This window comes from Gossypium hirsutum, chromosome D10, assembly GCF_007990345.1.
Source record: "Gossypium hirsutum isolate 1008001.06 chromosome D10, Gossypium_hirsutum_v2.1, whole genome shotgun sequence".
In the NCBI taxonomy this organism is placed as follows: Eukaryota; Viridiplantae; Streptophyta; class Magnoliopsida; order Malvales; family Malvaceae; genus Gossypium; species Gossypium hirsutum.
In genome coordinates, this window is record NC_053446.1 from 48,074,040 (window position 1) to 48,146,128 (window position 72,089).

A 72,089-nucleotide genomic window follows, 5' to 3' on the forward strand; every position below is an offset into this window, starting at 1 on the left:
TTGATACCGTCTATTTAACACATTTTATGTAGGATTTCTACTATGAACGTTAATATGTCCGGAGGCAGTCAAAAACCCTACATAGTAATTAGTTAATCACACCTCTACTCGCTAATCCCCATAAGAGGATTAGTTTCTAATGGATCTCATAAACATAATAAAATTTACAAATAATATATGTATAAATAATTTATCAAGAGTAAGATTTAGATAATCCTGAATTATGTTTATTTATGTAAGCGTAGAATCCATAAGATTTGGTTTGAATCTACAAATCAGCTTATTTGAATAACACGAATAATAAGTACCAAAAAAAAAACCTAAAACCTAAAAGAAGGAAAAACTGAAAGCTAAAAGTTCAAAGAAAACTTAGAAAATTGAAAGTCGTCCTTTAACAAGTGTTTAGGAGCCTATTTATAAATTTAGGGTTGTCATCGTCCTCAACCCTAGGCCAGTTGACATTCTCGTGTTTAACTTTTGATTGTGTGAACCAAAATGCTTCTGGCACGTAAGTATTTTTTGTATAAGGCTGATGTCGTGACACCTTAGTGTCTGTGCCATGACATCAAAGGTAGTATGCTCAGGTTCAAGGTAGGTTCAGGGGTGTGTCGCGACATCCCATGGCTGTGTCACAACACCAAAGTTAGTACGGCAATTCTTACATTCTGCTCCCTATGTTGCGACCTCGAATTCTCTGTGTTGCAACACAATGACTAATATTGAGTTCTTATGCCCTTGTATGGTCTTCTGCACGCTAACTAAATATGTTAGCTCACTCCTAAGGTCAATAAAAGACTCAAATACACTTTTTTTATTGGATTTAAACTAAAATATAAAAACATAACTAAAATATAGTAAAATTATCTGTATTCAAGCTCCTTTAGTGTGAAAACTAGTTTAATATGCTACTCTGAATTACTGCAGATGAGCTGGCCATAGACGTCGCTTAATGTACACTCTTTTCTCGTTGGAAACCCACAGTTTGTGATTCTCTGGCTGGGGCGGTAGAATATAATCTTACATCTCTGGGTCTTTTGAACCCAATATTGGACACCGTGCTGAAAGCTGGGCATTTGCTCCTTTCCCTATCCCTGACCTTATTTCTTTCTTGAATGACTGCTTCCATTCTTTGAAGGCAAACAATAATACCCTTAATTCATCATTCAAACCTAAGGCATAGACCTTCCTTGTCTAGCACCAAATCCTTAATGTACTTGCTTCGCCTGATAAACTCCTTATCATTCTCAAACACTGTCATTTTTCCTTGTTTGAGTGTTATAAAGTCCTTCTTCATTTGTTCAACAAAGAGCCTGCTTATGAACTTTTCCTTGAACTTCTTTAGTAAAAAGTCCCAGTTCACCTAATCTCTTGGGACCATGGTAGATACAGTGGTCCACGATTGATATGTCTCATCCTCCAACAAAAAGATGACGCATCTCAAACTCGCAGTTGGGGAACACTATAGCTCTTCAACTACTCGACAGAATCGAGAAAACTATTTTTTTGCTGCAACTGGACCATCCTCTTTACTGCCTCAAAACTCTTTAGCACCCCATTTACAGATGGTCTCCACTAAGTCCCCTCTAGACACTGCTACAGTTGGAGCTAGAGGTGCAGGGTATGTTGGCTATGCAACCTTTATTGTCCTTGTCTTCTCCTCTTGTCTCACTAACTCGTCACAGCATCTATAAGATGAGATTGGTGCAGCTCCCATGCAACGTTCAAACCATTGTCTCGTAATGTGCCCCATCATTTTCATTAAGGCATCCCAAGACTCAATTCCTAATACTCCCTTGCTCAAAGATAGCGCAAGTCTGCTCATATGTGGAAGAGCACTACTTTTTATTTCCTCACCATCATCATCCCTATCATTCACATACATTTTCTTCCCCCGCTACAATGTGCATAAATTTAATTAGTAATACTATGAAAAATCCAGCCAAATTTAAGTAACATGTATTGTAGGGTTTATAACTGACACTAGATTTCGAGAATGGCTAAATCGAAACTCTGATACCAACTAAACTTGTAACACCCCATACCCAACCCGATCATTGAATCTAGGTATGGCGTATCACAGGTTGACCAGATTAGAAAAAATACTTATTTACTATTCTTTACAGAAAAGACCATTATCCATTTTAGTGAATACCACCTTTACCAGACTGATATTCTCTTAGTTTAAGATCACTTTTATTTGGAAGTACGATTTTAGAATAACAGCCAGCCACATTAAAAAGATTTAAAAATACATAGATTACCCTGTGGCGGTTGCTTTAATTAACATCAATGAGTTCATAAATAACATCATGCCAATAAGTCTTCCATTCAACATCGGATGTTTCAAAAATAACGTTCAATGAAGATTAAGAATTTCAAAATTGAGGTTTTTAAAAGTTAACCTAACACCCCCAACAAAACATGTAAACCTCAAAAATAAGAAGGCTCACAAATGGTCGCAGATTTGGCAGTATCCCTTCGATCACAACGCTTAATCTAAGAACCTGAAAAGAAGAAGAAACTAGGTAAATTCTTAAGAAATTAGTGAGTTGTTGGGAAGAACGATCTCAACCATGATTACTATCAGATAGTTAGGAAAAAGAATTTCATTTAGTTCACCATACTTGGCAGATACTTTACTTTGGTCTGTAGATCAACTGGCGGATGATACGACAATCATACTCAAACTATTAGTGAACAACATTGATTTCTAAACTAATATATAACAATCACAGGCACATCTGCTCCGCCAGTGTGCCACTTGTGTGGAATACCATTTACAACTAACAAGCTCACTGTTTATGTTTTCATGCAACGTGCAATACCACATGCACCATTTTCCACGTACCCCCTTCATTGTGCTAGCTTCTGATCTCGATTCTCAAAGAACTAATCTTTCCTGTATCTTCATATATGCTCATCTAAGCTATATAACATTACCTCCGTATCCTTCTAACTCCCCTCTTTGTATAAACACGTATGTATTCTCCCGTAAGGTTGAATTTTTACCAACCACAATTTACATCAAAGTGTCATACCGGAGGCAAAACGTATTATCATGTGTCTTCTTTATCATTATATATAACATCACTCCTTTACCTCCTTACACCCATCTGGATACAAAGCTTATGCACCAAGGAAGGAGTACTCATACTATGTATAGACCAGGTTTTTTTGGTCTATTTAGCCGTATTAAACCATGCATGCACTAACTCTTTGAATGGGATGTCTTAGACATGAACATCAGAGACAAATGACTAAGCCACTGACCGGGTTGTACAAAGTTTAGAGGTAAACAAATTAACACAAATACCAGACTCAAGTTGCAGTGGAACTCACTAGAGTATTTTACTCAGAGCTTTATCTACTCTACTAGTTCTTTCCCTTTAGTACTGGGACCTTCTCTCATTTCTTTGGCTAAAATAATAAAACAACTTCTTAATCATCAAAAATGACCAAAAACTTAAGATATAGTAAGACTCCATAAACATACAAATGATTTCTAATTAGAAGTTTCCTTCCTATCCATTATTCAAAGAAATTCTACCAATCATTTCTTAAGTTAGTTTCTATCTATCTAGTAAAGCTTAAAGAAATGTTTAAGAATTGACTAGCAAACCACCAGCACGACAGTTCTCTTACATTTTATAGCTAACACCCTAGTTAGCAAAGAAGAACTCTCCTAGTTTCTTTGATGATAACAATGCCTAATGAAGAAAATGAATCAAAAATCTTCTCTCCACTATCATGTTATCCTATTTATAGATATCCCAGATCCAAATCCCAATCGGATTATCTCTAATCATTACTCTTTCTTGTATGCTTCCACAAATTAATCACATCCTACAATACTTTACAAGTATCCTAATTATTGACATGTTTCCTTCACTAGGATGCCAAGTGACCTAAAGGTATCTTACAAGCCATCGTACTTACTTAAATAACAATACTAAAACACGGGTAGGGATCTTATTAGCAAGAAAGTCCACCTAATAAAGTCTTCGCCCTAACTATAATCTCGCTATTACTTAGATTGGTACTCCGCAGTGTTGGTGAAGTTCTTCGTATCACTCCACCGAGAATTTACCAACCTTCTCTAGTCTAAGTCTCGTAACTTAAGTGATCTTCGCCAGCATAGTTACCCAAACCGACCTGGTTCACCAAACCAAGGTGTGACAGAATTTATTTCTAAGTATAAATTATATTTTCTAAGAATCACAATTTTGTTGGTTTCTATTGAAAGACAATTACTCTCCTACTAAAAGTAATAAATCGTTGATGATTCTATGTTTGATTATGATTGTTCAAGCCCAAACTCAAAGTAATTCTTGGTACGAAAATTGTAGAGAAAGCCATTTGGTTGAGAGACAGGAACGTCTAGAATCCATTTTGCACAAAGTAAAAGTATTTTTTGAGAAATAGTTTGTTTCTATAAATATCACAAACTGGCTCGATTTTCAAATTTTCCATTTTTTGCTATGACAAAAAACATTTTTAAATTAGATTTTTCCAATATTGTTGCCCCCTCCAACTACACCAACACCCATCTTCGACCCGACCTCTATCCCTAATCGATCGAACCCCCACCACATGGCTACCACCAAATCAAAAAATCGATGCCACCCAACCCTCATCTTCCCTCGCACGTTGGAGACCCAACATTAGTGACATCGCTACTAAACCTAAATTTGCCACTATTCACACCTGACCATGACCATCGCACAACCATCAAATCAACTTAACCTAATCCTTGTCCCAATTGCTTCACTTGTGCAGTTTACCTTCACGACTCCACCAACAACCGTACCCAGCTCCTATTGATCCTGACCACGTGGCCGCCCTAGCCACATCAACAACCTTTATTACATACTGCCACCCTTTCACACTCCATTACCACGCCCGACACCCATCTCCACCATCTGCCAACCCTAAAACATTACCTACGCACTATTTCCTTTTCTTTTTAGCATTTTTTTATTGTTGTTGCATATTAGTTTGTTACTTCTATTTTAACTTAATTATTTTTTTCTTAAATATTAGTACATGAATAGATTCTTTTGGGGTGATCCCAGAATTCAACGCATATGGGAATGACAGACATGGTTACCTTCAGGGAAGTCCTCTTAACACTTATTTTATTCATTCAATCTCTTGTCATTTATTGAGGACAATGTATTGATTAAGTGGGGGATATAACTACTCATTTATTGAGGACAATGTATTGATTAAGTGGGGGATATAACTAGCCTGGTCATCGGACCTGAGCTATAGGATACTACAACAATCAACAAAGTATATCACATAGAAATTTGGCTTTAAACATTCAACTAAATAATAAAACATTGCATAATCCAAGCATGATATGATTTATAAACTAATATATGTCCCAAATAAGCTTACGAAAGCTCTTAAACCAACCCAGGAACCAATAAGGACTTAATACCTTAGCAAAAAGCATAGAAATTTTTGCAAACAGGAATCACACAATCATATATCCAGGCCGTGTGATAAGTTGTGACTATCTGGTATGGAGTTGCACAGTCACGTATCCAGGTCGTGTAACTCACTAAATCCGTGTAGACCTAAACGGAAAGATTCACTAAAATCACACGGCTATGTGACATTCAAAAATCATATGGACTATACGATAACTTACCTTAGTGGTTACACAGTCGTGTAATAAATTTGTGTGCAAACACACGGTTGTGTGTGTCACGTGTGAAAATGATGAGTGAATTGTGCAAGTGTGCACGTTGAATCAAGTCATAAAGTGATGAGTGAGTTTCATTCCCACGAAGATTGGATGAGTGCTCTTTATCTAAGTTATCACAATTGAACAGAAAAGATAAATGTATCGAATGATGTTTAATGAAATTAAAATGGGATTAACACATTAGAAGTGAGAGTAATGGAGTATACTAGCAGAGATTACCATTGCAACAAATCAAACAAGTGTACTAAGGACTTTAGCAAGGTTGGGATATTTGTCGTGAGGGCTGGGACTACTAAAGGATCTGTTCTAACCCGTGAACAATGTCGTGGCAACACTATGGCGAACTTACTGTTCGATTTGGTACTAATATGGTTTACCTCTGTCAAAAGCAAGACCTAGGGTTACTCACCCCTAATGCACTATATGTCTACAGGCTAGGGATTAGCAACTACTACTAAAGCTTAGCCTTCTAAATCGTATCAGGTAAAGCTCTATGTCTAGAGTTTACACGAGTATTTCACTCAATACTCACTTATATTACCCAACTTTGGTCCAAGTAACCTAATCTCGTCGGTGTCCAGCTACCTTAAGAAATATTGAGCATTCATCAACACTCTCTTAAGAATTTAAACAAAAACAACCATTGGGTAAAGCAGTAATATGAACCACATTAATCCATAAACATTAATCGAAGTTAAAACATCATCTAAAGCAAACTCCAGCCGAATTAAGTTAGATCATCTCTAGGCCACACAAATTCAAGTTATCTTTGTATCATCAATATCCCAAAATATTAGTTTAGAATAGAAGAATTAAAACAAAATGCAAAGGAAGAAATCTAGGTTTCAAAACTCAAATCCCCCCAACTCGACCTCTTGTTGCTCGTCTTCACCAAAGTTCATAGTCAGCTCAACTTGCCCTTCTTTCCACAATAAGACCTCTATCCAAGCTCAGAAAATTTGTCTTTTTTTTTCTTCTCTTCCATTTTTCTTACCTTTTATACTTGGGTTGTCCTCTAGGGTAAAATTCGTCAGCCAATGATTGATTTTTCCCTAATTTTGAAGTGAATATTCTTCAATACACGTGTATGTGGGGGACCAAATGCTGAGTGCTCTCATTCTTGACTGGGTGTTCATCGTTTTCTTCACCAGCATTGCCATGGCAACCTCTCATAATGCTTCGACAAACCTCAATCCTCTGTTATCCTTCTCCCTTAAACCTGCCATTCAGCCATAACAAAACCTTTCCACAAGAAACTAAAAGTAAAGATGTAATAAAGTAATCACCATTTCAAGTTCTTAAATGTGGTGCTTAACAAACTAGAAATGATCACGCAAGTTCCTAAAATGAAGCTAATTTTGCTTAAGTACAAGCAATTAATTAAGTCTAAAAGTATGAATTATAACTCTTTTCAAGAGTTATCACACCCCCAACCTGAATTATTGCTTGTCCTAAAGTAATGCAATGCAACGTAACAACTAATGCATGCTCTAATGCACTTCATTACCTGTACTTACACTATCGAGTTGATTAAACACTATAATTTTCAGTCTTCAGAATACCTTACACTAAGAATATGTACAATCTATCCACTAAAAACTCATCAAATCCAGATTTACAAGAACATCTCCCTAAAATCAAAATTTCCTTAAGTGTAATTGTGTGCATTCGATTGTATGCAGTCAATTCTAAAAGAACTTAGGAATTCCTGATCTAACTAACTTATTATCGCTTTCAGCTGGACTTTAGCTAATATTTCTCCCATTTATTGCTTCACTCTTTGTTTTCGGGAATTCATCTCATCACACATGTCTTTCTACTTGGAAGTGAAGATGGAGCAAACATCAAACACCCAAGCTACTTAGCACAGTCATGATTTGAAGTTATCTTCTTCACTCATGTATCCAACCACCTTTCTACTTGGAAGTGAAGATGGAGTAAACACCCAAGCTACTTGGCAGTCCTCCATAGTGGAGTGTCCCAAAATTACTTTAAGGTACTCTTATCTAAAACTTTTTTCTGGCCAAAAGTAAAGATGAAGCAAACACCAAACTCTTGGGCTACTCAACGAGACAAAAATTAGAGTCTTTACTACAAAACTTAGCTCAGCAATTTATGCCTCTAGGAGTTTAAATTTAGCCTTTCATTTGCTACATTAGTGCATTTCAGCTTAATGACTTCTATAAGAAACTGTGAGTTTTAGTCCAAAAATTCCTAAGGTCATTAAGGATTGAATGAATACATTCTAAGTGTCATAGATATGATAAAGAATCATAACCTTAGAAGTTGATTCTATTCATTTCATTTCTATATCTCGTAAAAAATTAAGGATTATTTTCATCATTGGACTTCACTAAATTAGCTATCATGAAATCAACTCAATAATGCTATAACAAAAAATTCTTTACTACTTACCAAAATGCATAAAATGTTATGGCAATTAAGAATGTCTATAAGGATAGCATATAACAAACAATTAAGAATGCTATTACTTACCAAAATTAACAAATTGCAGTGTGATTTATTTATTTAACAGAGGGTAAAAGAAACTTACTAACGGCATGTGGTGATGGTACTTCACTGCCTGCATGTTTATTTTCTTACTATATGCTTATATCTTAGCTTTCTTTTAAGTGACTAAATGGGTGGTTCCTCCTCTTCCTTGTCAGACTCGGTGATCTAGTCAATGATCCAATGGATTTCACGATTTTGTTTGGACATGGCTTCTATTAGCGGAGGTAGGACAGCTTAAGTGTTATCCTTCTGTGGTGCAGGTGTAGGGGTAGTTTCATTTTATTCTTCTTCCTCACCCTCAGTATTCACAAACTTTGTTTTCTCTGGTTCCTCCTCGGCTACTTTCCCTTTTTCAGGATTTTCTCTCACAGTTACAGGCTCTGCCTTGTCAGATGGCACTTTAATTGGTTCCTCCTCAGCACATCTAGCCTCGGGAAGTGATAGAAAATCCTTAGGGAAATCAAAAAATTTAGGTATTAGCATAATGAAATTCTTCTGCTGTGCTCTTTTTAAAGTAATATCTTGATCCTTCACATAAGAACAATAAAGTCCTGTTGTTCTTGAGCCTTTATCATTTCTTCAGCAATTTGATATTGTTGAATCTTGAATAGTAACATTCTTTGCTTCAATTGGTCTAAGGACTGCAGCACTTGTTTTTCAAATAAACTCTGAGAGGTTGAGGCTTTTGCAGAGGCATAGTACCTGCAGAATATATAGGTGCCTTACTTTGTTGGTGTTGTTCTTGTGTCTCTACTCCTTCAATTTTTTCACATATAGATCCTGACATTCCTCCCTTTTTTGGGGTAACATCCTCATTGGCATTCAAAGAGACTTCAACCATTCTGCAAAGAGCATTGATTAGGGAAGGGAAATTTTGACTGCCCACATTCTTTTTCGTACACCAATGCACCTCATGAAAAATAACCTTGTCGATGTTTAGTTTCCTACCCATGATGATCGAATGCAACAATAGCATTTGTTCCTTACACATTATGAAATTGTGGGTAGATGGCATTAACCTACTTTTGAGGAAGTGATACCAGACCTTACAAATGGGCTTTAGTGAAGTCCTTTTGACCGTGTGACATTCTTGGTTGGACACAGTGCATCGAGTTCCTTTCACACACAAGTCCTTCAACATCTGATATAAACCTTTACCATTTATGTTTTCAGTGAACGGGTATACTCATCTTGAACATCTGTCAGCCCAAATTGGGCATTGATTCTATCTTCATCAAATGGACCAATTTTCCCCGAACATAAATGAAGCGGTTATCAAATGAAGTTATATGTTCAAAGAATTCTCGAACAACTTTTCCCAAAACATCGTCCGAGTGCAAGCAGAAGATTTGCCAATTGTGCGTTTCTATAATAGATGAAACAAACTTGTCATAACCCATGTGTGGCTCATCTTTAAACAAAAAACCTTTCTCAAATCATAATGGTCTCTTGGAAATGTTGGTGCCATATTCTGATGCAACAGTACTGTTGAAAAAAATTTTCCATTGGGTGGCACCTGTCTGAAAAGATTCGACACCCTTAGAAGTTGTTTTGACTCTTGCCACTAATTAGTCTTAAAAAATCCTTGTGAGTTTTCTATAGTCTAAATAGGAAAATGGTTTGCGAAAATACTCAAGAGAAGTTAATGGGAGGAAGTGTATAGTTCAAGAAGGGATGCAAAGGAGATTAAGAAAGATGAAAAGGGAAATGTTGTGCAACTGCGGGTAAATGAAAGAGTGTTGGCAGTTGGAGAGATGTAAACGGGGGTAATGGGTTGGGTGGTTTGTAGAAACTTACAGGGTAAATATTGTGAAAAAGAGGGAAGAGGGAAAAGTAAAAAGGGTTTTGGAGGGAACCCTAGAATGACCTGGCCTTAAATTTTTTTGGCACTTTCTTCATAGGCTTCCCAATCAGGATAGGATCATGTTGTCCAAAATCTTTTCCTTGGACTTTGTCTCCCTTTTCAAACCACATTTTCTCTCGTTTCAATGTCCACTTACCTACTTTGTTATGGTATAATTTACTTTTATATTATTGGGGCAAACACTTATTGGTATTAAATCTCTAATGCTTGCACTTTCATTTTTCTCTCTAATTCCTACAAAATATGTACTCTAATAAAAAATATAACCAGAATTGAAAATAACATCAAGTAATTCAAGATGAAAATCGTAAAAACAAAATTAAAGTAAAAAAATAGAAAAATTAAAGACAGGAAAGATGTTGAGCTTAAACATCTCTAAGGTCAATGGATTGTTTGTTTCAATTTACATGAGCATCCCAGTAGTGTTTTAAACGTTTTCCATTAACTTTAAATGTGACCCTCGTCTGCATATCCTTGACATCCACTACTCTATAAAGGTATACTTTGGCTACTTCAAAGGGACCTGACTAGCGAGATTTTAGTTTGCCAGGGAATATTTTCAACCTTGAGTTGAATAACAACACCTGTTGTCCGGGTTCAAATTGTCATGGCATAATTCTCTTATCATGCAAGTGCTTGGTTTTCTCCTTATAAAGTTTAGCTTTCTCATACGCTTGTGCCCTAAATTATTCCATTTCATTAAATTCAAGCAATCTTCTATTTCCAGTAGCTTTCCAATTTATGTTCAATTGTTTTCCAGTATAGTATGCCTTGTACTCTAAATCAACCGAAAAATGGCATGGTTTTCCATAGATGAGCTTGAATGGTGACATTCTTATTAAGGTTTTGTAAGCAATGTGATATCACCATAAAGCTTTGTCCAGTCTTAAAGGTCAATCCTTACAATTTGGATTAACGAATTTCTCCAAAATCTACTTAATTTCTCAATTGGAAATTTCAACTTGCCAGTTCATTTATGGATGATAGGCTATGGCAATCTTTTTTTTTACTCTGTACCTTTGCAGGGCGTTGGGAAATAGCTTACAATCGAAGTGAGATCCCTCATCAGTAATGATGGCTCGAGGCGTACCGAATCTCACAAAGATGTTCTTGTGTAGGAACTTCATCACTGACCTGGCATCATTAGTAGGTAGAGCTATGGCTTCTACCCACTTAGAGACATAATCTACTGCCACATGTATAAATTACTGAACGAGGGTGGAAATGGACTCATAATGTCTATCCCCCAAACATCGAACAACTCGATTTCCAAAATATTTTACAGTGGCATTTTATGTCTCCTTGATAGGTTGCTTGTTCTTTGACAACGATAGCATACCTTATAAAATTCATGGGTGTCTTTGAACAAATTCAACCAATAGAACCCAAATTGCAGTACCTTTGTTGCAATTCTTACTCCTCCAAAATGCCCTCCATATGGGGCTGAATGACAATGTTGCAATACACTGTTCATCTCTTCATCAGGAATACATCTTCGAATTATTTGATCAGCACATTGCTTATATAGATAAGGCTCATCCCAACAGAAGAATCTTGCATCATTCAAGAATTTCCATTTGCCTTGGCTATTCGAATTAGGTGACAATAGTCCACTGACTAAGAAGTTTACAATATCCGCATACTAAGGCAATTTCATGGAAATTAACAATTGCTCGTCTGGGAAATCATCCTTAATAAGCTTGATATTGCCATCTTCATTTCTAGCTTCTAATCTTGATAGATGATTTGCCATTTGATTTTCAATTCCTTTTCTGTCTCGAATCTCCAAATCAAACTCTTGCAGTAAGAGTATCCATTGAATTAGTCTTGGCTTTGCATCTTTCTTAGTCACTGAATACTTAATGGCAGAATGGTTTGTCTAAACTGACTTTGGTACCAACAAAATATGATCGAAATTTATCGAATGCAAATACTACAGCCAATAATTCCTTTTCGATGGTGGTGTCATAAAGTTTTACATCAGCTAGAGTTCGACTGGCATAATAGATCGCATGAAAAATTTTATCTTTCCTTTGTCCCAGTACTACTCCCACAGTATAATCACTGGCATCACACATGAGCTCGAATGGCAATGTCCACTCAGGAGCTATTACACTCGGTGCAACCATCGGTCGCTTTTTTAACTCCTTGAAAGCTAACATATAAGGTTCATCAAAGATGAAAGGTTTATTTTGTTCCAACAAGGCACACAAGGGCTTAGAGATATTAAAAAATTCTTTGGTAATCTCTTATAGAATCCAGCATGCCTTAAGAAACTCATAATTCCCTTAACACTCGTTGGAGTTGGAAGCTTCTCAATCACTTCAATTTTTGCCTTGTCAACTTTCATTCCTTTATGGGAAACCTTATGCCCTAGGACAATGCCTTCTCTTACCATGAAATGACACTTCTCCCAGTTTAAGACGAGGTTAGGCTCATCACAGTATTGAAGTACCAATTCTAAGTTGTGTAAATAACCTTCAAAATTATCCCAAAATACCCAGAAATCATTCATAAACACTTCAAGGAAATTCTCAACCATATCCAAGAATATGGAAATCATGCACAGTTGAAATGTTACTGGTGCATTACACAAAACAAAGAAAATTCTTCTAAAGGTGAATGTACCACACGGACAGGTGAATGTTGTCTTTTCTTGATCCTCTAAGGAAAGTGCAATCTAATTGTACCAAGAGTATCCATCTAAGAAATAGTAGAAGTCCTTTCCAGTTAATCGATCAAGTATTTGGACAATGAATGGCAATGAAAATTAGTCCTTCCTTGTGGCTTTGTTGAGCTTATGATAGTCCATGTAGACTTGCCATCCTGTGACAATTCGTGTAGGTATAAGCTCATTATTGTCATTACTGATAATGATGGCACCTCCCTTCTTTCGCAAACATTGGACTAGACTCGCCTAAGACTATCAGAGATTAGGTAGATAATGCTAGCGTCCAACAATTTGATTATCTCAGTCACCAGCTCTTTCATAATGGGGTTCAATCTCCTTTGCTGCTCAATAGAATTGTCATGGCAGTCTTCTAGCAGAATATTATACATGCAGAGTGTGGGGTTGATTCTTAAGCAACCAAATACCTTTTTGAATTTCTTAAGCATAATTAACAACTTAACCTCTTACTCATAAGTTAGTTCAGTAGACAACAACGGGTAGCGTGTTATCTTTTCCTAAATATGTGTAATTTAACTCTGAAGGTAGAGGTTTTAATTCTAAGGTGGGTGGTTCTTCTATGGGAAACTTAAAAGGGATGAAAGTTCGAGCAAATGAATCAAATGTGTCAAACCTCTTTCCAAGTCTATTGATAATTAGTTTAGACTTCAGTAACTCATTGTCGTGTCCTAATGGCTCTTCATCATCAATATCAACTGAATTTGATTCATTATATTCTTTGTGATAGTATTCTTTCTTAAATTCCTCTTCCACAACGGAATCTAACAAACTAACAACATGACACTCTTCGATATTATCAGCACATTTCTGAGCCTTAAAAACATTAAAAGTGATTTGTTGATCATTCACCCTCGTAGTTAATTCTCCCTTTTGAACATCAATTGCAATCCTACCTATTGCAAGGAAAGGTCTACCCAGAATAATAGGCACATCTTTGTTAGCTTTACAATCTAACACACTAAAATTAGCAGGAAAAATGAAATTATCTACCCTTACCAGGACATCCTCGATTTTACCTTCTGGGTGTGCATATGATCAATCTGCCAATTGCAAGGTTACAGTGGTAAGTCTTGCTTCACCAATTCTCAACTTTTTGAACACAGACATAGGCATAAGATTTATGCTCACTCCTAAATCACACAAGGCATTCCCAACATATTGGTTGCCAACTGAACAAGGTATTGTGAAGGTTCCTGGGTCCTTAAACTTTAGAGCCAATTTATTTGTCAACATAGCATTGCACCCTTCAGTGAGTGTGACTATTTCAGATTCTCCCAATCATCCTTTCATTGAAAGTATGTCTTTTATTAACTTAACATAGTTAGGCGTTTGCTCCAAGGCTTCCACCAAAGGTATATTGATGTGAAGTTGCTTAAGGACATCTAAAAATCGCCTGAAATGTTGGTCTTGTTTGTGATTTTGAAAGCGTTGGGGAAATGGTAAAAATGAGCTAACCTCAGATTGTAATGATTTTTTTGCTTGGGCATTGTGTTCGGCAATGCTATGTGAGTTTACTTCAGCATTCTTTGGTCCAGTTTTCTCAGTTGTGGTGCTCTTCTTAGGTTCTTCAAGGGTTTTGCTTGTAATTGTTTCTGGATTAGCTAATTCGGGAACAACATTCTTGACAACTCTATCTAGTTGTATGTCACTTCTAAGAGTGACTGCTCTACAATGTTCCTTCCCATGTGGTTTGCATTCTTGGTATCACTAGGCAAAGTTCCTTATGTTCTTGAGTTCAAAGCATTAGCTATCTGTTCTACTTGATTCTCTAAAGCTTGTAATGATGATACTTGGCTCTGGACCATAGCATCGTTCTTGTCCATATACTCCTTCAGTAGAGACTCAATAGATGAGGAAGAAGATGATGTCTATCCTTATTGGACTCGTTGTTGAGGCGGTATAGACTGATTGAAACAAGGTGGAACATTCATGGCATTGGGTCTAATAGCCATGTTAGAATTTCCAACCCCTTGATTGTTCCACCCAAAATTTGGTTGTTGTTTCCAACCAAGGTTATACATGTTGGAATACAGAATGTTATTCATATTGAAATTTCCCATATAGTAGACACATGTTGGGTTCGAGGGACAATTTTCAAACATGTGATCCTCACCACAATAAACACAAGATAACCCACCTACTTTCAACTCTTTCACCTCACTAGGCTTTTGCATAGTCTTTATCATGTTCACTAAAGAAGATACCTGAGCAATAAGCGAGATAATACCATCAAGTTCGAATGATCTAGCCACTCTCCTACCAGTTCCAGCTCTTTTTATGAGGTATTGATAATCATTATTGGCGATTCTCTCCAAAATCTCGTAAGCTTCATTGTAAGACTTATCCAACAAAGTTCCATTAGTTGAAGCATCAACAACCATCTATGTTTGTGCATTCAAACCATTGTAGAACTTCTCCATTTGGGTCCAACGTTGAAATCCATGCATAGGACATTTCCTAAGCAAATCCTTGAATCTTTCCAATACTTCATACAATGTTTCATCCCCTAGTTGCTTGAACGATGTTATGTCATTTCTCAGTTTGGCATTCATATCGGGTGGGTTATATCACATTAGAAATCTTTGACAAAGATCATTCCATGATTTTATTGTTCCAAATGGTAAAGCGTTGAGTCATGTTCTAGCATGATCTCTTAAAGAATAGGGAAACAGTTTGAGTTTTAAGGAATCTTCAGGGATACCTTGCTATCTGAAAGAATCACAGTCCACCAAGAAAAGTCTCAAGTGCAATCTAGGATCATCAATTGGTAAACCACCAAATTGACCAATTGATTGAAGCATCTGAAACATTACAGGTTTTAGATCAAAATGGGGAGCTTGAATTTGTGGCCTGACTATTCTAGGATTCAGGTTGTCTAAGATAGGCACTACATGCTCTAGAATTGGTCTATCCCGATCATAAAACATCTGAGCAACAAGAGGATTAACATTCAGAGCTCTCAAATTAAGTTGCTCATTCATAGCAGGTGGATTGTTACCCTCTTGATTCATTGCTCTTTGTTCTCTTCTCCTTCTTAGCAAGGTCCTTTCAATTTCTAAATATAAGGGATAGAGTCTTTCAACAAGAGTGCTTCTATGCATAAAGCTACTAACAGATCTGTTGAGATCACGAATTAGCAACTAAAACTATAAAAATTGCAATAAAAAAACTAAAGTTACCAATTGCCAATCCCCAGCAACGGTGCCAAAAACATGTCACGTGTGAATATGATGTGTGAATTGTGAAAGTGTACACATTGAATCAAGTAATAAAGTGATGACGGAGTATTGTTCCCACGATGATTGGATGAGTGCACTTTGTCTAAGTTATCATAATTGAAAAAAAAGATAAATGTATCGAATGATGTTTAATAAAATTAAAATGGGATTAACACATTAGAAGTGAGAGTAATGAAGGATACTAGCAGAGATTACCATTGCAACAAATCAAACAAGAGTATTAGGGACTTTAGCAAGGTTAGAATATTAGTTGTTAAGACTGAGATTACTAAAGGATCTGTTCTAACCCGTGAATAATGCCATGAAAAAACTATGGCAAACTTCCTATTCGTTTGGGTACTAATGTGGTTTACTTCTGACGAAAGCAAGACCTAGGGTTACTCACCCCTAAGGCATTATATGTCTATAGCTAGGGATTAACAACTACTACTAAAGCTCATCCCTCTAAATAATATAAGTTAAGGCTCTATGTCTAGAGTTTACATGAGTATTTCATTCAACACTCACTTATATTACCCAACTTCGGTCCAGGTAACCTAATCCTGTCGGTATCAAGATACCAAAGACTTATTGAGCATTCATCAACACTTGCTTAAGCATTTAAACAAAAACAACCATTAAGTAAAGCAGTAATATGAACTACATTAATCCATAAACATTAGTTGAAGTTAAAACATCATCCAAAGCAAACCTCAATCGTATTAGGTTAGCTCATGGTTCGGCTACACAAATTCAAGTTGTTTTAGTATCATCAATATCCCAAAATATTAGTTTAGAACAGAATAATTGAAATAAAATGTAGAGGAAGAAATATGGGTTTCAAAATTCAAATCCCCCAACTCAGTGTCTTGTTGCTCGTCTTTACCAAAGTTCACAGTCAGCTCAACTTGCCTTTCTTGCCAAAATGAGACCTCTGCCCAATCTCAAAAAATTTGTCGTTTTTTCTTCTCTCTCCTTTTAATCGCCTTTTATACTTGGGCTGTCCTCTAGGGTAAAAGTTGTGAGCCAATAATTACTTTTCCCTAATTTTGAGGTGAATATTTCCCATTACACATGCATGTAGGGGACCAAATGCTAAGTGCTCTCCTTGTTGATTGGGTGTTTATCATTTTCTTCATCATCATTGCCATGGAAACCTCTCATAATGCCTTGGCAAACATCCAAGCTCTGCTATTCTTCTCCCTTAAACCTACCATTCAGCCACAACAAGACCTTTCCATAAGCAATTAAAAGTAAAGATGCAATAAAGTAATCACCATCTCAAGTTCTTAGATGCACTGCTTAATTGACTAGAAATGATCATGCAATTACCTAAAATGAAGCTAATTTTACTTAAATACAAGCAATTAATTAAGTCTAAAAGTATGAATTGTAACTCTTTTCAATAGTTATCAGTGTGCCAAACCATGTGCAGCAAAAATGTATCTTTTTAAACAAGTTACCATTTCAACCATGTCAAAACCTATACCAATTCTAATATCTAGTACTACACATGTCAAAACACACCTAAACCATTACCTTAAACAACTAACCAATATGCCTCAATGGCATCTTTCACAACAAGATTCAAATAAAATAATTAATCCCCTTTCATGCCAATTTAAACTATGACCATATAGATTCACTACAAGCAATCAAAACAGTAGGTTATGACCACCTATAAATAGTCATATTACCAAAACCAACCATACATAAGTTTAGTATCATATTCACACTCAAGACTTATACCAATTACATATTTATATCACCTCAAACATGCACCTAGGAACCTTTTACAATCCACATACCAAAATGCCATTCATTTCAACCATTTGAACACCAAACAACCATTTATATTCTTATTTCATAACTTACCAAGTTGTCATTAACCTTACTTGTAAACATATTTTATAAACACCTTAAAAATCAAGCAATTCATATGGATCAAGACCATTTCCACATACCAAAACTTATACCACCAAATTTAAAGCCAAACAAACCTATCAATCCAATCATGTTATATCAACCTACGGAACATTAGAACTTAGCCATTCACTTGTCTCAAACATGGCTTGTCGTAATGCCAAATTTACACAAACATTTGCACAACTTATCAAATCATCCGAAATCAATATCATCATTAGGCCAAAATTATAATCACTTAAAACAACATAAGTACAACTCCAACCCTATATACATGCCACATAACTAAGTATAAGGAAATGAAAGGACCACCAAATTAGACGCTAGATAGTGTGAGCTCCAGGTTGATCCAACCGACGCATTCTATAAAACAACCTATACAGGGACAAAAAAGCAAACAAGATAAGCATTACAAATGCTTAGTAAGCTAATATGAAATGAACTCAACATGTCTTAATCTTAATCTAACTTAAACTATTAAACCAATTCGGTAACTAATATGGCATCCTTATCTTCCTTGAACTTTTGTATACATTTCGACAAAAACAACCAATAAGTTAGTTTACTTATATGTTAAGAACTACCAATGTAATTCACATATATCTATGCAACGATTTGTTATAGCAAAACATATTGTATCCAATTTATACTCAATTTATTAACACATATACTCAAGTTCTTATTCATATCAAATTAAAACATGATCGTTTGGCAACATAATAATTTAATCCATTCTTATCCCTTGACATTCTCATAATCATGTAACATATCCATATATATTCCCATGAACCATCTTTTTCAACAACCATATAACATTTCACAAATGAGTCCTTCACGATCAATTCATTAGGTCATAATTATTTAATTACAAGTTATAAACATACAATATAACATAAACAAATATTAATTCAAATAAAATCACACAAATTTGCCTGACAATTAATATACTCAAGAATTGAACATAAATATCATACGCAACTCATATACAACATTTAATACATATTTGAACCTTTATACCAATTCACTTTCACAACTTGTTTATTGCTTGAAGAACAATAGTAAATTTACTTCAAACACACGGAATAAGATTGTTCACACAAGCTGTGAGAATGGGCCTACTCACACGAGCTGTGGGTTGGGATGGTAACTTTACATGCTGTTGTTCACACGAGATATGAAGAATCCGCAACAAATGCAAGACCTTAGCCATCGATAAAACATCCAAAACCAGCACTCAAAATTGTATAAACCCTATTGACATGTCATATGTGTCTTAGTTATTCACTAAGTTCACACGGACATTATTCCTCGTATTCAATCCATTTTTAATCTTTATAGTTGTATACTCGCTTTTCATATTTCCAATAAAAATTCACATACACTTACAGTGATTTATCATCATATACACATCATTAAATCATATCACAACTTTGATATGTCATTTCTACTCATCTATTCACTACTATCGTTTAAATTTCTTATTTTACAAATTAATCTAATAGATGTCGTACTAATAACAATTACACTTGTATATATTTAAAATTCTTAAGTATAAACACACAATTAAAACATAAGAATAGAATACAGTAAGTTCTATATGAACTTACCTGGAAAACAGCAACCAACGAGAAGTTGAAGACTAATATGTAATTTCTACTATTTCTCGATTATCATCCGATTGATCCATATCCCAATCTATAATAATTCATTTCAATTTATCAATTTTACACATCTTTTAACAGCTTATTACAACAATATATCAATTCTATCTCATTTTACAAAAGTTCCCTAAAGTTTCACATTTTATTCAATTTAGTCCTTAAAATCGAAATAGTTATATCTTTAAATTTTAAGCTTCATTTTTCAATCTAATTTCAATTTCATTCCTGCACAACCCACTAAATTTAAAAATTATAGAAATTTCTTGTCAATTTCAAAATATTTTTATTTTAGTCCCTAAGTTCAAAACTAACAAAATTTACTTTACAATTTAGTCCATAATCAAATCTAAGCTTATAACCAAGCTATTTAATAGCAAAAAAATCAAAAAAATCAATGGAAACATTTTAAAACTTTAATAGTTTTCTGATTCAGTACCTGGGCTAGCTAAATTAAACTACAACAATCTCAAAAGTATAAAACTTATGAAAAACGAACTCAAATTGGCTTATCATGCAAGAGGGCCAAACATGGAAGCTTCAACAATGCTTCTCTTGTTTCTTTTTCTTGTTTTCAGTTGAATTTGGTGAAAAAAAAAAGATGATGGCATTTTTCCTTTCTTTTTATCACTTATATTATTTTATTATTTAATTTATATTAATTTAATTAAGGCAAACTTTAAAATTAATAAAATGCTTCATCCACAAACCGTCCAATAATCTTTAAAATGGATAATTTTTCATTTAAAGCCTTGAATAATTACTATTTAAGCCCTTATAACTAATAAAAATCTATAGCGATTAACTTTTATCACTTTTACGATTCAATCATTATACATTAATTAGTTATCAAAACACTAAAATTTTCAGACCAAACTTCAATTCACCTATATAATAACTTTATAAATATTCAATAATAATTATGACCTCAGTTTACAGAAATGATGTTTCGATACCTCATTTTCCAAAACCACTTGTACTTTAACTAACTGTTCAATTAGCAAAGTCTATCATATCAAAATTCACTATATCACTACTCGTACATATTAAATAATAATATTTACGGGCTCGTTCGTCGAAATTGTGGTCTTGAAATCATTATTTCTAATACCACGAAAAAATATATTGTTACAGGAGAGTTTGAATTGATTCGTAATTTTAGCATTTTTAATTGTCAGTGGTTGAATTGTGATAGTTGTTTGCTTGGTCTTAAAGCATGGGTTTTGTTTCCCTTTTTGCATGCTATTTTCTTTCAGGTAAGTTCGAAAACTACTTCGTTAGTCTATTGAAGTATCTAGACACTAGAAAAATTTTGATTCTATAATTTGATTCTGACAAGAAAATATTTAGATTCGCTTAAATATTTGAGATAAAATTGTGTGCAAAATTGAGTGCTTCATGCTGTTAATTTTGTGCTAAATTGGTTAAGACACCTTATTTGAATTTTTTTTTTTTTGTAAATAAACTTTTGTCTTATCTTGTGTTCGAAAAATTTTTGAAATTTTGAAAAAAAAAGAAGAAAAAATTGGAAAATAATTTGTCCAATAAATACTCTGCTAACTAATTAGATTATGAATAAAGTCTTAAAATTATGACCGATTAAATAATTTGAGTCAAATTCTTTGGTTGTCATCTGTCTTCACGTCAAAAGGTCAAATGATGTTCTAAGCTATTTACTAACTCTATTGATCTTAAAAATTATGAGTAGAGCTAGTAGTCATCTAAAGATGTGACGAATTGAGTAGCAGTAATAGGGTGCTTGTGTCACGGGGCTAGAAATTTAGTCTCACAATTCGTACGGCCTTAGGCGATTCCTTGGTTTCAAATGTGCCTAAGTCAGCCTAACTCCCACAAAGTGAGGATCCTCATAGAATTCCTCCAAGACATCAATTTATATAGCAGAAGCAACACAAGCCAAAAAATACTCAAAAGAACAGAATAGCCATAGAAAAATAATGCACGAGAGGTGTTTGAGTAAATGCTCTCAATTTATTATTCTCTACTAAAGAATGGAATACAATAGACGATTTTCAACTAAGGGGAGGCTCTTATTTATAATTGAGCTCCCCCAAATCCAACAGTCTAGCTGCATTTAATCGACGGACTAGATGAATCATATCCCTACAATTAAGGAATTCACAAGATTTACACAATCAAATCTAATCTAATATTATCAGATATTATTCTTCTCAATCTTCTAATACTAGTTTCCCTATTTACCAAGGTAGACTCGTTGGCAAAAAGCCCTCGCTTTCACTAGCCCCAATTCTGACTTGCCTCAATCCAAACCCTTTTGATCTACACAAGCAGGCTTCGGCATGCCCATAGCCCCTTAGCTTTCTCGCTTCAGAAATTTGAAAGGGTCCTTGTATTCTTGTCAAGCCAATGGTAAGTCAAAATGTAAAACACTATCATAGTGTTCGAGATTCACCTCGTTCGTTGCATTTACTCGACTCGACTATCCAGTTTGCATCACCCCTTTCCCAAAGTTTGATGCACAACCCACCTTTCCCATAAGTGGTAACTCCTCCAATGACTCAATAGAAATTAGCCTCATTGATCCTAGCTTCAAAGTTTGCATCACTAATTTTTCCTCTAAGTTTGATGCACAACTCACCTCTTCCTTGGGTGGAAGCCTTTCCAATGACTCAGCAAGCTCCGTCGCTTTCCCTGAGTTGAGTCTCACTGGTCCTAGCTTCAATGTTTGCATCACTACTCTTTCCCATAAGTTTGATGCACAACTCACCTCTTCCTTGGGTGAAAGCCCCTCCGACGACTCAAGAAGCTTCGTTGCTACCTTTCCCTTGACCACGGATATGGACAATTCCACAACTAATGCAGACCACGACACAAGAAGAATTTCACTCGCTTCTTCTTATTCCTCTTTGCCCTCTTGGCTTTGACTCTTCCCTCGATCGAACCAAGTCTCATGGGTGCCTTATTTGACCCATCGTCCCTTTCAATAACAGACTTCTTCGAACAATTCTGTAACCTATACGGTCCACTACACAAAAAACACTCAACTAGCTTCTTCTTACTCTATTTGGCCATGTTGGCTTTGACACCCCTTGTGGTCGAACCAAGTCTCTCGGCCTTACCTTCTGGCTTTTCATTTTTAGAAAGCATGGATCTCTTTAAACATTTTTTTAACATATGTGAACAGATACAAAGGAAGCATTTTATCTTGTCCCTCTTTTCCTTCAGGTTGTTAGGTTTCCTCTTCCCAACTCATGGTTTCTCATTACCACCATTGTTATTGCTATTGTCATTATCTTCTTCAGACTTGAAAGACTCAAGCTTATCTTTCTCTAGACCCAACTTGACTATGGACTCTGCTACCATCATGGCTTTCGACAGCTCTTGGACACCTCCACTTTCCAATTCTTGTCTGACCCACAGCATTAACCCATTCTTGAAGGCAAGAAACGCCTCGTTCTCATTCACATCTGAAATTTGGAGTATGAGTTCCCTGAACTTTCAAATATACTCCCCAACTGTGCCTCGTTATGTAAGTTATTGCAACTTTTGTTAAGTTTACTCATCGGCATATTTCGGATAAAATTATCATTTCAATTCATGTCGGAACTCTTCCCAGGTCTCAATCTCACATGTCTTTTTTTTTGTGGACCTACTCCACCACAATAAAAGCACAAAATTATTAAAAAAATGGTAGCAGTATTTACCTTAATAGCATCATCCGTGATGCCTTCGGTATGAAAGTATTGCTCCATTCTCCACAAGAAATTGTCCACATTACATGGGGACCATGTCCCCGCAAACTCTTTTGGCTTTGGAACATCTACATTACGATTGAATATTGTACTCGACACTCCTCTATCCACGACTGCTCGACACAAAGCAAGCTCTCCCTCGAGTTCCTCTATTCTTGTGTTCAAAGCCCTCGTCATGGCCATTGTTTCCTCTTTTAAAGCCAACACAATACCCTCAAAAGCATCATTCCTCTCCGTCAGCTTATTTCTAATGGAATTCAGCGCCCTTTCACCTTTTCCGCATTGGTCTCGTGAGACTCTAACATAAACTCTCTGAGTTTATCCTCCATTGAATCAAATTCATCGGTGCATCAACAACTACCTTTAGCGTCTCACTCATGTCCCTCATAGGCTCTTCGAGATTGATCACTCGTCCCTCTATAGCCAACAGCATATCCTTCAATAGGATTGGTTTTTTGGCCCATCCGTGGGTCTTCCTTGACTTATTCTGATCGAAAAAAATTTTCGACATCTTGAACGGTGCCTTCGCAACCTAAGCTCTAATACCAACTATCACGGGGTTAGAACTTTAGTCTCGCAATCCATGCAGTCTTAGGCAATTCTTTCATTTCAAATGTGCCTAAGTCAGCCTAACTCCCATAAAGTGAGGATCCTCACAGAATTCCTCTAATGTACCAATTTATATAATAAAAGCAACACAAGCCAAAAGAATGCTCAAAAGAACAGAATAGCGACAGAAAAATAATGCACGAGATGTGTTTGAGTAAATACTCTCAATTTATTATTCTCTACTAAATAATGGAATACAATGGACGATTTACAACTAAAGGGGAGGCTCTCTATTTATAGTTGAGCTCCCCCAAATCTAATGGTCTAGCTACATTTACATCGATAGATGAGATAAAGCTTATCCCTACAATTAAGGGATTTACAAGATTTACACAATCAAATCAAATCTAATGTTATCAGATATTATTCTCCTCAATCTTCTAAAATTAGTTTCCCTATTTACCAATATAGCTTAATTTTTCATATCTGCTTCATTAGGCCACCCAGGCTTCAAATAAACAGGCTTCTCCATCAATTTTTTAAGTCGGGTCAGTTCTTTGCACTTTGGCCCATGACAGTTGTCATACTTCTTAATGTAAAAAGATTTAGTGACACTCTAGACACACTATTTAATTTTTCAAAAAAAAACTGAACTCTAGAAATGAGACAATTTTTTGTTTATGGTTGCGAATTTTTGTTAAGTTTGGTGTCTTGGTAATTTAACATGAATTGATATTATGGAGTCTAATTATGATAATACTTGATGATTTTAGCTTAATTGAATTGTGAATCAACGTGTTAGCTTGAGGGAGACAGTTGTAGGATGGAAATTTTACTAATGTCTATTTGCCTGATTGGATTGAAGATTATAGTGATTGAATTGACTTGAACGATTATGGTATGCTTGAATTGACAAATGCATGAAATGCTTGGGGGTAAACATTGGCTAAGTGGGGGATTTTATAATGCGCTTAATCAACATATTTTTAATATTTATTTTAATTAATTTTATACATAAATTTTATCTAATTTGACACTTAATCCATCATTTTTTTATATAGCTATAATCATTTTCTAAGTGGGGGGATGAGTTTCTATTTTTTAGAATTCAATTTAATGGTTTTATATTCTAATAATTATTAAGGTAAATTGGAAATAACTTGCAGTATTTTTCTGTTCATTTTGGCTGCTTTTTTTTTTTTGTGCGTAGATGAATGCAGCATATTATGAAATTTGCAATACTAAACCCGATGCTTAGCTTAGATAGTCAATGCATCCACTCTTAACGAGGTTTATATCAAGTAAATTTAAGGTTCGGATTTCAGCATCAGCAAACTTTTCGGCTACGGATTCCTTTGTAACAATATATATATTGGGAATATCATTTTTCCCCCTATTTTTTGGGGTAATTTGGATGATACAATTTCATAAATGGCAACATTTTGAAATACATATGCATATTGTTAGATGCTTTCTTTTTCTATCTTTTTCCCTTTGTTTCTTTTTTCTTTTTCTCTGTTCCATATAGTAATAAAAAATGAAGGATTGTTCTGAATATTGGAATGAATAGGAGTAGGGAAAAGGACACCTTTTTTTAACAAGGAAAAATGTTTGTGACACAAGGCAATAGTCATCCCTCATTTGTTTATATTGTTCGTCTCTAGATCGAAATCGAGGCCTCTTCAAGGTAAGACTTGTGTAATTTAGGAGTTGTTGATATTAATCTGATTTCATCATTTATCCAGGAAAATAAAAAAGATTCCAGGTTTGTAGATCATGGGTGTCATATGCTTTGTTATAGTGTTGAATCTTTCCGCGGTAGATTAGTGGATAATTTACTCGAAGTTACATAAAATCCTATCATGAAATGCAGGCAAATTTTCCTTTTCTGAATCCCGAAGTAAGCGGTAGGCAATCTGATCTTTCACTCGGAACACCCCCTAGATCGATAGGATTTGGTAGCCGTAGTGGAAAGGGTTTACTTTCCGGTAAAAGTGGTTCATCATCAGGATGCTTGTTGCATGGCTTATGCTTCAAGAAAATAGGTATTAGTGTAATATGTGATGGCGAGAGAAGCTTGCTCCTCATGCCAGACAGCAAGACAAATCCCGAATGTCCTAAATGGCTCGTTTGCCTTCCCCTATTTTTTGGAAAAGATGTTCGTCTCTGCCCGCTAAACCTGACTCAAATTTGTTTCCATCCGTGGACGTGCCTTCTTCTGAAAAATTGTCCGAGGAACAGAATAAATCAGATGTATGTATCATTTGGTTCCAACTATTTTATGAACTTTGAACAATGGGGAAATCCCGTAATTTCCATAATTATGTGTTTTCACTTTATGAGGCCCTTGGGTACTTGTAATTTATATGCAGAAAGGAGGAAAGGATGCTGTGGTGTCACGGTCCCTGTCGGTGCCCGGACGAAGTGTTGTTATAGTACGATCGGCTTCTTTCGATACCCATAAAAAGAATGTCCCTGCAGATAATGGTGATGGTACATATCACACACTTGCCTTACTTGCTATGTTACTCCAACTCTTCATTTTTTCTTGAAATGCCCTTTTCCAATATATATCTGGACATGTATATGGGAATACAACTCTCCAAGGACCCTCTAAGTATGTGGAAAATTTTAGAAAAGGAGCATGTACCAATATCTGATATTCATAGTCGATCCTCGGTAACATGGCTGCCATAGGTCATCTTTTAGCAAATGGAGATGGTAATTAAATTATTGGAAACTTTGCGCTACTATTCTAGCACATTTGATCATGCAAACTGTTCCGGACTTACAACACAGGATTTTCGATGTTTGACTTGATTTATTGTTGGTTCCGAGGTTGATTTCCGTGTTCCTATGGCGATGCAGATAAAAGTAAAGTGGTTCCTCTAGAAAGCAATGATGAGGAGATTCCAGAAGAGGAAGCTTTGTGCCGAATCTGTATGGATGTATGTGAAGAAGGAAATACACTCAAAATGGAATGCAGCTGCAAAGGCGCCCTTCAACTCGTGCACGAGTCATGTGCTGTTAAGTGGTTTAGCACTAAAGGAAACAAAAACTGCGAGGTATGCATGCAGGAAGTGCGGAATTTACCTGTAACTTTACTGCGGTTGCCTCCTAATTCTCTAAGGGGTAATAGACGTGCTCGAAGGGGCAGTAGACAGAATGTTAATTCACAGAACTCACCATCCGAATCCGCGAGGTAACATATCAGCTATTAATCAGGTTATTTAGCACCAAATTCTTGTTTCTCAAGTAATGAATCTTTGTTTTATTTCTCAAGTATTGTTCTCTTTCGTTTTAGTATTCTTTGCTTAGTGGCACTGATACTAAGCCTAGTGCTGAGCGAGTAAAATATACAACACTAATAACTATTTCGCATTCCTAATTGTTTCTCAAGAATTAGCCTTTTTTCTAATTAGAGAACTTACCTGAAATATGCAGTGCCTGGCAGGATTTCGTGTTGCTCGTGTTAATTAGCTCAGTATGCTATTTCTTCTTCCTCGAGCAGCTACTGGTATGTTACCCAAGCCTATCAAAGTTCCATTAACCGCTCGATCTAGTTCGTAAACAAACATGTAGATGGTCTAAATAAAACAGTAGTTTGACTTGTCCCGAAATAAAATGAAGAAACAATAGCATTTTATGTTCCACCATCATCCTCATCGGGTTGACAATGTCGATATTATGCCTTGCCATTTTCGCAGATTCTTAACTTGAAGGCTCAAGCAATTGTGATTGCAGCACCATTTGCGCTTACCCTAGCCCTTTTAGCATCTATCTTGGCTGTCATCTTAGGTATGTCCGAGTCTCATAAATTACGGTTCTGTCTTGAGTTGTGATTGTTTTTAAGGTCTGCTCGTTTCGGATTGCAGCAATCAAGCAGTATATATGGACATATGCAGCTTTTGAGTTTACACTCGTTGCAATAATTTTCTATGTATCATATTCCCTGGTGAGCAATAATTGAAATCATCTTAGTTTCTTTTTGCAATCAGTTCTCATTAATGGCATCAATAGAAATTCACTGAAGGCTTTGTACTGAAGTATATACCAGTGAATGCATCTAGACGTTTTTTTTTTTTGTTTGTGTGTGTATGTGTTTGCAGCTCCATCTGAAGCCTATTGTTGCAATACTGCTTTCCGGAACGTTTAGTTTTGGGATAGCTATGGCAGTCAATGCATTGTATATCTACTATTTCGATATGCGAGTTCGGATTACAGAAAATCCTAACCCAGTATGATTGGATCTGGTAAGATGAGGTATTCCTGCATTTTATGCTTATTTAATGAAGCCTTGGTGTATATATATATTTGAAGCTGAAACCCCTATCTTATCTTCATAGGATGATGCTATTTGCCAAGGAAGAAGGGCAATTAGAGGCTAAATACTGGACAATCCTTTCCATTTTTTTTATACAACATTATGCTGAAGTTTTGGAAGAGGAAGAAGTTGCATCGGAATCGAATTAAAGGTTGTAGATATTAGGATTCAAATTCTAGTCTGAATTAAACCTTGAGCTCGTGTTCAGTTCAAAAGCAATCCATATTATTATTTTTTTTCTCATTTTGATAACATTACAAAGTTCTAATGTACACCTTGGCGAGTCTTTGATCAAGTATATAGATCAACAACTTTCATGAAGAAAAATTCAACATATCACAAATACACATTATGCCAAACTTAAATGGAAAATAACACACACCAACACACATGATCGTCATAGCAAAAGGGTACTAGTAAAAGAGAGCGATATGTCATGATTATAGTACAAACCACTCATAATACTGTTTCATGATTATACTACAATATACAGCTACACTAATCCTATGATATATACTGATCACTGGGTTCTAAAATCCTAAATCTAACAAAGATTATGTCCCTAAGGGAAAAAAAACATAACATTAAAAAAGGGGAAGAAAATTCTTAGGAAGTTGAAAATAAAAAATAAAGCCAAAAACTTCATTTATGCTTTGTCACAGGTAGGAACTTATTATCCTTTCTTAGCCATATGGTGGAGCGTGTTTTTCTAACATGATCTGCAAAGAGACGATGCCTGCCAGTAGATATAAATGTAACTGTGTTAGGAGCAACAAACGAAAAGCACTCATCAGCTCAACCATTTCAAACCATTCACCGCAGACACAATTCCGATATTCATGGACAAGAAAATAACACAAAAGGTTACTGGTAAAAGAGTGGTATAGTGCCAACCTCTCATAATCCAGCTTTTGAGTAACTATTCCATTCAGTAGTAGCTCAGAACTGTAAACTGCTGCCCCTGAAAGCATATAAAAAGGGCAAAAAGTTCTGATGAAAACCAAATTCCGTAAAACATGAAGAGTTTAACATAAGAACAAATTTATAACCTTTTTCAAGAAAAGGAACACAAATTGCATAATCTTCTTCACATGATAGAATCAACAAATCATCCAGGACTTTGTCATCCTTCATAGCAGACCTACCAATTCTCTCTAAGGCCTGGAAACCGTGTCGTTCAAAATCAGGATAGAAAGGGGTCAGTATTTTAGTAGGACCAGAAGCATCAAAAAGTATTAAGTAAAAGCACCAAGGGTTTGGAATTAATCAATCGTTTTCACATGCCACCCTGAAGGAACGGTCCATGAAACAGCTGCATACCTGACCATGGAGCACTGCAACCAAATGCACAATTGTTTCTTTATTTGGCTTTGTATTTGGGGTGATTAAAACTCTTCGGCCCTGCATAACTTTCACTATAGTAAAGATCTTGATAGAATATGCGACCAATGCAACAGGTAAACCTAAAAAACTTTTACCTGTAATAAAGGTCGCCTGCATGCACGTGCTAAAGAAGCTGGCATGCAAAACCCAAACTCTTTCTCCTTTTTGATGTCCCTCAATATATAAGCTTCTTCATCAATGTGAATGTTAACCTGTCCAACGCTTTCAAGCCATAAATGTGTGACAACTGGCTTGCCCGAAGCAATTGCTTCCAACATATTCCTAGTACGCACAAATTTATCTGTTACAAAGTGTGTTGCAGCTAAAATAGATGATGCCTCAGAGATGCCTAGGCGGGCCAAGATCTGGTGACAGAATCAAGGCATAAGATTTAGTTAGGCGAGCTCATATATCATTAAAGAGATATCGATATCAGAAATAACTAGTACCTTTTTCTGCTGTTTAATTATATCTTCATCGAGGTGGTTGCTGAACAAGACTCTAATATCAGCCAAATCCCTTCTCTTCCTCATATCTTTTGAAGGAGAAATAGGTTCCGGGTCGATTGGGTTTAAACTTCGGAGTTCTTTGATAAGCAAAGATTTTGACAAGTTCTTCTTGCAGGATTGTTTAAAATATTCCTCACCCATACAAACAGGTGATGCTGCATTTATAGGTGTTGGACAGTTAACTGGTGTAGAGCATAGAGAACCGAGAGATCTTGATTTCTCTTCTGGTGACTTATCGGTAGCAACATTCACAGCTAAGTTTTCTGCAATTGGTGAAGAAACTGCAACATGGTTTCCTCCAGAGTGCTGGATTTCCTTTGCTGCTTCAGGTCCAGTTATGCTTGTAGATATCATCCTCCTATTCATCTTGGTAGAATTGCAATTAACCGCATTGTCCTTTGAACCTTGTTTATCTGAACTTTGACGAGACAATTTTCCTTCTGAATTCTGGTCTGGAAAATGCAGAACAGGACAAGTATTCCTGGATGATCGTGTTATCCTCACAGTGGTAGAACGAATGCAAGTGCTCCTATTGTTTCTTCTGGACTTTTTTACCACGGGAATTGATGGTTCATTATCTAGCTGAACAGACTTTCCAGACGGTGCTTCCAAGTTATCAGATTCACCAACATGAACAGACATTTTGCGGGAAGATCTATGTTTGGGATAGCTCGATCCATGATTGCCATTATTCCCAGCAATCAACCCCAAATGCAATTGGTCATCATTACATGATTCAACATTTCCATGCTCCCCAGATTGGTTAGAATGCAATTTAGAAAATTGCTCTTCGGCATTTGACGCTAAAGATAACTCAACATCTGTAACATCTATACTCCTGGTTCTATTCTCTTGAAGTAAACCAACCTCTTTTTCAAGTTTTTTACCTTTTCTACAATCACTGGCTGAAGCCTCAGCTATTTGTGCATTCATGACCAAGGATTGCCTCGTCCGATGAGCAATGGGTGTAACAGTACAAACCTCCTCAAGATGCCGTTTCTTAATTGAGCTGCTCATAGTTGAACTTCCAGTGCCATGAAGTTGACTCCTCGTCAAAGCTCCACCTGCCTTTCTTTTCTTGATACTCTTTGAGGGCATCTTGGTCATATTAATGCCACCATTGTTTTGGTTCTTATCATTATTTGATTTTGCTTTCTTTGTTTTCGGTAGAAGTAGATCAGTATCACACTCCTTCCGGACATTTTTTGAACTTATATTCGGCAGAACCGAAGACTCTCGAGTTCTCTTGGATTGCCTAGTAACTGGAGCAGCACCATAACAATAAACACCATTTCTCAATATGCATTCTCTAGAAGAAATTCTCTTCCTGCATTTTCCTCTACACAAAACTTTTGAGGAACCCTTTGATATGCCTGGGAAACCTTGATTACCATTCACGTCAGTAGCCACGTCCCCATAAAATAATGCTTCCATAGCTTCAGCAGCCATCTGAGTGTCGAAACCTACATTTAGTTCAGCAGCAGCAGCTTCCAATTGTCCTCTAGAGGAATCTGAGTTACACTGTTCATCAAACTCATTCAAAAAATTCTTCCTAAAATCCAGTTGACCTTCTCCCACTGGCTTGCCATTATCGCTTGACTTGCACAACAATGATTTTGAATCAGAATCAACTATCTCTTTATCGTGGGAATTTGGTTGGTCTACATTGCAAGATTCATTGAGTTTACCTCCTTTAGGCTTATGGGCATGGTTAGAATTTTTCTGTGCATGGCTTCCATCACCATAGAATTCTTCCTTCCTTCTACAATAAATATCACCCCCTCCTTCATCCTCCAAAGCATCATCCCAATCAAAAATCTGTGTTTCAACAGCCGTCCTTTCAACTGTTTTCTTGGCCAAACTTTGTGGCCCTATTATCGCACATGAAATAAGTGATTTTCTCCCAGTACTCTTTCCTAGATCAACTTGATCATCAAGCTCTGTCATCTTATCATTTACAAACCTTTCCACAAAATTAAGTGCATTAGATTGTGATAACTCCCCAGGTTCTTCAGAGTCAATATAGCTTAAACCTGCTAACTGACCATCACTTGCAGGAAACTGAAGCACGTCATCTCTTGCATCCGCATTTTCACTTCTGCAAGAAGACCTTTCGGCAAAAAGTTTTCTCACAGTTGAACAACCAACCCTACAATTGGTTCCATGCCTTAAACCAATTGAGTTCTCTTCACAATTAACCAGATGTTGCGCCGGATTGATCTTCTCCACAACATTAGGATTTGAACCATCACTTTTAATTGTGCACTGGTCTGAAAACTGACAATCAGTCTGGATGAAACAAGACTTGCCATTCATTCCCCGTAATGCTGCTTTACGAGCGGCAAGACCAGAGGCACGCAAGGCTGCTGCACGAACTGAAGTAAACCTTACAGATCCTACAGAAAATAACTAATGTTAACAGAGAGATGGAAAGACCAATTGGCCAAAAATAATCTTCCACCATCTTTTAATGTTTGAAGATGGGATGCCCATGCTTCCAAATTCCAATTACTTAAAAAAGTAAATATTTTAAGAGAATGCTTTCAAAAGATGAACCGCCAGGGTTACAAATGTTCAACCCTCCATGCCCCCCAACCATGGGATGCGGAATATTCTAATGAGGGATGCACTAGGGGTCATGTATGAGAGGACTTATAAATGTAATTTATGTTGATGTAAGATTTTTCCTTTCCTGTTTACCCAAAAAAAGGAGAAACTACCATAAGTCAAAAAGTAGTAGCTCATCATCAAAGTTATTCTAGATAAAAAAGGAATAATGTCAAAATGTTGATGAGATATACTATCTATCGCATTAATTTCCTCAATGTACTATACAAATTTTCCCTGCAGCAAATGTGTATAGGTTCATGAAGATAGCTTAGTCTCAGATAGATTTTACGACAATAAATGCAGCATGAGCATAAGGAGAAACAAAAAGGTTATTCAAAAGCTAATCAGACTGCTTCATCTAATTGTCAGCAATAAGTATCACCACAGTAGCCTGGACAATGACCTAATTGGTTCAAACAAAGCCAATGTTCTATCGAGAAATGCTTAGAAAACCTTGACAATGTTCATGCATTTTTAATCATGCAGATGCTATAGAAGACATACTGGATTTTGATTCCGGCACAGCTCTGACATCCGGTGTTGTTGTAGAACCATGGATCCCTGAAGTACACACAATATTTTAACTTCAATTCAGACATCAGTGACAACTTCCTAGCTAGCAAAACATATATGTATTTCTAGCCAAGACTTCAATATTTTCTAAAAGGTTAAGAAAAAAAATACCTGAATTCATTTGTTCATTGGTAGAAGCATTATGTTGCTCCAAAGATTCCTTCTTCTGGACCAAGAATTGGCCGCAGTCTCCTGTTACTATCTCATCATTTGAGACCTCATCACCTTGGTCTAATATCTCAGTCCCTTCCATTCCTTCACTGTCACTATCCGCAGCAATTGCATCATTGAATTCATCCAACAATTGAGTCTCCATATTCTCAAAGCAATCTAAATCATCCAAAACCTGTGTTTCACCATCGAAGTTCAACACTTGAGTTTCCCCCCCAAGATTGAGAGCCTGGGTCTCCAATCCATCCTCGACCTGAACATTATAATCGTCAAAAGGAACTGTACTTTGTAGATAGTCTAATTCATCACTATCCTCGTTATCAGCTTTATCACCTATTTTTTTTTCAAACACATGTTTAAATATAAATAATCAGTTTTTCACATAATTTAAATAATTTAAAAGAACAAATAGCTAACACTATATTAGAAAGAGTCGAGAAAAGATATAAACATCAAAGATGGAAGGAAACATACCCAAAAATGAATATTGAGAATCAAATTCGAAGGGCTGAGTATCGGAATATGAAAAATCCGAGCTTGGGTTCATTTCAGAGGGTTTAATATCGCCATTGTCGCTTCCAAGAGGGCCCATTTTTTATTTCACTTCCAAACTCATCAGCGATTACAAATCTAGGTTAAATACCTAAAAAGCGAAGACTTTTTACAGATAAATAAAGAAAAAGGAGACAGTGTAAAAAAGAAAATTGGGGGCTAACTGCTAAGGCTAACAAGTAAGTATTGGTAGAGTGGAAATAAGAACAAACAAAGGAGAGGGAGGAAGCAGAGAGAGAGAGAGAGGATTAGGGTTTCAAAAGATGAGGGAATGAGAGAGAAAGAAAGAGGGGCAGAATTTTTGGAGGGAAAATTGAGGAAGGAAAATACACTGAGATTGAGACTGTTGGAAAAAAATTATTTTTACGTTTAGGGTTGATAGTTGGAGAGTGAACGACAAATTAATGTTGCTTGTCTTCTCTTATCTTGTCATTAATACACTATTATAAAACCTCTTAGTGAAAGGTTATTAGTTAAAGCATTTGGTCTAGTAGTATGATTCAGGCTTAAATTGTCTTTTTGTTAAGAACTTTTAAAATAATGAATAATATATTAATTGTCCAATTAGCGAAATATAGAAGTAAGCTGAAAGAACACACAGTAAAAAAGAAGATATAACTAAAAAAACACAAAAAGGACCCAAGAAAAAATAAGAAAGGGACATTCCGAGAATCAACACATATTTAAAAAAAAGAGACACGTGTAAATTTTTTAAAATTATTTATGAAATATTTTTTTTACAAATAAGAGAAAATAATAATTTTAAAAAAAAGTTAAAATGGAATACAATTGATAATGGTGGGGCAACTTAAACCAAAGCAATGTAATAATTTGCAAAAGGTGTGCAATTTGTTCAATGCCCCTTCTATAAATTAAGTAAATATATATACACTTAATGAAATGCATCCTGCCTTTCAAAAAATATTACTCATACATATAACATAAAAAAAATCGAATCATTTGGCAAGTTATTTTGATATAATAAATATTATGTTTTGAATAAAAATCATTTTAAATATAACTTGACAGGAATTCCATTTCAAATTATATTTAAAAGAAAATTTGTTAACTCATACTTAGAAACTATTTTTGAAGTCAAATTTCAAAAAGTATTGATACTAAGTATCGATAAATTTAAATGAGTATCAATAACTTCACAAATTTATCGATACATTTTTCGGTATCAATACGAAAATGGCATTCTACTTTTCAAAATGTTTACCAAGTATCAATCTGGTATTGATACCTCTTGTTAGGTATCGATAATGGTATACTTTTATCGATATATTTTTCAATATCAATATGAAATTGACATTCTAACTTCCAAAGGATTTCTCAAGTATTGATACGGTATCGATAACTCATATTAGGTATCGATAGAATTTTCTACGTATCGATATTGATGGTTCCAACGGTCACTAAATTAGGCATTAAATGCTATTGGTATCGATACTTGTTTTTGTAGGTGACATTAATGCACTAGTATTTTCATCTCCAACGGCTCTATTCAATATCCCAACAACCACAACAGTTGGAAATCAATTGAAGGGTATAAATATCAACTTCTAAAAGTTCTACAACAATGAGAGAGATTGTTGAAGCTTTAAACATCAATCAAACAACCTTTGTGCTTAATTTTTTTCATATTTTCCTTACATACACTCGCGAGGTTCATTGTTTTTCTATTAGTTTAAGTGTTTTTCTTTGTAATTGTACTTAATTGGTAAACACTTTGATTTTGTAAGGGTTATTTCTTAGTTTGCTTGTTTGTTTCTTTTTTAGAGGGTTTGAGTCTTAAAATTTTTGTAGAAATCTTAACGGAGTTGTAAGGTTACATATTTTCCTTAAAGGTTGATCAATTTAGTAAATTTGGGAAAATCCTTAATTGTAGAAAGCTAAGATAGTGAAGTAGTCAATTGGGGTCGAATCACTCTAAATCATTATATTAAATTTTTTTATCATTTCTCTCAAGCTTCCACAAAATTTTTAAAAGTTAATACACCCACTCTTGGCACTTTTGAATTGATTTATCGAACTAATATTTATCAAGGTCAAACAAAAGATATCGATATCGAAACGATAAATGTGTGAAAAAAAATTGAAGGGTGATAGAAGGGACTCGCGGATGGTCCCCAATTACATGTTCATTAAAAGAAAAGTGGTGGTGGGTAAAAGGAGAGAACCATCATGGGTTCCCAAGTATTTTCCTAACGGATGTATCACCCATTTTCTATGTGTATATATTATATTTGAAGAAAAGGTAAATTATAGAATTAGTCACTTTTGTTTGCTTCAGATTATATTTTAATCACTTATGTTTGAAATGTTACATTTTAGTTACTTAAGTTATCATTTTATTACGAAGTAGCCACTCTGTCGTTAAGCTTCATTACCTCCCTAACGGCAGTCTTACATGGCAATCCAAATGGGTTTTAAATGCTGATTTTGAGTAAGTGTTTACATAATTTTCTTCTGTCCGAAGAAATGATTCATCAAAATAATGAGTAACCATTAATATCAACACATTTGAGATCGCCAAATGTTCAGGAGTTCCTCTATTCAATCCTTTTCCTTCTTCTTGTTGCTGGATATCTCATTCGTACACACCTTCTCTTTGTTTCCCTAGCCTATAGTGAGTTACAGATAGAGTTCGAAAAGGTCAAATCTTTGATGATTCCATCATACATGATTGAGTTGCGAAAACTTCTAGATAGGTATCCTACATCTGAACTGAATTCTTTCTGGTTAAAAAATCTCTTTCTAGTTGCTCTAGAACAATTGAGAGATTCTCTAGAAGATATACGGGGTTCTACTTTTGGCAGCAACATGCTATAGGGTAGTGGTCCCGCTTATGGGGTCAAATCAATGCGTTCTAAGAAGAAATATTTGAATATCAATCTCATCGATATCATCAATCTCATAAGTATCATACCAAATCCCATCAATCGAATCATTTTTTCGAGAAATACGAGACATCTAAGTCATACAAGTAAAGAGATCTATTAATTGATAAGAAAAATAAAAAAATGTGAGCGATGATTGGATTGATGAGAAAATAGAATCCTGGGTCACGACCAGTGATTCGATTGATGATAAAGAAAGAGAATTCTTAGTTCAGTCTCCACCTTAACGACAGAAAAAAGGATTGATCAAATTCTACTGAGTCTGATTCATTGTGATCATTTATCAAAGAATAACTCTGGTTATCAAATGATTGAACAACAGGGACCAATTTATTTACGATACTTAGTCAACATTCATAAAAAGTATCTAATGGATTATAAGTTCAATAAATCCTATTTAGCAGAAAGGCGAATATTCATTGCTTTATCAGACAATCACTTATTCACAAACTTCATGTAGGGCTAATAGTTTTCATTTCCCGTCTCGTGGAAAACCCTTTTCGCTCCGCTTAACCCTATCTCCTTCTATGGGTATTTTAGTGTAGGTTCTATAGGAACCGGACGATCCTATTTGTTTAAATACCTAGCGACAAACTCCTATGTTTCTTTCATTACAATATTTCTGAACAAGTTCCTAGATAACAAGCTTAAAGGTTTTCTTATTGATGATGTCAATATTGATGCTAGTGACGATATTGATGCTAGTGACGCTATTGGTGATAGTGGCGCTATTGATCGTGACCTTGATATGGAGCTGGAGCTTTTAACTATGATGAATGCGTTAACTATGGATATGATGTCGAAAATAGACTGATTTTATATCACCCATCAATTTGAACTAGCAAAAGCAATTAGCAACAGTTAATGACAAATGGAAAATGGAAAAGAAAACTAAAAATAAAAATGAGACGAACAATTTTTCCTTTCCAGTTCAAGGTGTAATTAATTTAAAATTTTCAATTAATTAAATTTATTTAATTAAAAACTTATTCTCGTCTCAGCTAGATATCCAAGTTGGCGTTTAAAACTCATTTGGACTATCACGTAGGATTGTCGTTAGGGAGGCAACGAAACTTAATAACAAAGTGATCACTTTGTAACAAAATGATAATGTAAATGACTAAAACGTAACATTTCAAACATAAATGACTGAAATATAATCTGAGACAAACGAAAGTGACTATCTTTATAGTTTACCCTTAAAAAATCTTGAAGGAAGTAGAAGCACATTAATGACAAATGCCCCTACTTGTATGTTTATGTGTATAACACTCGTTTTTGCATGTTAATAACAATAATAATAAATAGAAATTGAAGTGATGAAATTTTTGGAGGTCCCTCCCATGCATATATTATATTATATAAAAAATGGAATAGAAATAACCTCTTAAGGGTGTCCCTCCCCACCTACGCAGGTATATTATTTATATAAAAAACGTTTTGAAAGTTTGAGAAAGAGAACTTACAAGGTTGTCACGAGTGGTTATACCCCTTGAATGTATATATTTACACGATGTGTATGCTGTTAACAAAAAAAAGTTGTTGAAGGTAAGGGGTTAACCCCCACCTAGGCATGTACTCTCGCTAGGGATGCACCTCCCTAGGAATGTATATGTTATTACACCCCACCTATGTTTATATTATATTTGTAATTTTATACCTCCACCAAGTGGTAAATTAGTTGTAACACCCCTTAAACCCATACTATCGCCGGAACAGGGTTACGAGGCATTACAGAACATATTGGATAATTTACGAGGCCTAGAATACGTATTAGAAGTGAATCGGGACTTGTTCGAGTGCTCTGGAAAATAAAAAAAAACTCAATATAACCCCTTTATAATTATCTAACATTCCCTGCAATTTCAAACCACAACCAATTTGCAACCAATATAACAACCTATACATCTCCACAATCAAACATGCCTAATTATGCCTACAACATTAATTTAACAATTTATCTACTTGATCATTCATAAATAATTTTTAATTGAACTAGTAATTTCATTTATTTCCATTTTAGTTTCATGCCACATTTACCAAATATGCCATATTATTTCATTTCATACTTATAATCCATATTAGACATCATTTTACAACCAAAGTTACAAGACTTAAGTACATAATTTATATAATACCTAAGTACATGCCACTTTCACCCAAAGAAAGGTTACATCACCAAATTGTCTCTGAAGTCGGGATTGATCTGGATGCTGAACCGGGACCTTTGATTTCTACTAACCTGCGCACGAAAACAACCGTATGCTGAGTATTTCATACTCAGTGGTATTACCATAATTCAACATATATAACTTTAATGAATTATAAATATTAATCATATAACATTAAACATGTAAAATTTATAACTTATAAGAACTAATTTACATTCAGTTTCATATTTCATATAATAATTCATCAACAATGTTATTTATTAATAACTTGAATTTGATCAATTCATGAACCTTAGGTTCATGCTTTCAAATCTCACAATTCGACTAACAATTTTTTTCTTATACTTTCAGTTGTACGATCAATCAAATTTATTCAATTCTCACATTTCGATTATTCACCCTATTAACAAACTTGGACCTTGGCGGATACACGGATTCCAACCAAACACATCAGTACGGTAAATTGTGCCTAAAACAGTACTCAGTACCTGATCAACATATCAGAAGCAGTATACGACACATAAAGTGCCTGAAACGACACACGTGGTGCCTAATACGACACATATAGTGCCTGATCGGCAAAGCCGATAAATTACCGTACTCTTCCAATCCTATGGCATGCCAACTGTATCCGACTAAGCCCGATTAGTTAATAAGGTATTCAAATCACTTTCTCAATTTCAATTTCACTTTCAATGTACAATTCAATTCGATACAATTTTCCACTTTCCAACAATATACTATCAAATATTCATATATAATCATACTTCATCTCAAATTCATTCATTTCAATATTGATACCTACCTTAAAATTTTACTTACCATATACATAAATTTAAATATAACATTTAATAAATAGTAGTTTGAATTATAGTAATACAAACCGTGAATTTCTCGTTTTAGTCCTCGATAGCTTCTCCTTTCCTTTGTGTGTCGATGCCTCGGGTTCTTTGTTAGCTACGAAAATAATAATAATTTTTTTCATTATTAATACAGCACTAATTTACAATAATTAATTGAATTTCTTTTCAATTTATACCCTAACTCCAATTTAATCCTAATTAACTCATTTACTTTTCTAACTCAATTCACACTTCATTTCTACTTAATATCTTGCCATGTTAAACTTAACTATTCAATGTTCATATTAAAATCCTAATTTTAAACTTCTTTCAATTTAATCCCTACTATGTAAAACTTAAAACCTAGTTTACAATTTTAATCCTTTAATCAATTCTAACTTGAAATTCATTCAATTAAACCCCAAATTCATTATTTTGTTCAACATGAACTATGTTCAAAAACCTAAGAACTTTCAAAACTTCAACTTAATTTCAACAAAACTTTGTTCTAAAGCTTCTAAAATATCAAAATTAAGAGAAAAGGACTTAATTGACTTACCTTTTAAAGCTTTAAAACCTTAAACCCTAATTTTTCCTTTTCTTTTTCTTTTCTTCTTTCCTTTCTCCCTGTTTCGAAAGCTTCTGTTCCTTTTCCCCTTTTGTTTCTTTTGTTATTTTACTTTATTATATATATATTAGTTAATAATAATAATAATATAATATAATAATATTTAATTCATAAATATCTTTTACTTAAATTTTAAGTAAATAAATAATTATAATACTATATTATTACACTTGTACCATCTTATCACCATACACTTGTCTTAATTTATTTTATTTTATAATATAATAATATTAATAATAATATTTAAATAGAAAGCCATAATAATAATTAATAATTATAATTATAATAATAAATTAATAACAAAATCTCAAGATTTAACACTCATTAACCGCCTTGTTCTAAGCAATTAGTCTAATTGCTTATTTAGCCCCATAAGTTTTTCTTTAATCTATAATTAAATTTTTACTCTTTATTCAATTTAATCCTTTTTCGCAATTACTCTTAATTAAGCTAAATTCACCTAATTAAAACTTAATTAAGCTCACTACTAGACTCATAAATATTTCTAATAATTATTTACGAACTTGGTTTACTAGGACGGAAGCCCGATATTGCACTTTTCCGATGCCCGTGAATTTTGGGTCATTACATTAGTGTTTTTGTACATGTGAATCTTTATATTGCAATTTATATTGGTTTTTAATTTGACTAGCTTTATGAGTTACATGATTCTCCTTTTGCGTAATTTCGAGTCAATTAGCCTACCGTTACGATTCAACATAATACTCTCCACGTAATTTCAATAATAAATACCATGGGTTGTGCGATCAAGATAATACTCTCCACGTAATTCCAAGTTGTAAGAACCAACAATTATATTCTCTACGTAATTTTGTGCAATCAAGATAATACTCTCCACATAATTCCTAGTCGTTAATGCCAACGGTTGTGTGATATACATAATACATTCCATGTAGTTTCGAGTCATCAGTTCCAATGTTTGAGCTGTCAACAAATTATTCTCCACATAATCCAAGTTGTAAAAACCAACGATTGTGCGACTGACCTAATACTCTCCACATTTTCCGAGTTGTAAGAATCAATGATTGTGCGATTGATAAATAATATTGCGTAATTTTGAACCAACACTGCCAACAAGTACATCCACTAGCACCTCCCATAGTACCACCCACACCATGATTCCTAATGGTAACCTCCCACGATACCACCCATGGCATGATTCCTAACGATAACCTTCCACGAGTACCTTTCGCAATACCCTCCCACGGTAACCATCCACAAATACCTCTTGCGATACCCTCCCATAATAACAATCCAGGAGTACCACCCGCGATACCTTCCAATGGTAACCATCCACGAGTACTACCCACAGTACCCTCCCACTGAACCATCCACGATATAACTCATAAGGTGACCTCCCACGATACATCTTCTAATAGTAACCACCCCTCGATATGACCACCCATGATACATGTCCTAATGGTACTCCTCCATGGTGTGGCTCCTAAAGGCACCCTTCCACCAGGGGTTCATTTTCACTCCATTAAAGGTACAACTCACACACTTCATTTTCATTTCTAATTTTGAACTAATATTTTACCTTCAACATTAGCATAATTTTAAATACTTACAAATAGTTGCAATGCCTTTATACGAGCACAATTTCAAAATTTTCAAATTATCACAATTTTTGTAAGAAGAAACACAAATACAAACAAATTTTTTTAACCTCATTCACAATACAAAAATCTTATTATTGCTTTTCATTTTAGACAATGTCACTGTACAACTTTCCCTTCGACTAGGAAAGATGGGGCATTTGTTATACATGTGCATTTTGACCACAATGTAGGTCCCACCATACATACTTATATACTCTTATTGAGATTAGGGTAAAGGATTTTTTTTTTTGTTTCTTCTTTGTTCCGCTTTGCAACCACCAAACGTTTTTCTCTATATTTCTCCCCTCATTTCCACCTTTGATGGCTCTCTACCCTACGAGAGTATACCATTCCAAAATACCACCACCTTCTTTTGCTTGTCTCTTCCTGTTCCCTCCTTGTTGAACAATTGATCAACAAGGTCTTATATTTAAAAAGTTAGAAATTATTTTTTATACATTTAAAAATTAATTTATTTTATTGCTAATAGTAATGTATTTTACCAAATTTATAATGATTTCCTTGTTAGTTGTTAGCGTGATTATATAGATATGTCGATGGCAAACTTTCGTGAAAAATACTATAAGATAAACAATTTGATTAAAATCTTCAAATTGAAAAAGGACTAGTGGCATATTTTCTTTCATTAAATAATTTTTTATGTTATTTTTTTTATTTTTGAACATTTTGTAAATTAATTTATTGTTAATCATTAAAATAAAATTGTTAAATTTTTTTTTGCAGTCATCAAAAATCAATATCGAATGATAAAATTTAGCTGAGAAAATTCTATAAAACTTGAGCAAATTTAACCGTATTACAATGAAAAACGTCAATCAACATGAAGCATAAGAAATTATAATTACAAATTTCAATTACCCTTTAACTGTGCAGATTCAATTCAAATTTAAAAATTTGGGTTTTCTAAGTCAAATAATTACATATTTGAACCATTTTAGATTCTTATCACTTCAAGTATTATGATTAATTTAAGTTCACATCAGTTTTAGTTTGCGTTCGGATTCAGGTTGCAGCCTCCATACTTTTTATGGTCAAATGGATTAATCTTGAAAACAACTTATATTTTACATCGAAAATATGAATCAAAAACATGAAGAAAAGCATTTCAGTTGCAGCTAAGTAATTGAGACTTTCACCCAGAGTTGGTTCCATGAAGACAAACATTAGAATTCTAGTCTTTACTAGTTGGTACTTCTTAAATTAAGAAAAATAATGTACCGGCAATGCTGCAGGATCAAGTTCCCAGCAACCTCTTAGGCTGCCATTTCTCTCTTCGGTTAGCTCGAAAAATGGAATTTGATGCGAAAACCTTAGCTGATCCACCCAAGAGATTTCGGCTGCAACATTAGATCCCCCTTTTGCTTGAACCCTGAAAACAGAATTGAAGCCATCCACACGTTCTAACATTAAAACCTCTATGCACCCATTGGTTTCCTTCATAACCAGCACTATGTCATAGTACCAGTTCTCCAAGTCCGAACATTTAATTTGAGGAGTCCAGTTCCGATATAATGCCCAGATCTCACCTTGTCTAGGTGAGATGGCAAATTCATCCTTAGTACCGGTAGACTCTGCCTTTAACTTATGAGAAAAGGAGTCAGTGGAGGTGTAGACTTGGGAACCCTTTCTACTAAATCTTCCGCAACAAGTAGGCATGCTTGTATCGTACCACTTGGTTCTTCTTTCTGATTGGCAAGGAAGAAGCCACGTCACGTGTATTTTGAAAACCGGGTGGGACTCGATGTTCTTAATCTCACCATAGTACTTTGGTAAGCCATCATCATCACCATACAATGCCCAGACCTGACCAACAAGAAACTTTTCCTTGGTTTTGTCGGCATCAAAATTGTAGAATTCAGATTCTGGGATTTCAAAGATTTTTGAGGCCGAAGCTGAAGGAGCAGGCTCATCAGATCCCACAGTAGGCTTCAGTATTTCACAAGCAGCCGAATAAGAGCTACTAAGATGTCTGCTATCACCGTTCGCCTTCAAGACCTTAGGAACAGCAATTTCTTCAGGCAAAGCAGCTGTGTCGAGTTCAAAGGAACCTTTGGGCACCCCTTTTCTCTCTTTACCAGTCAGTACAAAGGACGGTACCATGTGGGAAAACCGGAATAGTTCATTGCGCGGAACTACAAATGTACCAACTCCATTCTTACTCATTCGAGAGAATACACTTACAAAGCCTTTTACCTTATTTAAGTAAGCAACCTGTATACCTGCACCTTCAACACCCCCAGATAAGATCTCAACAAATTCATATTCATATTTCTGGTCAGTGCCAGAACCAGACTTCCAATTGATATTCCAGTTCTTGAAAAGGGCCCAAGTTTCTCCCTTTCTTGGAAATATCTTGTAGGTATCTCTACAAGTTCCTTTTTCCCAATATAGCAAATGGGAAAACATAAGACGATCTTCAGTGTTTTCAGAGGCCCCATGTTTGAACTTACCACAAGAAACCGGTAAACCTTCTCCGACCCATTCTATTTCATTTGCATCATCTGGATCTGGTTCTAGCCAGGTTATTTTTAGCTTGAACCCAGAAGAGAAGATTTTTCTGATCCGAGCATAGAATCTAGGCATGGCATCCAACGTATCATACAAAGCCCAAATCTGACCTACTGAAAAACTGCTTTCTTTCTTATCATTGTCAAAGTCATAAAACTCTGGATTCGCGCATGCAAAAACCAGGGGCTCCTTTGTTTCTTTTTGGCTCAAATCTGACACAGAATCATCAACAATGGGGTTTAAATTTTCCTTAAGGCCATCAGCATAAGCTTTCCCAGGTTTCCTAAGATCATCTCCGTCACTCATTTCCTTTAAAAAGCTTGACTTAAAACCCTTACCTTCTCTATGATCCCTTGCATTCTGATATTTCACTTCACCAGCTCGATTTTTCTGTTTAGACTCGTCTTCATTAGGCATTTCTTTAGTTTCTTCATTGGCACAGGGTGATCCACTTGTTTTAGTCTTTTTTGGAAGGCTACCAAGGTCCTCCTCATCACTTAAATTCACCTTATATGAAATGTGCTTCTTACGCCTACCAGATCTCCGCACATTCTGCTCTGCTTGAGAATTAGACTGCTTTCCAACCAGAACATCACCATTTCCATCAATCACCATATCCTCATCAGACTCATTGCTGCTTCCACTGGATTCAACAGTTTGCTTCTTTCCTCTTTTACTATTCCCCTTTCCCTTTCTAGCCTCAGTAGTATGAGGTGCATTTGGAGTAAAGCCTGTAAAAACATTCTCAACAGTGAAACTCCTTTGAGACCTTTGATCAACTCCGCAAGCACCCTGATTCTGTGCAACTCCTTGTTGGGGAAACTTTGGCCGACTCATTTTACTTGCCGGTGGAACTGCACCTGAATCATAGGCAACGAAGTTCTTCTTGCAAGTTTGGCAGCGAATAGATCTGTTAAGTATTTCTGTATAATACTGGTACTTAACTGTACAGTAAGGACACTTGGTCCAGAAAGTGGGCCGGCCATTGGAGGAATCAGTTTGAGTTGGTTGTTGTCGTTGCTGTTGAGAATTCAAGCCAGGAAAGTTGGCATGGAAGTTATTCTGAGCAGCTGCATGTGGAAACCAACTTGAGTTCTGTGGGGGGCGACATGCTGCAGCTGGAGATGGTCTATTAACAGTAACTTTGCGTTTCATGTCATGAGAAGATCTTTTACCTTGATCCAAAAGTGTCCTTTGTGCATCCCCGATCAACTTAAAAGCAGCTTCTGCACCAGGAAACTTGTTCTTATCCGGGTGAAGTTGAAGGGCAAATTTTCTATACTGCTTCTTGATTGTAGCTTCATCAGCTGTCTGATCAACCTTAAGTATGGCATACCAATCCATCTCATTGCCATACAATCGTTTCTCGGCAGCACAATGCACATCACACACCACTATCATCTGAGATATGCTCTCCAGATCCTGAAATAGTTGCTGGGCCTTGGCTGCAACTCTAAGAGCACCAGAAAAATCCTTATTTTGCATCTTCTTCTCCGCAATGTCTTTGGCCCTGATGGCCTCTTCCTTGTTGCAGTCCATCACCAATGTAATCCAAGAGGGAGCAAGTTGAATCGGTTTCAGACACACACGCAAAAAAAATATCTAATGATTGGTTTAATCAACTAATTTAATTAAATTATAACAGACATCATCCACTCTTCCTCTGCAATCTCATAACTACCAGACAAGAAACCCAGCTCCCACTTCCTCATGGATCCTGTAGTAGTTTTATCAAATCAAACCTTTCAAAAATACAATAAAATAGGTTCAACTAAGCCAAAAAAGAAAAGCAGGAATTGGAAGAAATTAAAATCTGATACTCCTTTATTGATATCACATTTTTACATAATAAGTGGATCTTCATGCATCAAGACACAAATGTAAAGGCCCTACACAAGAAGGATTAACTTCAAAGATCAAAAGGATGAGGAAAACAAGTGCAGCATATTTCCACATGAAATTAGCAAAATAATCACTTGAAACAAACAAATAGGGATTCAACTTTTTCAATCCAAGGGTTCCAAGAAATATGAAATTGTGAAAAGCTACAAGGTTATTACAAAATATGGAAAAGAAAAATGTAAGTCTTCAAAATTCAGAAATGGCCAAACCAACCAAATCAAATTTCAAGCCAATAATGTACCAACTGCAGAAACCCCGGAAAGCTTCATCGCAACTAAAAACAAAAGCCCAAAATGACAACAGTATACGCCTAAGAATAATTCAGTAAACAACGAAGAATTACAAATCTATGCGTAACAAAACGAGCTGTTAAGTTCCATTTTTTTTTCACATATTTTTCATGTGGTCATCACATTTTCCATTAACATTGCTATCATATTATTAGTCCATATACTAAACAACAGCAAGACCAAATAAATTCCATCTTTCTCAAGTTGAATCTCAAATTCTACCCCCCCCCCAACCAAAAAAAAAAAAGAACCGATTCCGTAAGACCCATAAGCAAACATAAATAGACTCCAAAGAAGAAAAACTCCGAAAAATGATACTTGGATTAGTCAAAATTTTACTTAGAGAAAGAAAAAGAAAAAGAAAGCTAAAATTGAACTATTGACAGAGGGGAGAAGCGGAGAAAGTGAACTGACCTGTAATTTGAATTCCAAAATGGAAGGGTCAAAATCCACAAGAAAAGAAGGGAGGGTTCTTTGGGGGGGTTTGAGAAAAGAGCCAAGACCAGAGGAAAGTTGGGAATAAAAATAACACTGTACCTGCGAGTGCCGCTGATTTTTTGTGTTGAATGGTGGATATAACTGTGATTTTGGTGAAATTTAGGGCCAATTCAGAGGATTTTGTTCTACAAAATGCCCTTGCATTTTCATGTATTTATGGGGAGGTGAAACGCAGTGGTTCGAACCCTAGGTTTTTCTTTCGGACGTCTCTCGCAATTTTCAGAATATTTGAGGATTAATTAAATAAATTAAAAAAAGATATTCATATCATTTTTCAAACTAATTATTCGACCAACCAATTCCATTTAGGCAACATCGATTCTGAATGTTCACATTTCAATACTTTCAATGTATACCATATTTAGATATTGTAATGAATTTGTATGTACTTTACATTCATGAACAACAGCATCTGAATTCTTTTTAATCTTAAAGATAATAAACAAAATTGAATGTTGAGAATTTGAATGGAATTTTACATCAATTACGTATCTCCATATGAAGCAGAATCCAACATTTGTGGACATCCAATTTTATCAAATATTTTAATCAAATGTCATTTACAGCTCTAGAGATAACAGAGAGGCTGTAAGTTGGAGATTTTGAGGGTTACCATCTTGCGGTTGTCGGCGCAATTTGAAACTCCGTCAGAATAGGCTCCACTTCTTTCACCCCAAACATCAGACCAATATCTGAAGGTTTCCCTCTGTGTTGTGCAAACTATATAATATTTTAGTACTTGGGACAAGAAGTCAGCCGAAAATGACGAGGCAGATGCAAAAGTGGCACATGCTTCTGCCATTATTGCAGTGATATCGGATTACATGAATATACCCATCATAGACTCCATTGGAAAAGAAAAAAAACCAACAAGGTAGAATAGCGCATACATACAGTGAAAGATGAAGTTACCTAGAATCATCCCTTGGTTTGTTCCTTTCCTTCTAAAGTAATTCAGCTGGAGAAGTTAAAACTTTTGGAGTTGAATTTTATGGTTTGAATGGGGATACTAATTGGTTCTTCTTTTTCTATCCTTTTAGGATACAATGCATGCTTTGCCACCGAAGTGGAGAAAAAGAAAATCAACTTTATTGAGATTATCTATATTAATTGGAGCCTTCTGTCATAGTTGATTGATGCACTTAAGCTTCGACTGGTTTTTTGTGTTTTAAATTTTCTTTTTTTGAACTGGGTTGATGTTGCTGTTCAAAGAAACAAGGAATATTTCTATTATTCAGATTGGAGTTGCACATTTATTGGTGAATGGATTCATCAATGGCTTTCAGTTCATGGGTGGGTTGGTGGGTGGCCGGAACCCAATGATTAATAATTAGGGTAAACTACACCCATGGTCATTTTTATTTACCTTAGGTTATATTTCAGTCACTTATGTTTGAAATGTTACGTTTTAGTCACTTACGTTATTGTGTTGTAACATTTTAGTCACTGAGCCGTTAATTGTCGTTAATGGTGTAATGGTAAACTGACGTGGCACGTTAAAGTATCATTTAAAATAAAAATTTTAGGTTAAATTATACAATTAGTCCTCATAATTTTTCGTTTTGAGCAATTTAATTCTTTTATGTTCTTTTAACTTTCATTCTTTATTTTCTTTATTTTCCATTCTCTTCTGCTTCTCCCTCTATTTTCCTACCTTCTTTATTTATTTTAACATACCAAGAAGTCGAATTGGTAGTGAAGAAAGAAACATGGTATGGGTTTATGGGTTTTGGTTATAGGGTTTTGGTTATAGGCAAATGATGATAGTCGACTTCCTACTTCTTTTTTCACTGCCAATTCGACTTCCTAATATGTTAAAAGAAATGGGAAAGATATGAAAACAGAGGGAGAAACAAAAGAGAATGGAAAAAAAGAGGAAAGTTTAAAGAACATAAAATAAAAAAATTAAATTACTTAAAACGAAAAAAATATGGGGATCAATTGTATAATTTAACCTAAAATTTTGTTTGAAATGATGATTTAACGTGCCACGTCAGCTTACCGTTACACCATTAAGGACGATTAATGGCTCAGTGACTAAAATATTACAACATGATAACGTAAATGACTAAAACGTAACATTTCAAACATAAGTGACTAACGTAACCTAAGGTAAACAAAAGTGACCATGGGTGTAGTTTACCCTAATAATTAATATTGGACAAATTATATTGTAGTCTTTTAAATTGATATGCAACTCTTATGACGTAGTAAATTATGTCATGCGGCATTCAATGATTGGTTCATTCGTCAAAAAATATTATGTCAGATATTAGTTAGAGTTTTTAATGAGAGTAATTAAAATAAACAAACTATGTAACGTGAAGGCTTAAAATGAGAATTTTTTACAATTAAATGGCTATCGTATGGTTTATCCCATTTTTAAAAATTAAATTATTTTTAAGGAAACAATATAACGGGTTATTTGAGGAACAAAATATGATAGTTGTGATTTTTTTAAAGAGGAACATCCAATATTTTTAGAAAAGGGCAAAACAATCTCTCAAGTCTTGTTAAGAACTCTTTCCAAATTTTGAGAGAGGAAGGAAACGCAATAGTCTTCTCCTCCCAGGAAAAGCTCTTCTATGTTATTCCCAAATTTTTAGATAAAAACAATGGCATGTTCCATTTTTTCCTTAAGAAAACCATTCTCATGTTACTCCTTTATATATATATATATATATATGTGAGAAAAACATGTTTTCACATTCAATTCTTATATACATAAACTTTATTCATTTTGATCTTAAAATAATTTTTAGAATTTTAAATATTTTTATGATTTTTCGTAAAAAATGAAAAATAAAATCATAGGCTACCATGTATCATTATCTATTGATCTGTCAATTAATAATAGGATAAAATGCCTAGTTAGTCATCTAACTTTTAAGACACTTTATTTTAGTCCTCCAACCATTAAATTTCTCACGGTGGTTAATTATATATGCCACATCATATTTACACTTTTATTTTAGTCACCAACTTCTAGGTTGCTTTCATTTTAGTCACCGAAAAAGTATCCTTTTTTTTCACGTATTGGTTGAGGTAAAAAGCATTTAAGATTAAAGTGAAAACAATAGAAACTAAAATAATGTTTTAAAAATTTGTCAAATTGTACTTGTTTAGCCCCTTACTAAAGTATTTTTTTCAATATTAAAAATATAAATTTTAAAATATCAAAATCAATTAAATAAATTATTAAAATATATTATCCCAATAGATTTGTTACTATAATATTAAAATTAATTAATTTAATTTCCTTCTAAATTTTATTTTATGTTTCCAAATTAAAATAAACTCAAATAACTTATCTCTAATAATTTTCTATGAAACCCAAATTTCTTTTGATTATATGATATTGAGTCTTTCATACTAAGCTAAAAAAAAAGAACAGTCCTTATAATTAATTTAATTAATTAATTTTATCTTCCATGCCAAACAAAACCTAGAAATTTTTTTCATTACTTCTTTACCCAAACGAAGAATAAGCAATTAATTTAATTAATTGCAATGATTTTTCTTTGTTTTTAGCTGTAACAACCCGATTTTGACCCAAATCGAAACAGTGGTTTCGGGACTACAAATCCGAATTAGAAAAAAATATTTTAATATTATTTTCTGTGTTTATTATGTGTGAATTTGATTGTGTGAAATTTCCGTGTTTTAATTTCATCATTTAAGTGTCCGATTTAATAAAAGGGTTTAAACGCGTAAAATAAAAATTTAAGGGTTAAATCTAAAAGCACCTAAATGTTGTTGTCTTTTTAAATGGGAGGATTTATGATGCAATAAGACCAAAAGTAGATAGTGGGTGGCATTTGACAAGAGTAACCTTAATATATATGTTAGACATAATTATTAGTAAAAGGTTAATATAGTAATAAGGTAAATATTAACTTTATAATAAAATTAAGTTATGAAAAGATGAATATGTTCATCTTTGTTAGCCGAATATTGAAAAGGAAGGAACCATACATGGCTTTTTAAGTTTCGGCACTTCTTTAGCTTGGTTAAGGTATGTTTTGATTTTCATTTTTGATGATTTTTACGTTTTTGTAATCGTTGCTTCGTGTTCTATTTAGCCCATGCTTTAATTTTAGAATTTGAAGGTGATTTTGAGATATGTCATTGATGAATACTTGAGCTTTATGATAGTTAATGATGAAATATGAAAGATATGTGATAGATTATAATGTTTGTTTTTGAATTTTTGATGAATTTGATTATTTGGGTTAATTTGTAAGAAATATTAAATTGAAGGACTATAATGTGAAATAAATGACATGCAAGGACCTAATTGAGTCTAGGAATATTCGGCCAAACTACATTGTGATTAATTTGGAATATTTTGTGTTTGTGCAATTTAGACTAAATTGTAAAATGTTAAATATCAGGGGCAAAATGGTAAATTACCTATTTATGTGTTTTTGGACGGAATTGAATGAACTTATGTTTGAATGAGTTAAATTTGAATGTGTATAGATCAAGAATTAAAGAAATCGGACTTGGATCTGGGGAAAAATAAAGTCGTCGATTAATTGTTTCGTTCCGGTTTATTGCTGTTCGAGGTAAGTTTATAAGCAATTAGATGTTAAAATTTCTGAATGAATGTTAATTATATATATGCTGAAATGAAATATGCAATTATATATATAGCTAAATGCGTTTTAGTTCGGAAAGTAAAAATAGATGTGAATGCGATTTATCGATATTTAGCACTAAGTGTGCGACTATGGAATAGCTATGACTATATGAACGGCACTAAGTGTGCGAAATTAAAATAATGATGTTGGATAATGGGCACTAAGTGTGCGAAATTAAAATGATGATGTTGTATAACGGGCACTAAGTGTGCAATACCGAGAGCAACTTGGTTAGATGAGAAAGAGCACTAATTGTGCAACTTCATTATGGCCTCGATCAATTATTTAGTACATGATAGTACAAGTATACAATGGATGAATAATACTTGATATCAAGGTAATTAGGTTATTTCAATTGTGAAGAGAAAAATTTATACGAGGTAAATGAAAGTATATGAGTATATGAAAGTTCATATTCGGCCAAATGGTAACTATATGTGATTTTATAATTATGTTTTATATGCATTTATTTATGAATGAGTACATTTGGTAAAGAGTGGGTATATGAATTGAATATGAGAATAACTATGTTATTATTTAAAGACCTATTCGGCCAAGCTGAAATTAGTTCATGGTTACATATTTGATATTTAAGTTTTGCAAGCTCGAATATGTATATATACGAATATGATTGCATTATTTGATTTTATTATTGAATTGTTAACGTCATTGAATTGTTTAATTGCTTATAACTTACTAAGCTAAGTTAGCTTACAATGTGTTGGATAATTGTTTTGATGTATAGATTTTGGTGATCGCTACGTGTTCGGGGATCGTCAGCTAAGCTCATCACACTATCGATATCTTTTGGTATTTTGCTAAATTTTTTAATTCGGTCGTATGGCTTGTATAGACTAGTTGTGGATTTTAGCTTAATTGATAGTGTGTGTGTGTATTAAAGCTATGCGAAAATGGCTTAATATCCTGTTATGTTTGTTTTAGATTGGATTATGAATCATACATGACTTGATAAAAGTTTAGTATTTTATGGGTAATATTTCACATGTGAATATTATGTGTGGCTTATTTGGTTGGTATCAAAGTGAATATATTATAAGATCTATAATAAATGTAATTTTAAAAGAAAAAAATGTTAATGTCTATGTACATGTTTGTGGTTGTTTATTATGTTTGATAGGTTAAAGAGATTACCAAGAATTATAAAAGTGATATTTGTTTTGTATCTTGGATTAATAAAGTAATGAAATAGAATATGGAATTAGGAAGTGAATTATGTTGAGCATTTGTGAATATGCATGAAAATGGTTATTTCGTTTATATGTTGTTAAAATGGTATATGGTTTGATGTTTAAACATTGGCTTTTGTTTCATAATTTGATTAGTAAAAATAGGTTGTTTTGACGTTTAATGTAATAAAAATAAATTATATACTTATAATAAGACATGAATTTTGGTTGTATAATTAGAACATGTATATTTGTTTTACATTTGGGAATGAATTGATTTGGTTACAGGAGAAGCTAATTACCGAATACACGTTAAATTATTTTGGACATTTTTTTAAAGAGATGTATGTGCGGTTTGACATTAGTATGTATAAAATACTTTTATTGTATAATTTAATTTTGGTAAATAATACTTGGCTAATCATAAATTCAAATTATATGCAATTTTATTTGGCTATTATGTGCTTGTATATTCTTTTCGAAAGGGTGAATTGACAAATTTAGTAACTCTGTGACTTGATTATTATAACATAATTAGTTACTCTATTTTTTTTAAATAGGCTTGGTCATATTAATATAAAATGTTATTGATTAAATATTTTATGTGCAATGATTGAGTTTGTTTATTTATTTATTATATCTTTTATTATTAATGATGATTATTAAATTATGATTGAATATTTAAATTTGTTTGTAAATAGTTAAATTTGTCGTGGTTACAAAAGTAGTATTGATCTTAAGTGATAAAGAATGTTTAATAATTATGTCAAATCGTGCTATGTTCAGTAATGCCTTATAACCATAATCTGACGACGGATACGGGTTAGAGGTGTTACATTTGATTGGCATCTAGCTATACATGCCATATTTTATAATGAGATAGTGTGATGACTTCTGACATCTACAATGTGTTTTCGTATAGTAACGGATCCCGATCGAACTGTAGCGGATGATGTCGAGAGTGTAGCGCCTGCTCCCGTGCAAGGGACAGGGCTGGTTGATTCTCGACCGAATACGAGTAACCATGGTGATGAGATTAAACAAGCCTTCTATACTATGATGAATAAATGGTTTACTCAATATATCCGAACAAATCTGACTATTCAACAACCTCCGACCCCGATTAACCCACTTCTGATGCATGTGGTACCTCCGACTATCGATCCCATGAGATTGAATAAACCTCCTGTTGATAAAATAAGAAAATACGGAGCTGAAGAATTTAGGGCCACAGCTAGTGATGATGCTGAACGGGCTGAATTTTGGCTCGATAATACCATTCGTGTCTTCGATGAATTATCCTGTACACCTGATGAGTGCCTAAAATGAGCTATATCCTTGTTACGGGATTCGACTTACTATTGGTGGAACACTCTAATTTCGGTTGTTCCGAAAGAGCGTGTCACTTGGGATTTCTTTCAGACAGAATTTCGCAAAAAGTATATCAGTCAGCGATTCATTGATCAGAAACGCAAATAATTTCTCAAGCTGAAGTAGGGTCGTATGACCGTATCTGATTATGAGCGCGAGTTTGTGAGACTCAGCCGATATGCCCGAGAGTGTGTTGTGACCGAGATGCTATGTGTAAAAGATTCGAGGAAAGGCTGAATGAAGACATAAAATTACTTGTCAACATACTCGAAATAAAAGAGTTCGTAGTACTTGTTAAACGAGCTTGCAAGGCTGAATAACTCAGCAAAGAGAAAAGAAAAGCTGAGTTTGAAGCTAGTGATTTCAGCAAGAGATCAGCGAGTAAAACTTTTCAGACAGCAACAAAGAAGTTCAGAGATGTTAGTAGCCGATCTAAGGCTACTGTCGGGCTTAATATACAAGAACGACCACCAATGAGTTCAAGAGCCACCTCAGTTGCTAGTGTTGGTAATAACCGACTGAATAAACCTGAGTGTCAACTGTGTGGTAGGAGACATGTTGGTGAGTGTTGGGGCAAGTACAACAATCGAGTTTGCTATAAATGTGGATCGAAAGATCATTTTATTCGGGAGTACCCAGAGTTTGCGGATCGACATTCGGCTCAGAATATGAGATCGGGCAACACAGCAGCTCGGGGTAGACCACCCAGGAATACGAGTAATGTGAGTGGCAGTCAGAGAGGTACTAAAGATACATCTGTTAGATCTGAGGCTCGCGCACCTGCCAGAGCTTATGCCATTCGAGCACGTGAGGAGGCGTCATCCCCAGACGTCATTACTGGTATTTTCACTCTTTATGATACTAGTGTTATTGCATTGATTGATCCTGGTTCGACTCATTCATATGTGTGTGAGACTTTAGTATCTAGTAAGACTTTGCCTGTTGAGTCTACTGAATTTGTGACTAGAGTATCAAACCCCCTGGGCCGATGTGTTTTGGTTGACAAAGTGTGTAAGAATTGTCCATTGATGATTCGAGATTCTTGCTTTCCGGCTGATTTGATGTTGTTACCATTCGATGAGTTTGATATAATTCTGGGTATGGATTGGTTAACTTTACATGATGCTGTTGTGAACTGCAAACGGAAAACTATTGATCTACGGTGTCAGAATGATGAGATTATTCGGATTGAATCTAATGATCTGAATGGTTTATCAGCAATAATATCCTCGATGTCGGCTCAGAAGTATGTGAGAAAAAGGTTGTGAAGCTTACCTTGCATTTGTTCTTGATAGTAAAGTGACCGAAAAGAAGATTGAATCCGTACCAGTTGTGTGTGAGTATTCAGATGTGTTTCCCGAAGAATTACCGGGTTTACCACCTATTCGAGAGGTAGAGTTTGGTATTGAGTTAGTACCAGGGACGACTCCAATTTCGATAGCTCCGTACCGTATGGCATCGACCGAATTAAAAGAATTGAAAGTACAGTTGCAAGAGTTGACTGATAAAGGTTTCGCGCGACCAAGTTTCTCTCCTTGGGGTGCACCAGTTCTATTTGTGAGAAAGAAAGACGGAACGATGAGAATGTGCATTGACTTACTTGGTTTTTTTATCAAGGGTAATATGTTACATAATCACTTGTTGTGATGATCCTTTTCTTTTTATGAAATTAAGTTTAAAAATGAGAATGACTTGTTTTAAAGGGATTTGGATGGATGACTTTTCTAAGGGTGGGTTTGGATGGATGATTGGATGCAGTGCAGTACGTTTAGTTTACTTTTTGTCTCACGCTATAGTATCTAATCTCACCACAACCGTTGTTTTTACACTAACTGCAGGTAAACGCACCGTCTATCCAAACTCACCCTAAGTCCCTTTAGACCTCATCTGACCTATAATTTCAAATTTATCGTTCACATAACATTAAAAAAAACAACTAGTTCATGTTAATGCTTATATATTTATATAGTTAAATTTAAATAAAAATATTTTAGAATTTATAATCTATATAGCTATAAATAAAAAGAGTGTCCATGAGTATTGGCATTATGACACCTGTCCAAGGAAGAGAGGAAAACTTTGGGGGATTTAGGAAAATGGATAATGGGCTAATTCCAAATTCTGTCCCTCACATTTTGTTGATTATGCAATTAGGTCATTATGTGAAGCATTCAACATGTTCAATTAAGCTTATACCTTTAATTGTACCAAAAATATTCCAAACCTTTAATTAATTAATTTTGTTAATTTAGACCAAAATAAGTTATTTTTGCTCATAATAATACAATATTATGTTTGAATAAAATTATGGGTAAATTGCACCAACAATTACTCAACTTTGATGCAACTGACAAAATAGTCACTATGGTTCAGTCAGTCAACTTTCAGAAAATAACAAAACAGTCACAAACGTTATCAAAAAGTGACAAATTAGACACCCATTAACATTTTCTGTTATAGGCCTAACGGGACAAGTGACGTGACAAGTTAACTAGCTGATGTGGCCAATTAACTTGTCATGTTGGATAAGGCAAAGTTGAGTGACTTTTTTTTTTGTCCTTCCTTTTGCGCTTTTTGATAAATGACCCAATATTTTTTACTTTTGGCATAAATAGCCTAATATGTTTATACTTCTTCTTCTCCATCTTAAGAATCTTGCCATCAACGCCTTCGCCAGAACCATCTTTGGCGTCACCATCGTTGACCTCCAAACCACCACCACCTTATCTTTTTTTTTCTTTTTCAACCCCCCAATAGAGGAGCCACCATGGTTGGGATCCAACTATCTTTTTCTGCTGCCCAAAGTCATTAACTCTGAAAAAAACCAGATTGAAATGGGATTGGAGACCATTTGGAGTCAAACTATCAGTGCCCACAACCAAATCGGTGAAAAGAAAATCCTCCAAAGCAACATTATCAAGTCTGGGATATAATATGATATAAACAAAAAAGGGAACATCCAAACAAAATCAAAAGCAAAACAAAATCAAAAAAGAAAGATAAAAGAGGAGAAACTCCATTGCTAACATTATCAAGTTACATAAAACAAAATTAGAAGCAAAACAAGGGGAACATCCAGACAAACCAAACAATCGGTTAAACCCATGATTTTCAAAAAGAAAAAAAAAAGAAAGCGGTTCCTCCAAAGGGGCAGCCAAATGCCAACAAGTGAAATTCTGGATCAAGTCAGTAATTAGCAATATCCCAAAGTCAAAATCGGACTGGGTATTGTAGCAAAGGAGGATGACAGATGGATCAGAAGAACGGCGAAGATGGTCGGCGACGAAAGCTGGGGTGAGGTGAGGGAAGCCCAGTCCTTGGAAAGGGATTTGAATCGGGTCACGAGGTCGGCATCTCCATTTCTTCTCCTCCTCCTCTTCTTCTTCTTCTCTTCTTCTTTTATTGTCTAAACCATAAACTAGTGATAAAAAAGACAAGGACTATTAAATGCCATGTCACTTTTTCGTTACATCTGTAACGAAAAATGATTAAAAGAACTATTTTGTTATTTTTCGAAAATTGAGTGACTGAATTGAAACCAAAGTGATTGCATTGTCAACTGCATCAAAGTTGAGAGACTGTCGATATAATTTGCCTAAAAATTATTAATCATTTATAATGATAATAATTAAAAACAATTTATTAAATTAATTTAAAACTATATTTATAATTTTAAAAGATGATAACTTGAAATTTTTTAAGGAAACTTTAATATATATTTTACTTTAGATATTAAATCTGTATAATTTTTTTTACCATTATTATCATTTAGAAAAGAAAAAAATTGTAATAAATTTGCCACGCGAAGCGGGGCAATTATAGTTGCTGAAAACAAGTAGAGTTCAAAATCCCGTTATGGCGTTACCAAAACTTAATTAAAAAAAAAAAACCAGATCTGCTATTAAGGAAAACTACTTATCATCACCGGCTCAAACGTTAGAACTCCTGATGGACTGCCACCATCCCTTTCAAACTGCTAACCCTAAAAGTAAAAACAAAGGTACAGAAAACACGGAATTAGATCAGCAGATCGTTACTTCATAATACTTCTCACCCACCATCGGAGAAGACAGTTGAGTAAACATCTATTTTCTAATTCTCAAAAAGTAAGGGTATTTACAACTATTAAGATAAAAGGATTAGAATAAGATATCTACAAATTTTGAAATAATGATCTAGTTTTGGCAAACCCTCGTAAGGCCAACCCTTCCATCTTTGTTGATCTATGCAATAGTTCCATCCGTGCTCAGTGATGGAATATTTGTTTGTTCGGTGTCTATTTCCATATCCTAGACAACATTAGGCTGCACAGAAACTTTAGCATCATCTTCCAGTTCAGGTGAAGGATCTTTTGTTTCTTTAAGGTGTATGTCCATATCAGAGACATCAACAGTTTCAGTCTTGGGTGACTGAGAAGCCTCGGCGGGATCTTCAGATTGGAGCTCGTTTTGTGTAAGCTCTGGATTGGTAGATTCATTAGAGATGACTTGTGATGAGGATGGTCCTGTGGGATTCGATTCCATATTGCAGGTCTCAACCTGATGAACCTCAGACTTTTCAGATTCCAGTGAGGATGCATGTGTAAGCCCTGGATCATTCTCAGGCCTGATTGATTCATCAGAGATGGCTTGTGCCGAGGATGGTCCTTCTGCAGGATTAGATTCCTCATTGCAGGCCTCAACAAGGTCAACCTCAGGCCTCTGAGCAAGCTGCTCTTCATCATCAGTATTGCCAGATTGCGGTAAAGATTTCTGAGCTTCTGAGGAGTTTGGTTCAATAATCGAAGCCTCAACCTGGTCAGCCTCTGTCTTTTCAGTTCCTAGGAGCTCTTGAGACTGATCATTTTGAACATGTTCTCCCATAGGGGAGTCCTTGGCGGCAACTTCTGATGAAGTTGCAAGTGTTTCCAAGGGGTCAACTTCCATGTCTCTGCCCTGAATACCATCATCACCTTCGCAACCTGCAACTCCTGCTTGAACATGCAATTTACTCTGATCTCCAGGAACAAGCTCCATGCTGGATGGCACAGCAGCAATATCTTCATCCACGGATGCTTCCAGCTCCAGAGGGTCAACATCCCTTTCAACATGACCATCCCCTACACTCTTAATTCCTGGAGACACCTTCGCCTCACCATGGTTCTCAGGTGCAAAATCTTCATTAGAAGCTTCAGCAGCAAAATCCTGAGAAGATGCTGGTTGTGCAGTGGGCTCTACTTCATTGCTAACATCAACAGACTTAGCATCTACCCTTTCAGCAGCTGATGACTGTTGCAACTCATCTGTTGGAGTAAGTTCCCTATTAGTAGAATCAGAAGCAAACAAGTGGACAGGACTTGGAGTAATATTTTCACTCCCGCTAAATGGTTTTGTTTCCTTTCCCAGTTCATTCTCAGTAATAGCAGGAAGCTCCACCATTACTGAACAAACAGGACTTGGAGAAATATTTAAAGTCACAAGAGGAGCATCATCAACATCAGGTTTTGTGGACATTGCGGCACTTTGAAGGTTTTCAACATCGAGGACAGAGGGTTCTGGATGTGATTTCAAAGGAGTGCCTGCTTCAAGTTCAGAATTATTCTCAACCATAGCAGGTGCCTCCACTGAACCCAACTTATCTGAAGAAGGTTCTAATTCGCATTCGGAAAATTTCTCAACCATAACAGGTCTGTCCACTGTACCTGACTTATCTGGACAGGCAGTAATAGGTAAAGACTCTTCTGGATGGTCGGTAACATCAAGCAATTTAGTTGCATTCAGTGCAGCTTCAGCACTTTCAACATTAAAAGAAGATTCTGACTCTATAGCAGAAGGTTCCATGTCGCATTCAGATGGAATTGCAATCTGATCAGGAAGAGATCTAGCAACTGAATGGTCCGAACTCAAGGGAACTACTGCAGTCACTCCAGAAGACTCACTAGCAACATGAGCCCTCGAAGAACTAACATCAAGCGAAGCTGAATACGAAGATTCCAAGGAAGGTTTTTCTTTGTCTTCAGAGCTGGCCACTTTAGGCTCCATCACAACAGAAGTAGGTGGGACCACTCTAGAACCATTACACGCATTGCTGGCTTTTGTAGAGTGAATGGTGGATTCACAATCTATTTCAATAGCACTATGATTATCTTTACAATCAACCTCCATGCTGCTCTGAGTCATTGAAATTTCACGGGAAAGCTGTCTAGGAACTGAAAGGTTCTCAGGCCCTGTAGCAGCCTGGCACTGAATGACTGGACAAACACTTTCTGTCATAGAAGTCATAACCACAAGAGGAGATTTCTCTGCAGACTCTTTTGCATCAGCATCTGTCCTGGACCGTTCACTGTTCTTGTCCTGAAAACTATCAGAAACAGGAACTGCTATTTCGAAAGGCGTTTTAGCTGGCTCAGATGATTGTGTTTCTGAGGGTTTAACTTCTGGATCACAAACTTCAACATTGTCAATCTTGGTAGTTTGAACTCCCACAGACAATTGCTTCCCACCATCAACTTCTGAAGCAGAATCCCAGCTGGCGGATTCAACAGTAAAGTCTTTCAAAGAAGACAACTCGGTCTCACAGGGATCTACTACCATATGGCGAGTCTCAGCAACATCACCCTCCTTATCTTGAACCACCGGCGATTGTAGCAAGGCTCCACCATCTTGTGGAACAAGCTCTATATCAGCAGATTCAGTTGTACTAGAAAGAACTGGCTCAGGTATAGGGTTCTTAGCTTCATTTCCCCCAGATTGACCCTCCACATCTCGGTTTTCAACAGGAGCATCATCCAAAGTAGCAGCCTCATGGGTTAGAGTCATATCTTCAACCACAGAACTAGCTTGATGTTTGTTTGAGTTTTCCAAAGTTTCTGGACCTTTAACAACAATGGATTCAGCCGAGCACCTTATAACCATAGAAGGCACGTCTGACTTGTCAAAGGAAAGATCACTCAAACTAACAACAGATTGATCTGAAACAGATGTTTTGATAGGAATATCATTAAGACCATTTCTAGAACCAGTTTGAACACCAGTAGGAGCAGGAGCTCCTTGAGCTCCATCTTTCACATCGTCAGCACTATGAGGATGTGTGCTATTAATCTGCACATTACTATCTGTAACTAAATTTTCATTTGAAATCTGTATTGATTTTGCAACGTTGTCTGAGCCACTGTGGGTCTTGCATTCAGGCTTCAAAGAATTAGCTCTCTCAAGAACAGGGACCTTGATCACAAGAGATGCATTGTCCTCTGGTTCTTTTGTATCAGCTTCAGTTTCGGAATGCTTCTTACTTTTTTCTTTTGGAACATCACAAGCTGGAGCAGTTTTTACAGGAGCTGGTGTGCTGACAGCTGGTTTACCATCTAAACTTTGGTTCTTCACTACCTCCTCAAATGTCTTACTTGCAGTAGGAGTATTTTTGCCCTCACTCCCAGCAGGTTCACCAATTTTAGTTTTTGATGAGCAGGTTTCAGAGAAAATCTCCTTCATCACTCGGGCAACATCATTCACATCAGCAGTTGGAATTCGACTAAATGCTGGAATTGCACCAGTCACTTTTCTCTTCAAATCATGACCAACTGAAGCACCAGGAGAATGGATTTCAGATGCATGTACCTGAGTGACATTGACCAGTTCATGAGGGCCAGAATCTTGATTGTTATTCCCTGCAGTAGTTTTATTGACCAATAAATCCTTTGATATATTCAGGGGCTGAAAATTTACTTTCAAGTCCTGGCCAGATGAAGCATCAGGAGTTGCAGGTTTCCTTCCTCTGCGCCTAGGTGCTTCTGCCCTGTTTGTGGCCTTACGACTGGGCCTTCTACTTTGAACAGATTCAGCAGGACAAGCAGAGACAGAATGAGGTTCAGAAGCAGCAAGAGCACAAGTTGGATAAGGCTCAGAGCTGGGAGCAATCTTTTCACTAGAACTTGGGATGGTTTTATTGGCACCTGCTAAGGGAGTTGATGTATGCAAAGAATCTGTTGTAGCAACAGAAACTAAAGATACAGGTTTCCCAATTGAAAATGTTGAATGCACTCTATCTTCAGAATTTTGATTCTTTACCACTTCAACTGAGGTCTGACCAGGAGTCACAGCCACTGCACCACCTCGGTTACCACATACTTCGCTAGATGTAGCTTTCTGAGAGCTGCATTCAGATGAAACCCCTGAAATCATGGAAGCCTTCTCATGCACATCATCTTTTTGAATTTTTCCCAGAGCAGGGCCTGCAAAAGTCTCATATTGAGTTTACACTACAATACCCATCGAACTAATTATTAAAGAACACAAGGAGCAACGTCCTTACCAAGGATTAAGGCTGTACTATTGTGCACTTCCTGTGAGACTTCTGGTTTCTTGCTTTGGGGTAAATTATCATGTTCAGAAGAATGTTTATCCTGACCAGTTATGACAGCATTAGTTACCAGTCCATGCTCTTGGGTAACTTTTGTTGGATCACAAGCATCATTTACTTGATTTCCTCCCATCACAATGACTTTATTTGGTAATGCCACCGTAGACTTATCCTGAGCTTGAGGATTCAATTTTGAATCCTGGCCAGCAGAAGCATCTAGAGGAGCAGCTGATATTTGTGCCTGTTTCTTTCCCCTACGCCGAGGTGTTCCTACCCCACCCTGAGCCTTACGGCCCTGGCCTTTCACTTGCACAGGTACGGTAGGGCAAGGAAGAGTTGATTGAGCAATTGGGGCACCTGAGGAAGTATTAAGTGTCTGAGAGTTCAAACTAAACCCCACATCAGATGGATGATTGGTTTCCGTAGTACAAACCATACCAGCAGAAATAGGCACAGGATTGGTACCCACGGCCATGGGAGCACTTGATACACCAGGAACAGTTCCACTTGTAGCAACAGCTATACTATCTGGTGGAATGACTGATTTAATAAGAGATTGATCATTTGTTTCTGGAACAGGACCAACTAAAGCCTCAACGGCAGGGCCCAATGCTGGCTCTTGTTTCTTTCCCCTTCGACTAGGTGCCTGTCCTCCACTTTGAGCCCTTCGACCTTGTCCTTTTGATTCTACTGGTGGAGAGAATCCAGGTGGGGTAGAGTCATCAGGAATAGCAGAAACAGAGGGCGCACTTGGTGGCAAGTTCAGAGAAACTCCGGTACTATTGCGAGAATCCGGAGCAGGAAATGCTGATGAGCTATCATCTGCTGCTTTCTGTAATCCAACATCCAATTTACCGGTTCCATAAGGTGCTGGAAACACTGGTGTATTGGGAGATTTCTCAGCAGTTGCTCTTCTTGGCCTTCCACGGCCCCTTTTAGATGGTGGTGTTACATCTTTGCTCTGCTGCTGTGGCTGATGTGCAAGCTCCACCTGAACTGGTTGTGGCAGTGGCGGAGTCAGAGCTGGAGCAGGGGCTGGGGCATGAGCCGGAGCATGAGGTTCGGTGCTATTAACAGTCCCCGCCAAAGCATTTTTTGCCAGGTTCCTCTCAACAGCTTCTTCCCTTAATCCTGAGGATCCAGGTGAGTCAACTTGACACATTTTTTCAAACTCCTCTTCTGTCCATTGCTCTTCATATGAACGCACCTAATATAGCAAAAGTTTTCAGATTAATATTAAATGCAAATTCATACTGGATTAGGAGGCAGCTGCAAGAAGAAGAAAAGCTATATATATATGAGTGTATGTATAAAGTAAGAAAGAGGTAAAAGACAACAAACCTCTCTAGCTCGTTTGCCCCTCCCATAGTGCTGAGTATCAAGAGCACCAAGAGATTCACCCTTCCGCTTTACCGCAACATTAGGCTGTGCCCCAGACTTTTGTATATCATACAGTTTCATTGCTTCATAAAAATCTTTTAAGTCATCATCTGTAACAAGGCGGGATGGTAAAGGGGGTAAAGGCTTGGAGCCATCCATCCCTGATCCAAATACCAACTTCTTCCACTTTGCCTGCATGTTTGTATATATAGAAAAATGGCATCAAAATAAAAGTAATACAACAGGTAGAACATGCTTATGCTGAACATGAACCAAAACAGCCAGTCCAAGTGACTTGGATGCATACCGTCTCTTCTTCCTGCCTTTGTTTATCAACTGATTCAAATACATCAATCTCAGATTCACTGTACCGCAAAGATAATATCAATATCAAAATCATGCAGGTAACTAAAGGCTCATAAATATTATTAGAAAGTAATTTTCATGTTGAATTACGGCACATCAATAAATTTGGTTCAGTAAAAACGATGAAAATATCTAAAAGAACAACACAATGAATTCTAGACATAACCTAGAGCAGGGAGAGTAAAATTGATTAAAAAAATAATACCTGCGGGCCAACAAGTCATTTAAAGCATCATCATGTAACGCTGGGGCAGCTTCCTCTTTCTTGCACTCTCGCAGGAGGGACTCTAAGTACTCCCTACGGTCTTCAGCACTGTCAACAAAATCACAGAAATTTCCTTAAGAGCATGTGATACGAGTCACAAAAGCCCAAATTCTTGAGGGCAAGGCCCAATAAGAAGATTCCAAGCCCAATCAAGAAATCCACCCATACTTAGTTGAAAATCAGGCCAAATTGTCAAAGTGGCCCAAGTTGTAAAGTTTTATTTTTATTTATTTATTTATTTATTTTACTTAGTTTAAATTTTTATATTCAGTCCAAGAGTCCCAAATAAAAGACCCTGGGCCGAATTTCCATATTAAAATAATTAGGAGTTTTTTTTTAGTTTTAGTTTTAGTGTTCTAATTAAATTAGGAAAACATTTGAAAGGCCTATTTATATGGCTTGACCAGCCACCCTACATTACATTACAATTACATTGAAAATTTCAGATTTGATTTGAGTGAAAATTCTCTTTGAGTTCTTCAAGGATTTTCTCTTGAGTTTTCTTTAGAAGTTGTTTTAACAATCTTTTTGATTGTGGGAGCCATCTTCAACCTTCTTCTTGCCATTGATATTCTTTGGAGGGGAGATTAGAGCCGTTTGAAGGGAGTTGTGAGATCTTTCGAGATTTCAAGGCTTCTTAGGACTTATCTTTTAATTTCTTACTGTCAATTCTTTTTTTATTTCTACTTGTGCTGAATCATTATCTAATCTATTTTCTGTTCTTATTGTGTTTTCAGCCTTTTTTTATCTTAAGGAATCAGCCCAAAAATCCCCAATTTCTAGGGTTTTTCCATACTATTTTTGGGTGAAATTAGATTGTCAAAATTTGGGGAAAACTATCTTGGTGTTCAATTGGGCAGAATCACAATCTCCTTGAGGGTTTCAAGAACCCTAACACTTATTTCTATTCTCAATTTGATTCTTTGCTGATTTGGGGATTTTATTTCAGATCTGAAAATTCAAAAATCTAATCTTTTAATTTTCTGTTTCGTTTCAGATCTAATTGTTTAGGGTTTTCGTAGGAGTTTCTCGTGACTTGGCAACTCGATCTTGGTCCGCGCGCAACCCCGTATCATTTGGTATTAGATTTTGGGCGTTTTGGGTGTTCTTGGTTGATTTCTAAACTGATCTCTATTTTTTAAATTACAAACAGCAGTTTTACCCAGAAAAATTTTCGAAAAAAAATTCATTTGAGTGGGTAAACGTTTTCTGATTGATCTGAAATTTTACATACATATTTTTGACACTGTTATTGAATATACAAAAATATTTCCCGCAAAAAAATAAGTCGAAAAAGTCAAAAAATTGAAAAAAGACGAAATCCAATAAAAAAATTAAAAAATATTCAGCGGATTGAATTTGGTGCCCAAATTTTCCAGATCAAAAATTCAATATTTGAAGACATTTCAGATTTAATTTTGTGATTTTTTGAGATCGGGAACACCTCGAACGAAGTTGTCAAGTTACTCCGCAGTTTTTCGGGTTTTCTGTTTTCAACAATTTTTATTGATTCTTAGCTGTAGGTTTTCATTTGTTTGCTTTTTATTCTCCCTTTACAATATCTAACACCTTCTTGTTTTTTGTGTTAGTAGGATTTAAACGTGTGCCCAATTCTTCCTCGGTGCAACACGAATCAATTGGTGTCTCGTCAGTTTTTGGCATCCTAGTGCAAATTAGGATTCTTTGGTAGTTTGGTTCACACTCTCTAATTGGTTGATATAAACTCTGATAAAGAACTCACAAGATTGAATTCGACCTCATTGAGAATTTGATTTTTCTTTTTGAGTGATTAATGGTGAGGTTTGATAACTTTTATTTTGAGTGTTAAGTGTTTATTTTTTACAGGTTTTGAAGATGTCTAAAGGTGATAATAATGATGCACTTATGAAAGTCCAACAACAGTTAGACAGACATACTGCTGCAATCACACAAATAAATGCTACACTTCAAGCATTGAATACTACTTTGAATGAGGTACGAGTGAATCAAAAACATCAATATCGAGATCCAATTAAGGAAGATAGGGATAACCAGCCCCATAGGTGCAACCCTCAACGTGTCCCTAGAATGGATGATGATTGTCATGATCATGGACAATCATCTTTGGCAAAACCAAAGAGCGAGCAGCAACGAGAACATCTCTTTCATACTCGCTGCCACGTACAAGGTAAGCTTTGTAGAGTTATTATTGATGGTGAAAGTTGCTCGAACATAGCCAGCACGACGATGGTGGAAAAGCTTTGCTTAACCACTACCAAGCATCCACAACCTTATCAACTACAAGGGCTTAGCAACGAAGGCCAATTTAGGGTCACTCAACAAGTGCGCATCGCCTTTTCTATCGGTAAGTATCAAGACGAAGTTGTGTGCGACGTAATGCCTATTCAAGCCTGCCATTTGTTGCTAGGAGAATCGTGGCAACTGGATCGAAAAGTCACTCACGATGGTCGTACCAATAGGTATTCTTTCAAGCATCAAGGAAAGAAACTCACCTTAGTGCCGCTCACTCTGGAACAAGTCCATGAGGACCAAATCAAACTGAAAAATTCTGTTAAAACAAGTGAGGAAAAAGAAAAAGAGAATGAAAAAGAGCAAAAAGAGATTGAGAGTGAAAAAGAAATTGAAGAAAGAAGAGAAAATGAATTAGAAAAAGAAACAAAAGAAAAAGACGTGGAAAGGGTAGTGAGGAATGTTTCCACTAACCAAGATATGAATTTTTCTTGTGTTGCTACTTTTTAGGTTCCCGAAAGATCGAAAGATAACTTTCAACTTCAATACCTCTCAAATGAAAGACGCTTTCATACGATCAACTTAAGCAAAGATGAAATCACACTACATGATCCCGAAGGTAAGCGAGGTAAGGAAATTTTAGAAACCGAGTCCAGTGCAGATTTGAAAATTATTGATAAAACTTTTGGTGACTTAGTTCTTAAAAGATCCCCTCATTTTGATCCAATTAATTGTTACTCTTCGATTGTGGTTGATAAAGTCATTACGAAAAGAAGCGTGATTTGTTATTCTCTTGATTTACCTTGTGTAAAATCCTTGAATTTGTCCAAATCTGTTTTGGAGAATAAGGTAACGAAATTTTCCAAATTTGTTTTCAATTTATATTCGTGCCTTAAACAGTTTATGTGGTTGTACATGAAGTTTGAGTTCCATTTGACAAACGTTAACTCAACAACGAAGATTCGACTACACTATGCCCCCGATGAGCGAAGGTTTGTTTTAAATGAAAAAGGTAAAATCGACCCTTATTCTTCTGCTTATCGAGGTAAGATGCTTGAAACCTTTGAAACACTTTTGTACTCCTCGGATAGTGATAAAGATCGTGTTGATGAACACTTAGATCGAAACGTGCTTGACTGTCCTATTTTATTTATTGATGATCTATCTGTTTTGATAGTTGATAAAAAGATTCTTGTTTTTGATAATGCATGTGTGAGTGAATCTATAGACCGTCGATTAATGCATGGTATGATTATGCAACTCTGTGAACCATGTAAATCTTTTCAAATACCTACTTGTGACGATTATGTTTACCATTTGATTTATTACTCGCAATTTATTCATGGTTTGTGGGAACAATGTGAGACGACTGAATGCCTTAAAACATGTCCATCTTTGTTTCAAATATTTGACAAGGCAGTGATGAGTAAATTAGATTGTTTGCATGGTAATCTGAATCTATCCATTCACATGCGTTATACCTGTTCTATTATGCTTATGATTGGACTACAAGCTTATTTCCGTTGCTATTTACTATCTCATGGCTATTCTTCTCAGTGGACTCAATTGCCATTAGTCCCGTTCGATAGAGGAAAGTCGAGTTCATTTGATTTTTTAGATTCGAGGACGAATCTTTTTGAGGAAGGGGGGAATGATACGAGTCACAAAAGCCCAAATTCTTGAGGGCAAGGCCCAATAAGAAGATTCCAAGCCCAATCAAGAAATCCACCCATACTTAGTTGAAAATCAGGCCAAATTGTCAAAGTGGCCCAAGTTGTAAAGTTTTATTTTTATTTATTTATTTATTTATTTTACTTAGTTTAAATTTTTATATTCAGTCCAAGAGTCCCAAATAAAAGACCCTGGGCCGAATTTCCATATTAAAATAATTAGGAGTTTTTTTTTAGTTTTAGTTTTAGTGTTCTAATTAAATTAGGAAAACATTTGAAAGGCCTATTTATATGGCTTGGCCAGCCACCCTACATTACATTACAATTACATTGAAAATTTCAGATTTGATTTGAGTGAAAATTCTCTTTGAGTTCTTCAAGGATTTTCTCTTGAGTTTTCTTTAGAAGTTATTTTAACAATCTTTTTGATTGTGGGAGCCATCTTCAACCTTCTTCTTGCCATTGATATTCTTTGGAGGGGAGATTAGAGCCGTTTGAAGGGAGTTGTGAGATCTTTCGAGATTTCAAGGCTTCTTAGGACTTATCTTTTAATTTCTTACTGTCAATTCTTTCTTTATTTCTACTTGTGCTGAATCATTATCTAATCTATTTTCTGTTCTTATTGTGTTTTCAGCCTTTTTCTATCTTAAGGAATCAGCCCAAAAATCCCCAATTTCTAGGGTTTTTCCATACTCTTTTTGGGTGAAATTAGATTGTCAAAATTTGGGGAAAACTATCTTGGTGTTCAATTGGGCAGAATCACAATCTCCTTGAGGGTTTCAAGAACCCTAACACTTATTTCTATTCTCAATTTGATTCTTTGCTGATTTGGGGATTTTATTTCAGATCTGAAAATTCAAAAATCTAATCTTTTAATTTTCTGTTTCGTTTCAGATCTAATTGTTTAGGGTTTTCGTAGGAGTTTCTCGTGACTTGGCAACTCGATCTTGGTCCGCGCGCAACCCCGTATCAGCATGAGTCAACCCTCTTGAATCTATTTGTGCTCTATGCAATAAAACTATAGCTCAACAAATAGCAGGAGTTACCTTGTATTATTGTCAAAGAAGCCGGCAGTGATACTCTGATTAGCAACTCCCAATTTGTGTTCAGCAGCAGCTCTGACTTGTTCTTCAACTGTTTGAACCTTATCAAAGAAAAATAATCGAACTCAATTAAAAAATCAGCACCACCCACTGAAATAGTAAAAGATAAATATCATAGTGTTCACAAAAGGGTACTTGACCCCAAACACTAATTAAGCGAAAAGGAGCATACTGTTTCAAATCTTAAAACAAGTACATCCTTCTTCTGGCCAATCCTATGAGCTCTTGCTTGCGCTTGCAGGTCAACCTGAAACAACCAAAAATTTTAAAAATCAAAATCAGTATCTGAAGAAACTCTAATAAAGTAAATGTAACTTCCTATACAACCTGAGGATTCCAGTCAGTATCGAATATTATCACAGTATCAGCAGCTTGAAGATTGACTCCAACACCACCAGCTCGAATACTGACAACATGATCAAATGTCAGAACTACAAGACAATACTAGGTAGTAAATCAACAGATATACATGCAACCGAACAAGCATTAATTGTTTAGGCAAGGTAGTCCCGTTTCATACAGTCCTCTTCTAGTAGATTTTCTTTTCAGCCTCCGAAAATTAAGAAAATCTTTGCTCAAAGTGAAAAGGTAATTTCCAACAGGAGGGTTGACAAGCATAACTTTTAGACAAGAGAATGTTGAGTATTTAACTTCTAAGTTCAAAGATGCCTAATACATATTAGCCATCCAAAACTTAAATCCAAGTAGCCCTTTAATGTCTCAACCTTGCCCATATAATCCCCAGGACTTAACAAGAATAGAGGATATTACAGAGCATACTTGAAATTTCTCAACTAGGATTTTCCTCCTTACTCTCCTCCTCTACAAGGTCCTAATCCCTGGTCTCAATCCCCAAAGAAGATTATCGGTTAAAAAGCTGGTGCAGGTCAGAAACAATACAAGCATAGATGAGCTTTTTTTGTGTGTGTGTTTTGGGTGAATGGGTGTTTGGTATTCTTTATCCATATAGGACTTAGAGACAGAATTACCTGAGCAAAAATATGAAAAATGTGGAACCTTGTTGATTAAACTTTTCAATAAGTGCACCACGATCATTCCCTGATGTATGCCCATCCAACCGAAGGTAGCGATACTGTTTAAAGGTGAGATAATCTTCCATAACATCTAGTAGCCTGGTCATAGTGGAAAAGAAGAGAACCTACAAATTTCAAATTGCAGGAGTGAATCCTCAATGAATTGATCATGTCAGTAAAACCAATATAATTGCAAACATAAACTGAAGGAAGGAGGTGGAGGTTCTCTCATGGAAAATCAAAGACAGTCATGCTAAAACTGCTTCTTATGCATTCCAAGATTGAAAAGAACAAAGACAGCTTAATCTAGAAACGCTAACTACCATCAATGGCACCATGAACTTGAACAAAAATAAGACAAAAAACAGATATTGAAATTGAAAAGCAAACAAAAGCATTACAAGATTTCCAGCATATACAAACAGTATTAATCAACAACATATTAATGCAAAAGAAAGAAAAAGAAGGCCCAACTCAGCATCAAGAATTCTCAGGCAAACAGACTACTAAATTACAGAATCCAACTAAAGATGGCTTCTGGAAATTATTAGATCTTAGCATAACCGCATAAGAAGATTTGCCTACCCGATGATCAGTTGCCTTCAACTTGGGGAGTATTCGATCTAACATCTCAAGCTTGCCACAAAGCCTAATAATTGGTGGCAAATAATGCTGTGGTATTAAATTATCAACCTACAAAATTTTATCCAAAAGTTAGGTTTATACCAATAGAGAATTTTGTACCATCCATGATGCAACTACTGATATCCCTAGTTTTTACTCCAAGAGAATAACCAAGGGTACTATATTATCTTCAACTGTTCTTTTTTCCAACTTATCAAATTATCAAACACAAGAAATAAATAATTAACCACTGATTTGTTCCAGAAATTAATTACATAAAGGAGATAAAAGAAGATCTATAGGAAGCTTCAGAACAGAGACCATCTAATACTTTCTCATCTTTTATCTTCCAGAATTCATTATCAACAGCAAACTAAGCATTAGTAAATAGGGAAAGGACATGCCTCCTCCACATGAAGCTGGCTGAGATATGGATGATTGCATATATTACGAAGCTCCATAACAGAGTTGTGTACGGATCGAGCCTGCAAAAGGAGATTGGAATTAGCAACAG

The 72,089-nt window shown here is 35.5% G+C and overlaps 4 protein-coding genes and 1 non-coding gene across 12 annotated transcripts in view; 2 read left to right on the forward strand and 3 right to left on the reverse strand.

The window, feature by feature from the left end:
- Positions 1-15,216: 15,216 nt before the first annotated feature.
- LOC121222753 (small nucleolar RNA R71) lies at positions 15,217-15,323 on the forward strand. The gene has a single exon (XR_005920124.1). It is a non-coding gene; the product is annotated as a small nucleolar RNA R71 (small nucleolar RNA).
- A 9,742-nt stretch (positions 15,324-25,065) lies between these two features.
- Positions 25,066-28,750, forward strand: LOC107916136 (uncharacterized). 2 transcript variants are annotated; one of them, XM_016845294.2, is made up of 9 exons: positions 25,066-25,546; positions 25,733-26,112; positions 26,232-26,352; positions 26,728-27,061; positions 27,304-27,376; positions 27,567-27,657; positions 27,735-27,814; positions 27,969-28,112; positions 28,206-28,750. In XM_016845294.2, the coding sequence occupies exons 2-8, from the start codon at positions 25,981-25,983 to the stop codon at positions 28,101-28,103; spliced, it is 966 nt and encodes a 321-aa protein (XP_016700783.1). In that variant the 5' UTR covers positions 25,066-25,546; positions 25,733-25,980; the 3' UTR covers positions 28,104-28,112; positions 28,206-28,750. The 2 variants fall into 2 exon arrangements, with proteins under 2 accessions (XP_016700783.1, XP_040958350.1); XM_041102416.1 differs by having other exon boundaries at positions 25,180-25,546; positions 27,969-28,122.
- On the reverse strand, positions 28,581-34,394 carry LOC107916135 (uncharacterized). 2 transcript variants are annotated; one of them, XM_016845292.2, is made up of 9 exons: positions 33,904-34,394; positions 33,370-33,762; positions 33,190-33,246; positions 30,016-32,471; positions 29,662-29,931; positions 29,504-29,584; positions 29,233-29,344; positions 29,078-29,144; positions 28,581-28,919 (listed from the first exon to the last, which is right to left on the reverse strand). In XM_016845292.2, exons 1-9 carry the CDS (start codon positions 34,019-34,021, stop codon positions 28,826-28,828), a joined length of 3,648 nt encoding a protein of 1,215 aa, XP_016700781.2. In that variant the 5' UTR covers positions 34,022-34,394; the 3' UTR covers positions 28,581-28,825. The 2 variants fall into 2 exon arrangements, with proteins under 2 accessions (XP_016700781.2, XP_016700782.2); XM_016845293.2 differs by having other exon boundaries at positions 33,370-33,682; positions 33,904-34,044.
- Positions 34,395-43,208: 8,814 nt separating this feature from the next.
- LOC107916137 (uncharacterized) lies at positions 43,209-48,154 on the reverse strand. Of its 5 annotated transcripts, none has more exons than XM_041102418.1 (2): positions 47,980-48,154; positions 43,209-46,393 (listed from the first exon to the last, which is right to left on the reverse strand). In XM_041102418.1, exon 2 carries the CDS (start codon positions 46,213-46,215, stop codon positions 43,369-43,371), a length of 2,847 nt encoding a protein of 948 aa, XP_040958352.1. In that variant the 5' UTR covers positions 46,216-46,393; positions 47,980-48,154; the 3' UTR covers positions 43,209-43,368. The 5 variants fall into 5 exon arrangements, with proteins under 5 accessions (XP_040958352.1, XP_016700788.1, XP_016700789.1 ...); XM_016845299.2 differs by lacking the exon at positions 47,980-48,154 and adding an exon at positions 47,283-47,575 and having other exon boundaries at positions 43,209-46,565; XM_016845300.2 differs by lacking the exon at positions 47,980-48,154 and adding an exon at positions 47,406-47,569.
- Positions 48,155-58,463: 10,309 nt separating this feature from the next.
- LOC107915615 (chromatin structure-remodeling complex protein SYD) overlaps positions 58,464-72,089 on the reverse strand; it is a 22,848-nt gene continuing 9,222 nt past the window's right edge. For both annotated transcript variants that reach the window (XM_041102420.1, XM_041102419.1), the window contains exons 23-33: positions 71,980-72,060; positions 71,537-71,644; positions 70,907-71,076; positions 70,245-70,323; positions 70,090-70,164; positions 69,861-69,958; positions 64,856-64,963; positions 64,592-64,649; positions 64,246-64,476; positions 62,857-64,111; positions 58,464-62,776 (exon numbers count right to left, since the gene is read on the reverse strand). In XM_041102420.1, the coding sequence (XP_040958354.1) occupies positions 58,857-62,776; positions 62,857-64,111; positions 64,246-64,476; positions 64,592-64,649; positions 64,856-64,963; positions 69,861-69,958; positions 70,090-70,164; positions 70,245-70,323; positions 70,907-71,076; positions 71,537-71,644; positions 71,980-72,060 (6,183 nt within the window). In that variant the 3' untranslated portion in view covers positions 58,464-58,856. The remainder of the gene's footprint in view (positions 62,777-62,856; positions 64,112-64,245; positions 64,477-64,591; positions 64,650-64,855; positions 64,964-69,860; positions 69,959-70,089; positions 70,165-70,244; positions 70,324-70,906; positions 71,077-71,536; positions 71,645-71,979; positions 72,061-72,089) is intronic.

Bases quoted from the DNA above. Each gene is read 5' to 3' on its own strand.
- LOC107916136 (XM_016845294.2), top strand. From the start codon at position 25,981: ATGGCTCGTTTGCCTTCCCCTATTTTTTGGAAAAGATGTTCGTCTCTG. The intron at 26,113-26,231 runs GTATGTATCATT...ATTTATATGCAG, and splicing joins AGGAACAGAATAAATCAGAT to AAAGGAGGAAAGGATGCTGT. The intron at 27,062-27,303 runs GTAACATATCAG...TGAAATATGCAG, and splicing joins TCACCATCCGAATCCGCGAG to TGCCTGGCAGGATTTCGTGT.
- LOC107916137 (XM_041102418.1), bottom strand. From the start codon at position 46,215: ATGGACTGCAACAAGGAAGAGGCCATCAGGGCCAAAGACATTGCGGAG.
- LOC107916135 (XM_016845292.2), bottom strand. From the start codon at position 34,021: ATGGGCCCTCTTGGAAGCGACAATGGCGATATTAAACCCTCTGAAATG. The intron at 32,472-33,189 runs GTATGTCTTCTA...TATTTTCTGTAG, and splicing joins TGTGCCGGAATCAAAATCCA to GATCTGTAAGGTTTACTTCA. The intron at 29,145-29,232 runs GTTATAAATTTG...ATATGCTTTCAG, and splicing joins TGTTCCTTTTCTTGAAAAAG to GGGCAGCAGTTTACAGTTCT.